The sequence below is a fragment of the Psammomys obesus genome, unplaced genomic scaffold (genome assembly GCF_907164565.1).
Source record: "Psammomys obesus unplaced genomic scaffold, mPsaObe1.curated_primary_1811, whole genome shotgun sequence".
Taxonomy (NCBI): domain Eukaryota; kingdom Metazoa; phylum Chordata; class Mammalia; order Rodentia; family Muridae; genus Psammomys; species Psammomys obesus.
Window position 1 is genome coordinate 2,120,895 of NW_026592732.1, and position 70,974 is coordinate 2,191,868.

At 45.0% G+C, this 70,974-nt stretch overlaps 2 protein-coding genes across 2 annotated transcripts in view; one reads left to right on the forward strand and one right to left on the reverse strand.

Moving 5' to 3' along the window:
* Positions 1-4,133, forward strand: part of LOC129682957 (pregnancy-specific glycoprotein 22-like) — a 7,339-nt gene extending 3,206 nt beyond the window's left edge. Inside the window, exons 3-5 of the mRNA XM_055615551.1 lie at positions 881-1,240; positions 2,478-2,837; positions 3,862-4,133. Of these exons, the coding sequence (XP_055471526.1) occupies positions 881-1,240; positions 2,478-2,837; positions 3,862-4,133 (992 nt within the window). The remainder of the gene's footprint in view (positions 1-880; positions 1,241-2,477; positions 2,838-3,861) is intronic.
* Positions 4,134-38,668: 34,535 nt separating this feature from the next.
* Positions 38,669-58,912, reverse strand: LOC129682956 (carcinoembryonic antigen-related cell adhesion molecule 3-like). Its single transcript, XM_055615550.1, has 6 exons — positions 58,849-58,912; positions 47,894-48,253; positions 44,475-44,834; positions 43,002-43,361; positions 39,963-40,310; positions 38,669-38,952 (listed from the first exon to the last, which is right to left on the reverse strand). Exons 1-6 carry the CDS (start codon positions 58,910-58,912, stop codon positions 38,669-38,671), a joined length of 1,776 nt encoding a protein of 591 aa, XP_055471525.1.
* Between the last annotated feature and the right edge of the window lie 12,062 nt (positions 58,913-70,974).

The window sequence follows — 70,974 nt, forward strand, 5'->3', positions numbered from 1 at the left end:
GCTCACAGGTGAAGAGATTACATTACAGGGTGTGAGAGGAGAGGGCTCACCTACTGTATAGAGTCTCCTAAGAGGGACAAGTACCCGAGAGGAGCCTCAGGGTTTCAATGGAAGAAGTCACCGAGGCTCAGCAGCAAGAGACTCTTGGTGAATAAAAAAAAATTAAGGGGAAAGAGGTATTGTTCTTATCCAAAGTTATCAGCATGACCACATATTTCGAAAATTGATGTTCTCAACTATGGCTTCCCAAACGAGAACCAAAAGTTGGTGTTGATTAGTGGCACAGCTCAGCTTATATAGGCGTTTGTTTCCTCATCTGATGACCTGGGGACCAATTAACATAAGTCCTCTGACCTCCATGTAAGTACTATGTTCTGCACCCACCAATTCACTCTGAGGCATCCCCTGGTTTGCAAATTTACACACAAGTATAATTTGTAAATAGGTGTGGAAAACACAGAGCAAGTGGAATGATTCAATTCTGTATCACAAAACCTATGGATTTCTTAAGCAAACCTATGGACATATAAGATTCTGTAACATCATTCATTCATTCATTCATTCTTTTGCCACAGGTATCTAAGTTTTTTTTTTCTAGATAGCATTTTTTTTAAATATAAGACAAACCATATTTTTTACGATGCCCCAGTTTGAGTGGATTGGAAGACAAATCAGCAAAGGAAACCAGAAACAGGAGCCACAAGAGGAATGAACCGTACTGACAACTGAAGAGAGAGCACCAAACAAAGAAAATATAGAGCAGGGATGCAAAGCAGGATGGGAAGACACGCACACAGCTAGGCTGAGCAATGCACACAACGCCGCATCTTAGCAAAATAGAAAGGTCCCGCTTGAGACAAATCTCTCTCTTTCCTTCCAGCCTTCCTTTGGAACTGCGGGCGCCTTGCCACCTCTGCCCAGCCCACTATCGAGTCACTGCCAACCATCGTTCCTGAAGGGGAACAGGTTGTTCTGCGTGTTCACAATCTCCCAGAGAACATTCACAGCTTTGTGTGGTTCAAAGGAATGACTGTGTTCAAGGACCTTGAGATTGGCCGATACATACTAGCCAGGAAATCAGCTGTGTTGGGGCCTGCATACAGTGGTAGAGAGAAATTATTCAGCGATGGATCCCTATTATTCCAAGGTGTCACTCAAAAGGATGCTGGATTGTACACCCTACGAGTTCTTGGTACAGATATGAAAAGTGAAGAAGCGCATGTAGAAATCCAGGTGGACAGTAAGTGACTCTCTGAGGTTGTTCAGTGCTGGGTGGGGCTCAGACACACAGAACTGTCATGCCCGGCCTGTGGCTACCTCTACTCTGCACCCTGTCCCCATGGGAGGTTTGAACACTTAGTGTAGGACAGGCACGGTGGAGACAAATGGCACAGAGCAGACTCCATCTTCTGACTCTGCCTGCAGCAAGGAGGAGCTTGATGGGAAGCACCTCGGCCTCACATGTCAGACTCCTGGGGCTCCAGGTCAGGGGCTCCAAACCCTGCCATCCCTCCAAGGGTGGACTCAAGGGATGCAGGGAACATGTTTCCAGGCCTCCAGTCTCACTTCCTCTTGAAGCTGACAGGGAACAGTGGTTTGGGGCTGGCCATGTCAAACTGCAGTTTTATTGCTCCAAATTGAGAGCGTCATAAATAAACTTCAGGAACTGGTGCAGAGACCGTTGAGCAGTGCTGTTCACCAGCTTGGTCCTCATGGCTTGCTCAGCCTGCTCTCTCACAGGACCCAGGGACCCTTGGCCATCAGTAAAACTGCTTCAGTGGTCTGCATCCTCCTGCATCAACCCTCAATTTTATACATATATAATTGATATACAAATATTACGGTATATATTATATATATGATATCAGGCTTTCTCACAGGCCAGTCTGCTGGTGGCATTTCGACTGAGGCCTTACCTTCCCATGAATTATACATTGTGTTAAGTTGACATAAAACCAGCCAGCCTGACACCTTAGCCTTTTCTGAGTCCTGAGCCTTCAGTGGAGAGCAGATTGCTCCTAGCCCTCATTAAACCTCAGTCTTATGGAGTACCAAGAGGAGCAGAAAGAACATCTAGAAAGCGAAGTCAGGGGTTGACTGGAGCCACAAAGGAAACAAAAAGCAAACAAAACTAAGAAATAAAACACAGAAAGTGACAATCTGGGCCTGTAGAGTTCAGGAGAGGCATCACCTCATAACAGGGTGCTTGAGTGTGCACGGTGTCTGACTGAGGGCAGGGAGGGGCTGGCCGGCCATGTAGACACTTGAGGGGAGAGCGCCAAGCAGAGGAAGTGACACTTCCAGGGGCACTGAGGGAATGGGGAGCTCGCGTTGCTCACCTTCATCATGTAGGATAGACGGACCACAAGCGCAACTCCATGCCGAGCGAAGAGTCTGTCCGCTCAGGATGGAGGTCACCATCTTCCCAACAGGCACTGGGATCCTCATGTAATGGTGTTTTCTCTTTTCCCTTCCAGCCTCTCTTTTTAAGTGCTGTAACCCTCTCACCTCTTCCCAAGTCTTGATTGTACCAGTGCCACAGTATGCTGCTGAAGGAGAAAGTGTTGTTCTGCTTGTTCATAATCTGCCAAAAGACGTTCAAGCCTTTTCCTGGTATAAATCAATGTATAGGTTGCAGTCCTTTAAAATCGTAGAACACAACAGCCTCCGGAATACCACCACCTGGGGGGATAAATACAGTGGACGAGAGATGGTGGATACCAGCGGATCCCTGCTGCTCCAGGACGTCACCCAAAGTGATGCAAGGATGTACACGCTAGAAATTGTAAACAAAGATTCCAAAGTTAAAAGAGCACATGTTCAATTTTATGTGAACAGTAAGTGACTCTGGCCTCTGGCTGCTGGGTGTGCCTTGTCTTACTCCATACACTGGACTGTGAGGAACGGGCTGCCCCTGCTCTCCCCACGCACTGTGTCTCCACACTGGGGTTTGGGCACTTACTGTAGGAACACTGGGTAGACAGACTGCAGACAGTCAGAACCCCACATCAGTCTCCACCTCCACAGAGGAGAAAGTGTGTGGACAAGGACAAGGACAAGGACGTCAGCCTCAGGCAGCCTCTTGGGGTTCTCACATGGCCCCAAGAGAGAATATGGGGGGGGGGAGTCAAGCAGGTACTGCATAGGGAAGCCATGGGGTTCTCACAGAAAGCACCAGGAAGCACTGGCTCCAAAACTATGGCCAGGGCTAGACTCTAGGAGACACTCGGGGGATTTTTGTCAATGGTTGGTTTTATTTCCTGCTGGAGATGATAGGGAACAGGGATTTACTGACTGTCCAAGTCCCATAGAGTATGGAATCATTGTGCACAGCCATGACAGTTGCAGTTCTGTAGGAGACCTGTGCATCTTGTTCTCCTGAGTGTCAGGGGATGGATGCCAGGACATAAGCCAGCTGTTCTGGTGGGCTTAGGAAACTTACAGGAAGGTCATGATCCAAATAGCAGAAAAAGGGAGGCAGTTACTCCAAGAAGTTCCTTCTCTTCATGGACCAGCCTAGGGAAGTTTCTTCTTCCAGTAAATATTAATAGCTACAGCTGATTTGAGCAGTTCCCCAGTCCCAAGGTGAAGCGATTCATTGTTCATACCTAAGTTTCACTCACAGAGACAGCAGTGGTAATTTATCATGTGTTCAATTATATGTTTCATTGGAAACACAGTGGCTAAATTATGGTCACACAAGCCATAGGTGGCAGATAAGCAGCACAAGATATCTATAGCCACAGTGCTACCTTCTCCTGCTTGGAGGGCTTTATTAAGTATTAACTAAAGAGGAGCTAGTTGTGGTCTTTGAAGAACTACTGTCATTTGGTTCCCTTATCTGTTTTTTTTTCCCCACAGAGCCTGTGACACAGCCTGTCGTGCAAATCACTGACATTGTAGACAGAGCACACAGATCTGTGATGTTCACCTGTGTGTCACCTGACATTGGAACCTCCATCAGTTGGTTCTTCAATAACCAGCATCTGGAGCTCACAGAAAGGACAACACTGTCCCCAACAAAATGCGGACTCAGAATAGATCATGTCACGTCAGAGGATGCAGGGGAGTATCGGTGCTTTGTCACCAACCGACTAGGTGCAAAGCTCAGTTACCCAGTCAGGTGGCCGTGATGATTCAGGGATCCTTCCTCTCATCCTACAGCAGAAGACTGGCACTTCTTTATTGATGGCACAACATGGAGGAAAATTTTGTGGTGAAAATGATCAGTTACTACTCAAGTACAGCCAGCATGGTTAGTCATGCCTATACTCCTGGGATTCACTGGTGAACAAGGACAGGTCAGGATTTAAAGTGAGACTCTGTCTCCATAAGAAAACACACTATCAGTGCAACAAACAAAAATGCAAAGGCATTAAGAGCTTAGCTGTGAATCAAACTTATTGCCCGCCCTCGGAGTCCACAGGGACTAATTTCAGGAGCCTCAAAACCTTTGGATGCTCTGAGTCTCCTGTGAAAATGGTGCAGTGTTTGCATGGAGAGAAAGGCATCCTCTCAGACCCTAAAATACATCCCGTGTTCAACTAATTCACTTAACACCGATGCTGCCCAGACACCAGCCATCCCTGTGAAAGGAGGAAGAGTGAAAAGACTGCCCATGTTTTAACTGTGGCCGTAACTAGTTTCTAAATAGTTTTGATCCTCAGTTTGCTTGATGCACAGGTGTAAAATCCATGGTGCAGCTTCTCCTCTGAGACTTGCATTCACAGCAGGACTTGGCAGCTTGTTCTTTTTCCCCTCCGTTAGTATATTTTTTTATTTTTTCCCCTCCGTTAGTATATTTTTTTATTTTTTAAAAATTCTTCTCTTGTATATTACATCCTGAGCATAGTTTCACCTTCCTCCACTTCTTCCCATTCCCACATTCCCTCTGCCTCAGATCCACTCCTCTTCCATCTCCCTTCAGACAAAGAGCAGGCCTCCCAGTGATAGCAACTGAAAATGTTATAACAAGTTACAATGAGACCAGGCACAGACCCTCATAAGAGTGCTGGGTGAGGCAGCCCAGTAAAAGGCAAAAGGTCCCACGGAGCAAGCAAGTGTCAAAGGCATCCCTCACTGTGGGCGTACTTTTTAATCTCTTTTATTATAATTTGTTTATACTTCTCTCTCCCTTCCACCAACCCTTCAACACTATGTGGGAGAGAAAGAAGGTTAGTGGAGAAATGGAGAGGAGTTCTTTTTACTACTCCCAGCTGGTTAGGGTCATTGGGTTGTGGGGGGCAATATCAGTTTCAGTCGTCAGGATATCCAGCAGGCCAGCTAACCAGCAAACCAGCAAATGGCAAATGCAAAAGCAAGACAAACTAGCAGCCTTCCTCCTCCGACCAGCTCCTCGAAGCCACTTTCTCTCTCTGGGCTCTGGTATTTATCCCTCTCCAAGTCTTCAGGATTGAACTTTTGCAGCTGGCAAAGAGCACACCCCTCTCCAAGCTGCAAAGGGTGTTACCAGCTAGCCCCTCCCTGAGCCGCATGAAGCAGTTATTAGGTGTGGACAAACTAAAAGCAGCTCACACTTTGGACTAAAACAAGAACATAGCATAATCCCACACTTGGGATTAAACCTAGAATATAACATAACTTGGTTTTAAAGAAATCAAAACTTCTACTACACCTCACTCCCCCTGTCAGGAGTCCCACAAGGACACCTAGATAATTTACCATAATTTACATGCAGAGGAACTAGCTGAGCCCCATTCAGGGTCAGTGATTATCGCTTCAGTCTCTGTGAGCCCCTATGAGCCCGGCTTAGTCGATTCCGTGCTGTATTCTCATTGCTGCCTTTACCAATCTTGTCTCTATAATCCCTTCTCCCTCTCTTCTGTGGAGTGCCCTTGGCTCCACCAAGACAAGACAACACTTGTCTGTGTTTCTGCATCTGCTCCCGTCATTTGCTGGAGGATGTCTTTCTGATGGCAATTAGGTGCACCGACCTATGGTATAGGAGAATATCACATCGTATTCACTAATTTGTTCCAGTTAGGTTTGGTTCTGTACTGAATCTTTGGGCTGTCCAGTCTCTGGTTCTCAGCCACCCAGATGGCATCAGGCAGTGCCTCCCTCTCAGGGCATGGACCAGGCACTGGTTGGCCACTCCCACACCGTTTGTGCCACCACGGCCTCAGCGTACCTTGCAGGCAGGACAGATTGTAGGTCAGAGGCTTGGTGGCTGTGTTTGTGTCCCAGGCCCACTGCTGCCTGGTTGTGGAAGATGGCCGGTTCAAGCTTGATTCCCCTCATTATTAGAGGTATTCTCTAAGGTCACTCTTGCAGATCCCAAGGGGTTTTCTGGTATTTAAAAAAAAAAAAAAAGAAAGAAAGAAAGAAAGAAAGAAAGAAAGAAAGAAAGAAAGAAAGAAAGAAAGAAAGAAAAAAAAAAGATAATCCCAACAGTTCTATTTTACCAATAAAGATTCAGGAGTCAGATGCTGGGGTGAAAACCTACTAGCTAAGAGAGGCAGAGAAAGCACCCAGCTGAACTTCCTTTTCAGCTCACGTCCCGATGGAAAAAGAGACCAAAATGCTCACTTGCTCAGCTGAAAACTTAGGAGGAAAAAGCCAAAACCCTACGGCCAAAGACTTAGTTAGTTCAAAGCTCAAAAAGCCCAAAAAGCTCAAAAAGCTAAAGCTCAAGCACTAGAGAGCTAACTGCTCCTCACATTGTTTTAAATACCCTCAACTCAGAGTTCCCTCCTACTCCTTAATCCTTGTCAGCTGGTTCCTTGCTCTGCCTCTTGACCTAGGGTTAACTTTATTAGATCCTGTGTGGAGAAAGCTCTTGGATTAAAGATGTATTCTAGGGCTGGCTGAACCACACCACAATCACCTGTTTACAATAAACAGAAGTTTTTGATTAAAGGTGTGTGATAGGGCTCAACCACACCAAAGAAACGGGGTTTACAGTTCACAATCTCAGGGGATCACAATGGGATCAAATACCCTGCAACAGGTTCCACTGCGTTGTTTTCACATTGCTCCTGAAATGATCCCCAATTCCAGTCGTCTATCCCAGTATTTTCCCCCTCCTTCACTCCATCTCCCGCCCCCACTTGCCTTATTTCTACTCTTCCCGTCCCCACTCACATACAGTCTACCCACAAAATCTACTCTATTTTCTTTGCCATGTAGATCCATGTGTAACCCCTTGAGTCTTCCTTGTTACTTGGCCTCTCTTCGCTTGTGACAAAAACTGACATCTAATTATGGGCAATATTAGTTTACGGAAGCAGAGCTCAAATGGGTCTGTTTGTTCACCAGTTCCAGAAACTTCTGTAGAATCTATGACTTTCTAAAAATAAGTTAATCTCCTCTGAAGATATATTTTTACAGCAGATAAATTGGCTATATTATATTACTTGTGATGCCTAATTCTTCTGTCTAGGACTTCTAAGAGAATATTGAATAAAAATGGCCTTAGTAGCATCCGTGTGTTGATCCTGATCTAATGGGGAAAGCTCTCAGTGTCCCCACTGAGTACCAAGCTGTGGGTATCTGTATGTGTTTCCGTCACTTGCTGCATGAAGCCTCTCTGATGACAATTGGGTTACACGCCAATCTATGAGTATAGCAGAATATCACTAGGAATCATTTACTTACTTTGTTACTATTCATGATTCTATTGTGGGTCTCTGGACTATCCAGTCTCTGGCTCCTAGTCCTCTGGGCGGTGTCAGAGGTGGACTCCCTCTCGTGATCCAGCCTAAAGCTGGATCAGTCTTGGGTTCAGCACCACCTTGCCCCAGCACAAAATGGTAGGTTGAAAGTTGTATTGGTGGGTGGGTATCACAATTCCTCCATTAAAAGTCTTGCCTGGGTACAGGAGCTGGCCAATCCAGGCTCTATATGCCCAATTGCTAAGAGTCCTAGTTAGGGTCACCCTCAGGGATTCCTAGGAGTTTTGATTGCCGTGGTTTTCTTGCTCATCCCAGAGATGCCCCACCTTGGTTCCAGCTGTCTTTTGCAGTACTCTCTCTCTCCATCCTGCCCACACCTGATCCTCCTGTTCCCATCCCTACCCCCCACTCTATTCCAGTCTCCTGTACTCATCCACCTGTGAGGTCTATTCTAGGTCCCCTTCTCGGTGAGATTCACGTGTTCCCCTCTTGAGCCGCCCTTCCCTTTTGGGGTCTGTGGTCTGTAGCAAATTTACTCTGCAGCTAATATCCGCTGCAAATGAGTAGATATGACCATGTTTGTCTTCACGCATCACTCACTCGTTACATGGTAATTACTCATTACCATGTTTGTCTTTCTGGTCTGGGTCACTTCACTAAGGATGATCTTTCCAGTTGCACTCATTTTCTGACAGATTTTATGATGTCATTTTTTAAACTTTATTTATCTCTATTTTATGTGCATTGGTGTTTTGCCTGTATGTGCGAGTATCAGATCTTGGAGTTACAGATAGTTGTGAGCTGCCATGTGAGTGCTGGGATTTGTACCCAGGTCCTTTGGAAGAGCAGTCAGTGCCTTTAACTGACATCCAGCCCATGATGTCATTTTTCTTTTAGTAGCTGAAAAAGTGCCACATTTTTTAACCATTATTTGGCTGAGGGACATCTAAGTTGTTTCCGGTTTCTGGCTATTATTAATACAGCTGCTATGAACATATTTGAGCAAATGTCCTTGTGGTTTGGTTAAACATATTTTGGGCATATGCCCAGGGGTGGTATAGCCAGGTATTGAGGTAGCACTATTCCCAATATTCTGAGAAGCTGCCAGACTTATTTCTAAAGTGGTTGTAATAGTTTGAACTCCCACCAGCAATGGAGGAGGGCTCTCATTGCTCCACATTCTTGCCAGCACATGCTGTCATTGGTGTCTTTCATCTTAGCCATTCTGACAGGTATAAGATGAAAACTGAGTCATTTTCATTTGCATTTCCCTGATGGCTAAGGATGTTGAACATTTCATTAAGTGCTTCTCAGCAATTAGAGATTCCTCTGTTGAGAATTCTTTGCTTAGGTCTCTGCCCCATTTTTAATTGCATTATTATTATTTTTTTTTGTCGATGTCTAGTTTCTTGGGTTCTTTATATATTTTGGATATCAGCCTGCTGTCAGATATGGGGTTGGTGATATTTTTTCCCATTACTATACAGAGGCATTATTTTTCCTTACAAGAGCTTTTCAGTTTCATGTGGTCTTATTTATTAACTGTTGTTCTTAGTGCCTGCACAGTTGGTGCTCTGTTCAGAAAATTGCCTCCTGTATCACTGTGTTCAAAGTTATTTCCCACTTTCACTTTGTTAGGTTTAGTGTATCAGGTGTTACATCAAACTCTTTGATTCACTTAGACTTGAGTTTTATGCAGGTTGATAAATAAAGATCTATTTGCATTATTCTTTTTTAATTAAATTTTTATTTTTCATATTAATTACAGTTTATTGACTTTGTATCCCAGCTGTAGCCCCCTCTCTCATCCCCTCTCAATCCCACCATCCCTCTCTCATCTCCTTTTATGCCCCTCTCCAAGTCCACAGATAGGGGAGGTCCTCTTCCCCTTCCATCTGACCCTAACTTACAAGGTCTCATCAGAACTGGCTGCATTATCCTCTTCTGTGGCCTGGCAATGCTTCGCCCCAATCAGGGGGAGACGGTCAAAGAGCTAGCCACTGAGTTCATGTCAGAGAGAGTCCCTGTTCCCTTAATAGGGAACTCACTTGGATACTGAGCTGCCCACATGGACTACATCTGAGCAGGAGTTCTTGGTTATATCCACGAATAGTCCTTGGTTGGAGTATCAGTCTCAGAAAAGACCCCTGTGTCCAGATATTTTGCTTCTGTTGCTCTCCTTGTGGAGCTCCTGTCCTCTCCAGGTCTTACTATCTCCCCCTTCTTTCCTAAGATTCTCTATTTGCATTTTTCTATATGTCAACATCCAGTTGACATATAGACCAGCACCATTTATTGATGATTTTTCTTTTTTCCATTGTATTATTTTGGCTACTTTGACAAAATTCGAGTACCTGATGTCAATACATAACCTAATATAGTCAGAAATGTTTTCTTTCTTCCTAAAGGGTCTCAAAGCCTCTTGGCAGGCACTGTTAACATTTTTATAGGCCTATTGTTTTACTAATAATAATCTGGAATCTGTTTCTCCTACAAGTCTGCTTGCTTCTTTCATTAATCTTGCTACAATATCTTGAAATAATTCATCAGATCACTGACAGATTTTAGACAAATCCTCCACTGTCTACCTGTTTGTGGAAGTTTATTCCAGGCCTTTCAGGCAGCAGCATTTACTTGAGCATAAATGGCCACATCAAAATCCAATTGTTGTCCTGTTTCCCTGTAGATTCCTTCTCCAGCAAGCATGTCATAAGTTTTAGGAACTCCCTGAGCTCCATTGAGTTCAGCTGTAATTTGACAGCAAACTCTGACTTCCATAATAAATTATCTCCTCCTGATAAACATGCTCTTGCTAATTGCTTCCGGTCCCCTGGGCAGAGGACCTCTAGATAAGGACTCTAACAGAGCTGGGTAAAAGGTGCTGTAGGACCATATTGACCACATGCAATTTTCAATTCTTTTAATTGTTTAAAAGGTAGAGGAGCATAGACTCTCACCATATTACCCTGTCCATCAGGTTGCTCTAGAACTGGAAAACCATAAACCTCATTTATATATCTTCTCCTTTCTGCCTAGCTTGTTGTAAAGAAGCTTGTAAAGGGGATACAGTTACCCACACAGTGGACAAAGAAAAAGGTCCCCTTGTCTTTTGAGGTACAGCAACTGTAGCTGTCCCAGGAGGAGGGTCTAAGCCTGCAATCAATGAGGGAGTTGGAGAGGGAGATTGAACCTCATTTTCTCTAGTAGTTAATTCTCTGATTTTTCTGTTTATTTCCTCCAGGCCCCATTCCAACTTTATTCACTTTGTATCGCCCTGTAGCCCCTCCCCCCTCCCCTCCCAACCCCACACTCCCTTCCTCTTCTCCACGAATGCCCCTCCCCAAGTCCACTGATAGGGGAGGTCTTCCTCCCTTTTCCTCTGATCCTAGTCTATCAGGTCTCATCAGGAGTGGATGCACTGTCTTCATCTGTAGCCTAGTAAGGTTGCTCCCCCCTCAGGAGGAAGTGATCAAAGAGCAGGCCAATCAGTTCATGTCAGAGAGAGTCCCTGTTCCCATTACTATGGAACCCACTTGGAAACTGAACTGGCATGGGCTACATCTGTGCAGGGATTCTAGTTTATTTCCGTCAATGGTCTCTGGTTGGAGTATCAGTCTCAGAAAAGACACCTGTGCCCAGATTTTTTGGTTCTGTTGCTCTCCTTGTGGAGCTCCTGTCCTCTCCAGGTCTTATTATTTCCTACTTTATTCATGAAAATTCCTGCACTCTTCCCAAAGGTTGGCCATAAGTCTCAGCATCTGCTTTGATACCCTGCAGGGGTATCAAAGCCTTTCAGAGGTCCTCTGTGTCAGGCTCCTGTACTTTTCCCTCTTTTCTCCTTCTGATGTCCATCTTCTTTGCCTTTCTGTGTTGGGTTTGAGCATTTAGCCAGAGCCCTGCTTCTTGATTAGATTCTTTAGGTGTACAGATTTTAGGAGGTGTATCCTATATTGTATGTCTAATATTCACTTATGAGAGAGTATATACCCTGTGTGTCTTTCTGCTTCTGGAATACCTCAGTCAGGATGATCTTTTCTAGTTTCCACCATTTATCTGAAAATTTCATTATTTTCTTGTTTTTATTGCTGAGTAATATTCCATTGTGTAGCTATACCACGATTTCTGTATCCATTCCTCAGCTGAGGGGCATCTGGGCTGTTTCCAGCTTCTGGCTATTACAAATAAAGCTGCTACAAACATGGCTTAGCAAATGCCCTTATTGTGTACTTGAGCATCTTTTGGATATATGCCTAGGAGTGGTATAGCTGGATCTTGAGGAAGCACTATTCTTCATTGTCTGAGAAAGCACCAAATTGATTTCTAAAGTGGTTGTACAAGTTTGCATTCCCACCAGCAGGGAGGAGGATTCCCCTTTCTCCATAACCTCTCCAGCATATGCTGTCACTTGAGTTTTTGATCGTAGCCATTCTGATGGGTGTAAGGTGAAATCTCAAGAGTCATTTTGATTTGCATCTCCCTGATGGCTAAGGATGTTGAACATTTCTTTAAGTGTTTTTCGGCCATTCAATATTTCTCTGTTGAGAATTCTCTGTTTAGCTCTGTACCCCATTTTTTTAACTGGATTATTTGATATGTTGCTGTTTAACTTCTTGAGTTCTTATATATACTGGATATTAGCCCTCTGTCAGATATAGGGTTGGTGAAAATCCTTTCCCAATCTGTAGGCTGTCGTTTTGTCATGATGTCAGTGTCCTTTGCTTTACAGAAGCTTTTCATTTTCATGAGGTCCCATTTATTGATTGTTGCTCTTAGAGCCTGTGCTGTTGGTGTTCTGTCCAGGAAGTTGTCTCCTGTGCCAGTGAGTTCAAGGCTCTTCCCCACTTTTTCTCCTAACAGGTTTAGTGTGTCTGGTTTTATATTGAGGTCTTTGATCCACTTGGACTTTAGTTTTGTGCAAGGTGATAAGTATGGATCTATTTGCATTTTTCTACATGTAGACTTCCAGTTAGACCAGCACCATTTGCTTAAGATGCTATCTTTTTTTTCCATTGAATGGTTTTGGCATCTTTGTCAAAAATCAAATGTCCATAAGTGTGTGGATTTATGTCAGGGCCTTCTATTTGATTCCATTGATCCACCATTCTGTTTCTATGTCAGTACCATGCAGTTTTGGGTATTGTTGCTCTATAGTACAGCTTGAGATCAGGGACTGAGATACCTCCTGAAGATCTTTTACTGTAGAGAATTGTTTTAGCAATTCTGGGTTTCTTTTATTCCATATGAAGTTGAGAATTTTTCTTTCAAGTTCTGTAAAGAATTGTGTTGGTAATTTGATGGGAATTGTATTGAATCTGTAGATTGCTTTTGTTAAGATAGCCATTTTTACTATATTAATCCGGCCAAGCCATGAGCATGGGAGATCTTTCCACCTTCTGATATCTTCTTCTAATTCTTTCTTCAGAGACTGGAAATTTTTTTCATATGAGCCTTTGACTTGCTTGGTTAGGTTCACATCAAGGTACTTTATGTCCTTTGTGGCTATTGTGAAGGTGTTGTTTCCCTAATTTCTTTCTCAGCCCTTTTGTCTACTGATTTTTTTTTAGTTAATTTTGTATCCAGCCACTTTGCTGAAGGTGTTTATCAACTATAAGAGTTCCCTGGTAGACTTTTTGGGGTCACTCAGGTATACTATCATATCATCTGCAAATAGTGATATTTTGACTTCTTCCTTTCCAAACTGAATCCCCTTGATCTCCTTTAATTATCTTATTGCTCTAGCAAGGACTTCAAGAACTATGTTGAAGAGTTATGGAGAGAGTGGGCAGCCTTGCCCTGTCCCTGATTTCAGTGGGATTGATTTAAGTTTCTCTCCATTGAGTTTGATATTGGCTATCGGCTTGTTGTATATTGCCTTTATTATGTTTAGGTATGTGCCTTGTATCCCTGATCTCTCCAAGACTTTAAACATGAATGGATGTTGGATTTTGTCAAATGCTTTTCAGCATCTAAGGAGATGATCATGTGGTTTTTCTCCTTCAGTTTATTTATATGGTGGATAACATTGATGGATTTCCATATATTGAACCATCCTTGCATGCCTGGGATGAAGCCTACTTGGTCATAGTGGATGATATCTTTGATGTGTTCTTGGATTTCGTTTGCAAGTATTTTGTTGAGTATTTTTGCATCAATGTTCATAAGGGAGATTGGCCTGAAATTCTCTTTTTTTTTTTTTTTTTTGTTGGGTCTTTGTGAGGTTTAGGTATCAAGATGATTGTGGCCTCATAGAATGAGTTTGGTAATGTTCCTTCTGTTTTTATTTTGTGGAATAGTTTGAAGAGTATTGGTGTTAGCTCTTCTTTGAAAGTCTGGTAGAATTCTGCGCTGAAACCATCTGGCCCTGGACTTTTTTCGCATGGGAGACTTTTGATGACTGCTTCTATTTCCTTAGAGGATATAGGACTATTCAATTGTTTTACCTGGTCTTGATTCAGCTTTGGCAAGTGGAATTTATCAAGAAAAGTGTCCATTTTATTTAGATTTTCAAATTTTGTGGCATATAGGCATTTGAAGTAAAACATAATGATTGTTTGGATTTCTTCAGTGTCTGTTGTTATGTCCCCCTTTTCATTTCTGATTTTGTTGATTTGGATAGTGTCTCTCTGCCTTTTAATTAGTTTGTCTAAGGGTTTGTCTATCTTTGATTTTCTCAAAGAACCAGCTCTTTGTTTCATTGATTCTTTGAATTGTTTTATTTGTTTCTAATTTATTGATTTTAGCCCTGAGCTTGATTATTTCCAGTTGTCTACTCCTCTTTGGTGTGTCTGCTTCTTTTTTTCCTAGGGCTTTTAGGTGAGCCATTAAGTTGCTTGAATAAGATGTCTCGAATTTCTTCTTGAAGGCACTTAGCGCTATGAACTTTCCTCTTAGCACTGCTTTTATTGTGTTCCATAAGTTTGGGAATGTTGTGTCTTCATTTTCATTGAATTCTAGGAAGACTTTCATTTCTTTCCTTATTTCTTCTCTGATCCAGCTGTCATTTAGTAGCAAGTTGTTCAGTTTCCATGTGTGTGTAGGCTTTTTGCTATTTCTGTTGATGAGGTTCAGCTGTAGTTCATAGTGATCAGATAGGATACAAGGGATTATTTCAATCTTCTTGTATCTGTTGAGGCTTGCTTTGTGACCAACTATATGGTCTATTTTGGAGAAGGTTCCATGAGGTGCTGAGAAGAAGGTAAGTTCTTTTTTGTTTGGGTGAAAGTTTCTGTAGATGTCTGTTAGAGTTATTGTTTCTTTGTTTAATTTCTGTTTTGTTGACCTATTCTTTGTTGAGAGTGGGGTGTTGAAGTCTCCCACTATTAATGTATGGGGATCCATGTGTGATTTAAGTTTCATTAATGTTTCTTTTACAAATGTGGGTGCCCTTGTATTTGGGGCAGAGATGTTCAGGATTGTGATATCTTCCTGGTGAAATTTTCCCTTGATGAGTATGAAGTGTCCTTCCCCATCTCTTTTGATTAATTTTGGTTGAAAGTCTATTTTATTAGATATTAAAATGGCTACTCCTGCTTACTTCTTGGGTCCATTTCCTTGAAAAACCATCTTCCAGCCCTTTACTCTCAGATAATGTCTATCTTTGTGACTTAGGTGTGTTTCTTGTATGCAACAGATTGTTGGGTCTCGTTTATGCATCCATTCTGTTAGTCTGTGTCTTTTTATTGGAGAATTGAGTCCATTGATGTTGAGAGAGATTAATGACCAGTGGCTGTTAGATCCTTTGATTTTGATGTTGGCTGTGGTAGTGTGTTCATGTGCTTGGCTACTTTTTGTTTTGCTGTAGTGAGGTTATATATTTCCTGTGTTTTCTTGAAAGTAATTAGTTTTCTTGGGTTGTAAGTTTCCTTTTAGTGTCTTCTGTAACGCTGGATTTGTGTGTAGGTATTGTTGAAATTTGTTTTTGTCATTGAATACCTTGTTTTCTCCGTCTATGAGGACTGAGAGTTTTGCTGGGTATAGTAGCCTGGGCTGACATCTGTGTTCTCTTAAGGTCTGCATGATATCCTTCCAGGCCCTTGTGGCTTTCATAGCCCCTGTTGAGAAGTCAGGAGTGATTCTGATGGGTTTGCCATTATATGTTACTTGGCCTTTTTTCCTTGCAGCTTTTAGTATTTTTTCTTTGTTCTGTATACTTACTGTTTTGATTATTATGTGGCAGGAGGATTTTCTTTTCTGGTCTAATTTATTGGGTTTTCTGTAGGCCTCTTGCATTCTAATAGGCCTTTTCTTTAAGTTGGAGAAATTTCCTTCTATGATTTTGTTGAAAATATTTTCTGGACTTTGGAGGAGGGAATCTTTTTTTCCTCTATTCCTATTATTCTTTTTATGTTGCCTTGAATTTCTTGGATGGTTTGTGTCAGGAATTTTTTAGATTTATTATTTTCTTTGACGGATACATCAATTTCTTCCATTGTATCTTCCACACCTGAGATTCTTTCTTCCATCTCTTGTAGTCTGTTGGTTATGCTTATCTTTGTAGTTCCTGTTTTCTTTCCTAGGTTCTCCCTCTCCATGATTTCCTTCATTTGTGTTTTCTTTAATTTCTCCAATTCTATCTTCAGATCTTGAATCATTTTGTTGGTTTTCTTCACCTGTATGACTATTTTTCTGTTTTTTCTTCAATTCTTTCACCTGTTTGAACATTCCGCTGTTTCTTTTATTTCTTTCAGTGATTTAATCATTTCCTCTCTGAAAGCCACAAACTGTTTGGCTGCATCTTCCTCTATTTCTTTACGGATGGAAATAATCTGTTTTACTATATCTTTCTCTAATTCTTTATCCATTTTATTTGCTTCCTCCATTAACCTCTTCATAAGCATAGATGTAAGGTCATCTTCTTGAATTTCACTTATGTTAGGGTGTCCAGGGCTACTTGCCCCTAGGTAACTGGGTTCTGGAGATGCCATATTGCTTTGCCTTTTGTTGGTTGTATTTTTATGCTGGCCTCTACCCATCTGGCTATCTCAGGTGTTGTCTGCTAATTTCTGGTGCCTTCTGGGTCCTGGGGTAGGGAGAATCCCCTTGGCAGGGTTCTGAAGGAGATCTCCTCAGCTTTTTGGGTATGGTCAACCAAATGGTGGTGCTTCTCAGGAATTGTCACAGTTTACCTCAGGCATATGGACCTGTGTGGTAATTGTGGTGTTCAGGAAGGCTCTCCTCTCATCAGGAGAAGTTCTGGAGATGGCTGCCCTGCTGCTGGATTTTTTGCTCTGAGTTTAGTGAGCTGCAGCTACTGTTCTTAAGGTGTATTTTTTGGGTGCAGCCCTCTTGAAGAACCAGGGATTCCCACAGTTTTGTCAGTTTAGCTAGGGATAACCGGTTGCACCTTGGACCAGTATCTGAGGGCTGCTTTAATGGTTCTCAGGCTTTTGTAGGTCTGAGGTTGCAGCTGTGTGCCCCTGTACCCTAGCAGTAATCAATGGCAGGTCAGCACGGTGCTCATGCCTGCAGTAGAAGGCTAGAGCCTAGAGCCTGCATGAACCCAGAAAGTCTTCTGGAGCTAGGTGTCCTGAGCATTGGACCTGATGATCCCCCCACTGTGGGGTTTCCTTCTGGCAGGGACACCCAGACTGTGCATTGGGGATGGCTGTTCTGTCTGGGATAGCAAGTAGAACATGCAGGCCCAGGCGAGCGTGGCTTCACCTTGCTGGTGATTGGGTATCTGGGTATCTGCCAAAACTGTAACTTTTCCCAAGAACTTTTCAAGGGGAGATGTCAGCTGAGTGCTCTGAAGTCATACCTGCTGTTTCCCTCTCTGTGGGTCACCTGACAGAGGGTATTTCTCAGAATAATACTGAACTGCTTCTTCTTTCAACTCTGCAACCTCTTCAGGATCTAAGTCATCCTCAAAGTTTTCTTTTAACAAAAAATTATTATCATCAGGAGGGACATATAACTCTTCTGGAGTAGCCAATGATTTAACTTCATTTTGTCTCAAAGCCTCCCATTTTTTTCCTCTGTCTCTCTCTCTCTAACCCTGAAAATTTCACTTTCTCAGTCCTGTGCTACATATACAGACTATTTCTAATTAAATTCCATACAAAAAACATGAGGCTACTGCTTTGTCCCCTTTTTACTCTCAAATTTTACTCACCGAACCCTTTTCTCTTTATGATCCAAGCTCACCAACACCCAGGGTGTCCTTTACTGCTTCCCCATATCTCAAGTCCCTGTTTGGGCACCAAACTGCCGAAGCCCACCAGCAGAGTTGAGCAGTTATTGAATGGGAAGTGAGGATTGAAAGAAAATTTAAAATACACATGGGATCTGTTTGAGAGGGCTTCCAGTAGAAACTAGGCACCTGGTTTATTCCACAGTCCTTTTTTATAGTCAGAGCAAAGCACCTTGATACAATGAAGCTCATCAAGAAGTCAAACTTGTTTATCTTGACCACCTGTCTGTATGATTCTCACACAAACAAAAGGAAGTGAACTTGGTAAAAACATCCTTCCTACTGTCACAAACAAAATGAAGTGAACTTGGCAAAACATCCTGTCTATCCCTGTCTGCAGTTGAAGGCCAGGGTGAAAACAGGTTTTTGGTGGGAGCTCAATAACAAAGCAGTCTGACAAAAAAATGGCTCTCCACACATAAGGATGTATTTCTTAATTAAATTTTTTATATTAGTTGCAGTTTATTTACTTTGTATCCCAGCTGTACCCTGCTCCCTCATTCCCCCCATCCCACTCTCCCTCCCTCATCTCCTCCCTGCCCCTCTCCAAGTCCACTGATGGGGGAGGTCCTCCTCCCCCTCCATCTGACCCCAGCTTATCAGGTCTCTTCAGGACTGGCTGCAATGTCCTCCTCTGTGGCCTAGTGAGGCTGCTCCTCCCTCGGGGTGAGGGAAGGTCAAAGAGCCAGCTTTTGAGTTCATGTCAGAGACAGTCCAATAAGGATGTATTTAAAAACACAAATATTCCTCTAAATTGGAAAACTCTAAAGAAATGTATGAATTTTGAGATAAGAATATGACCTACCAATTTTAAGTATAAATTAAGTTAATTATTCAAATAGACCTATAACACTCAATAAGATCAAAATATTAATTTAAAATCTCCCAAATTTAAAAAAAAAACACTCAAGATAGATGAGTTAGTGCATAATTCTACCAGACCTTCAAGGAAGAACACTAATACATATCAAACTATTACACAAAATAGAAAAGAAAGAATATTTACTTTGGGAAGGTGGTATTACCCTGATTTCAAAAACACACAAAGACCCTATCCAAAAAACAAAGAAGAACCTCTAACAAACATAGACATTAGTAAATGCTTGAAAACTGAATGCAATAACACACAAATATGACTATACACCGTAATCACATTGGCCTCATCCAAGAGATGCAGGCATGGTTCAATCAATGATGCTTTAATCAATGAATATACCAACCATATAAGCAGACTAAAGGACAGGAGTATCAACAAATTGTAGTAAAAGCCTCTGAAAAATCCAACATCATTTGTTATAAAAGTCCAGGAAATAGGGATACAGAGAATATAGCTCTATATAAAGGCAACATATAAGGAACCCATAGGCAACATCGTAGGAAACAGAAAAACTCAATATATTTCACTAAAGTTCTGAACAAGATAAAAATGTCCATTCTTATCCCTTCTCTTCAACATAGAACTTGAATTGCTATCAAGAGAAATAACAGAAGTGAAGGAGCTAAAGAGGTAATAAATAGTAAAAGAACTAAAGCATCTTTGCTTGCAGATGTTACGACAATGCACAGAAAAGATTGTCACTGTCCTGCAGTGATACCCGAATACCACCTAAATGAGGGCTGGGGGGGAAAGAAACAAGGCGACACAAAGAAGGACACCAAGTCTGGGCTCTGATCTAGGTGTCAATTTAATAATAGTAAAGCCAACACTTGAATAGCAGAAAAGTACAAGCAGTTTCTCACAGAGGCAATTTTACTTGGCCGAAACATACGAGGGCTCACTCAAGGTTACACAGAACCTGCTGTCTGGTTACCATGGTTGCATGAAATTTATTGTCTAGTTCTCAGGGTCAGAGCCCTCTGCTGTAGAACTGCCAGGGTCAATCTCTGAGACACCAAGATTTAGATTATAGCCAGGGCCAAGAGGCTGAGATGCACACTCCAATTTTGCCATTAACTCCAAATGGGCTGCCACAAAAGATTCTACAGACTATATCAGAAATCTCATACAGCTGATACAGACATTCAGAAACACACCATGATACAAAATTAATACACCAAATTCCCATGTTCAATTGCTGAGCATGCTGACAAAGAAATCAAGGAAACAATGCCTCTCAAAAATAGCCCCCCAAATCAAATATTTGTGAATGAATCTAAACAAGTTGGTGAAATTCGAATGGAATAAAAACTTTAAGGCATAGAAAAAAATTTAATAAGATTCCAGATGATGGAAGGATCTACCAAGTCACTAGAATTAATTATTGTGAAAAAATAATTAATACCATTCTACCAAAAGCAATATCCAGAATCAAGGCAACCCTCACCAATATTTGAATACCAGTCTTCACAGAAATTAAAGAACTATGTTTAATTTCCCTATGAAAACACAAAAGACTCAAAATAGACAAAAATGGCCTGGAACAATAGCTATTGTTAAGGCTGGATGATGGAACCCAGTATAAGAAAAAGGGTCCCAAAAGCCAGCAAAAGAATCAGAAATAGCCTCTGCTCCCCCTGTTAGAAGTCCCAAAAGAAAACCAAACTACATAACTGTAACATGTATGTAGGGGGCCTATTCCATCTCATACAACCTCTCTAGTTATCACTTCAGTGTCTGTGAGCCCCTATGAGCCTAGGTTAGTTGATTCTGTGGGGTTTCCTGTGGTACCCTTGACCCCTTTGGCTCCTGCAATTCTTTCTCCCCCTCTTCCAAAGGATTATCCAAGTTCTGTCTAATGTTTGGGTCTCTAAATCTGTTTCCACCAGTTGCTGGATATTATAGGAGGGATCAAATGAGGGGAGTATGGATGGAGAATGTATTGTTAAAATGGGACAGCTTAAAATGGGGTGGTCATCTCTAGCTAGGGCATCTCTAGAAACCTAGTGCAATAGAAAGTCCCAGCACTGCTTGGGTTCCAAGAACCTGAAACTAGATGGGCCATGGACTGAGGCAAAAACCAACTACTATTGTTCTGCTAAAGGAATGTAGCAATATAATTACTTCTGTTGGTATAATGTTCTTGTGGAATGTATACAATTTACCCTTGTTCATTCAAATGCTCATTTCTCTACCGCACTATCTGCTTTCAATCCAGACATTGCATTGTGCTGCTTATTCTAAGCATCACCTGTCTCAAGTTGTGTAAACATGCCACCATTTGTTCTCTGTAATTTCAATTTGGTTTTAGTCATATCTTAGGTCTGGTTCATTTCTTCTCATGGTTCCAAGTCCTGTCCTGCCCATCTCTTCTCTCTGACTCCTCCCACTCTCTTCTTTCTCCTCCCCTCCGGAACAGGATGTCCCATCCTATTCTCTCCATTGCTCAGCATTGGCTGGTTTGTTTGTTTGTTTGTTTGTTTTGTTTGTTTGTTTTTGAAATTACAGAGAACAAATGGTGGCATGTTTACACAACTTGAGACAGATGATGCTTTGAAAAAGCAGTGCTGGATTCCATCTCATGCAGTAGTCCTTAAATTCAATCAGATATTGAGCGGTTAGTCCCACAAGGTTTGTGACACCTTCACTGTCGCACACTGGTATCTTGTAAGCAGGGAACCACTGTTGATCAGAGGGTTTGTGGCTGGGTTGGTATTTACCTTTTTCCTTTGATAGCATGCAGAGTACCTTTCAGTACCATGAATACTAGTCCATAGGAGTAAAGGCTCTATGTAGGCACCAACTCAGTTTTTTGGGGGTTAGGGGATAGGACATGACATTTGAAGTGGCTATGAGGGAAAAGAGGGAAAGTTAAATCACTCGTCATGGATAGGAAAATGATGCAGAGATATGATGGTACATCTATATTTCTGTAGCTTAGAATAGAGAGAAGGGAAAGAGTAGAATAGACACAGCACCTCTGAATATTTTCTGTGCTGTTCTGGAAAACCCATAGGAGTGCAGGTTTGACCTTCAAAGCAAGATTCTCCTAAAGGCTTCAAACCATCAATGTAGAATTGAGCTAAATTTTATGACTATGTTCTTGTTTTTTATTGTTTTTCTTTACAGCTTACTTTTAGGCCTTTGATAGCATTCTGAGTGAACAAAGGTGGCTTTCTTCTCTGTACCAGGTGGCCCCCAAGGACCCATACCTGACACTTGGCATTCTACCTTTGATGCTTCCTTTTCACTGGATCTGGGTGGGGCTATTCATCATAGATGATCACAGAGGTGCCCAGACTCTGTCAGATCTGAAAAGCCAGATGGATAAACTGGAGTCTGCATAGCATTTGTGGAGATGATCCTAGTCAGCAGGGGTTCATTTCTGACCAAATCCTGGAAAAATCAGGTTCAGATCCTGGAATCATCAGCAAACGTGATTGTCATTTACGGGGACTCTGATTCTCTGTTAAGCTTAATAGTAAACATAAAGCAGATGTTACTCACACAGAAAGTGTGGGTCCTGAACTCACACCGGGACAATTCAACATTTAACGCATATTTCATGTTATATTCGTTGCATGGGGCTCTTATTTTTTCACGCCATAATGAGGAGATTATCAGTTTTACAGATTTTATCCAGAGAGCCGATCCTTCCAAACACCCAGAAGACATTTATCTTCACGTATTGTGGCACTCGTTCTTCAATTGCTCACAGTTTAGGAAAGGCTGTAAAAGTGTGGACAACTGTCTGCCCAATGCCTCCTTGGGATTCTTGCCCGGGACTTATTTGACATGGCCATGAGTGAGGAGAGTTACAGTGTGTATAATGCCGTGTGCACTGTGGCCCACAGTCGGCATGAGATGACTCTCAATCGAGTCCGGTTCCAAACTCATGGAAAAGGAGGAGACGCTCTTCTTCCCCTGGCAGGTAGCTGTATTCTGAAATTAACAACACGACGCTCTGAGGGTGTGTAAGTGCATTCAACTAGGCAATACATATTTTAGATTGTTTTGTCAAAAATCTGCAAGAGAGACTTGTAAGAAGGAATCCACTTTAAGTCAATATATACTTGTATTACAAAGGATCACACAATATTTTCAGGATAAAATTTTCAATATAAAATGCATATTCACTCCAGAGAGTCCACGCAACAAAAAAAGACAGAGACAAAGAATTATCACAGTGGACTTAAACACTTCTAAATGCTTACGTTATATAAATGATCAATCATAAAATCATTCATTTTACAGAGTGAAACGCTAAACATTTTAAATTTTTAATTGGGTATAACTATATTTTTAATAAAAGTGAGGGTTTTCTCCTTGCACATTTATGACTTAGGAGTGTTTGTTTCTAACTTTTGCGATGAAACTGATTGGACCATTTTAGAGATGTAATTATGCTCCCATTATCCTTGGATATCATTTGTTAAAAGCAATTGATATCTATATTAAAGCGATTTTCACATCAGGAATTAAAATCAACAAGAGATGTTCCCTGATTCTGCCTCTGTTGCAAGTCTCTGGAGGTCATGTGACATAAGCTAATGCCACTCTTTTAGCTTTTCCCTTTTCTAGAAAACACACAACTCATCAGTCATTCTAGAGACCATGTGGTCCTGGATTAAAAAAGGAAATCATGGGCAAAGTAGTACATCTTCAAGTTCTGGAATTTCCTAAAAGGTCTTGGGCTGAATGTGAACATAAGAATATTTTCTCCAAATGCTCTAGAGGACCAGAAATTGTCCTTATCTTATCACATGATACCATGGACCACAGAATTGACAGAGGTGAGTTGCATATTACTTCAGTGTTTCGACCAGTATGGAAATTTCAATAATATGTTTCTGAGTATTGTGATCCTCCACTGCTTACACGGTGCCCATTCATAGACATAGAGTGGCCATCAATATCGAGAACTGGTTTTTTAATATTTTATTTATTTTATGTAAATTGGTGTTTTGTCTGCATGTAAGTTGATGTAAAGGTGTCAGATTCCGCCAAAGTGGGGTCACAGACAGTTGTGAGCTGCCACATGGAGGCTGAAATTGAACCCAGGTCCTCTGGGAGAGCTGCCAGTGCTCTTAATCACTGAGCCATCCCTTCAGCCCTAGAGAACTGTCTTAATACCTAATTTTGCAGGATAAACTGCTGGAGCCTGCCATCAGAGTTGAACAATTCCTGGGTGGGGAGTGAGGATTGAAAGAAAATTTAAAAAAAAAATAAAAAATAACACACTACACACTGTTATGCCTAGATCACAAGACCCTCAAGAGACAACCAGGAACACGAGTCCAAACACACAAGGGTCTTTATTCAAGCTCCAGCTTGGGCCATCATTCATCTCCAATGCAGCAGTTCAGAAAAGAGTGACCTAAGTCTCAGGAGGGCAGAGTTTTTCAAGGGAAAAACTGCAAGCAGGGAATTTGAACAGGATTAGGTAAAACTGGGTAAGGATTCAGCAAGCATGGTGACCTGTAAGTTGATTGGTCCAAGCCACCTGGTCAAACCACAAAATAACTGTACAACAGCCTTCTGGGTGGAGGACCCATTAACACATTCTGTGGTATCTAGGACAATCTGTGAGGTGGAGGGCCAGGTGGTTTTTCTTGGAACCCGAAGGTGGGGGCCAAGTCACTCTAAGGACAGTCAACTTAAGATAGAGTCTGAGAAACAAAATGGAGTCAGCCCTGTTATCTTCAATTCTTTCATTCCCCCATTTTTCTGGTAACTAAGGAGGTCAATCTTGGGCTCCTTAGAGATCTCATAGCCGAGTATTGAGCTGTTGATATTGGGCTCTCAATACCATTAACTGAATTGTTCCCAGTCTTTGTTTTATATGTTGCAATAGCTTATTAAGAATGCAAGGCCCAAAGTTAACAAAAGAATGAGGGGTCCCATTAGAATGGAAACCAGTATTGTTAACTAGGAGGAAGCATTAAATCTTGATTGGAACCAACTTTGGGATTGTTCCCGTTCCCTTTTTCTGTTTTCTAGGCCTTCTCATACTTTAGCCATAGAATCTTTAACTATGCCTGGGTGAGCCATGTAAAAACAGCATTCTCCCTTAAGGGCTATACAAAGCCCTGCTTGCTGTAGGAATAAGAGGTCTAATACACCTTCAGCCAAAGAGGATAATGAGTCCTGCAAGTAGGACATGGCGGTCTCTAATCTACTGATGTCCTCATCTATAGATTCCCTAAGTTGGCTATAGCATCGATCCTGGAGTACCAAGGAAGAGATTCCTGTTCCGGCCCCTGCAGCCCCCAACCCCAGGATGACAGCCAGTGTTAGGGTAGAGATGGGTTCTCTCTTTTCTCTGACATGCATGTCCATTAGGATAGAGGGGGAGTCCCAGAAGGACATAAAGTCTTCCCCGCTGTGATAGGTTAATCGGGGAAGTAGCTGTACCAAGATGCAGAACTGGCCAGGGGACTGTAACAGCTGGCTGCAGGCTCAGGGAGTCAATCCTGTTGAACAAGCCCACCTGGTATTGGTGAGAGGGATCAGAAACTTAGTCTTCTCAGAATCCATGAGACTCCAAGTTAGATTACAGAACTCTTTATATGCCTCAGCAACATTAGCTAGGCACATTCCTGTCCCCTGGCCTTTGAATGATTGGAGTGTGCGTCTGACTGAGGAGGGTTGCTGCCATCTACATAGACTATGGTTATCAGAGAAAGTATAGTTGCCCATGGTGGAGACACCATCATAATAGGGGGGTTTGCATTGTAGCGTAACCAACAGGACCGGGTTAAATCAGGCCTAGACCCACTAATGGTTTGGTAAGTATGTACCATGAGGTCCCATAAGGGGTCAGTATTGGTGCCCTGAGTGGGTAAACGGTTAGAAGTGGTGGTGGTAGGGGGCTTGCAATGCCCTTGGCTGTGGGAGTTAGTTGGTTTAGGTTTAGGCATGACCATTGAATTTGTTGGGCCCTTGGCTATAGAAGCTGGTTTGGGGTACTAACACTGGGTTCAATCCTAGTCCCTGAGGGGTGGTCAGGACTGGACTCATGGTTAGGAGAACCCTGATGATTCCTCCATTGTTGTATCTGTGTTTGTACAGTCAGATACCAAAGTTTTTACCTTTTTCCCAATTGTAAGATTTTCCTAGCTCAGTAAAGGCCACCTTGAGTTGGTTACAAGGCTGCTTGGCTTCCTTTGGTGGAATCACTCCTAAACAATCACAGTTTGATTCAGGATCCCTCTGGATAGCTACTAAGGCCTCTGGCTTTGGTTGATGAAGCCAGAGGCCCTGAGTTTTACATCCTCAACTAGCACAGAAATAATCCCCAGACAGATGTCTACATTTACAGCTTCTGCCAAGGTGGGCCATCATAAGTTGAAGGACATACATTGTAAGGAACTTTTCCTATGCTCAAAATACCTCCCCCTGCATTGGGGATAATTTATAAGAGATCAAAGCTAAGCTAGGGAAACCATACTCCATGGAAAACCACCTTTGAGATACTAGTAATAATTGTTCCATAACCGTCCTTAAGCATCTAGGTGTGGTTGTCGGGGGTATGTAGGTTCTGGTCAGCAATGATATGGTTAGAAGTCCTGAGAGGGCTAAGATCTGGAAAACTTGAGTTTTAAAAGGCTGTTTCCATGGTGAACTTTCCATTCTGACGCTGTAGGATTCAGACAGTCCTCTTTGGTGGAGAACGGGTTCGCTGGTCTGGCGTGGGGTAATGTATCCATGCAGCGATCCCGTTCACCTTAAAAGCTGTTGGTGTGGTCAGCAGAATGACCTAAGGTCCTTTCCATCTGGGCTCAAGTATACATACCTTGGTGAAACCTCCTCACGTAGACCCAGTCTCCCGGTTGGAAGTTATGTAGCTCTGGAACTGGGCCTGCTTCATAAAGGTCACGCAATTTAGGCCAAACATGTTTATGAGCCCACTGGATTGCTCTAACTCTGAATAGAAACTCATCATCTTCTAGTTCTGCAATAGCTGCCGACTGCAGGTTAGGCGCATTGGGAGCTGAAACACCATACATGATCTCAAAGGGGGTGAGCCCCATCTGGTAAGGAGAATTCCTCACCCGACAGAGGGCAAAGGAAGAAGCATCGCCCAGTCCCCACCAGTCTCTAAGGTCAATTAGTTAAGGTCTCTTAGTGTTCTATTCATTCTCTCTACCTGACTTAAGCTTTGGGGTCTATAAGCACAATGTAGTTTCCAATCTGCCCCAGTGAACCTCACTATGTCCTGACTTACCTTGGACACAAATGCTGGTCCATTATCTGACCCTATCGTGTGAAATCCATACTTGGGTAAGATACCCTCTAAAAAGCTTCTTGGCTACTACCTTTGCTGTCTCAGTCTTGGTGGGAAATGCTTTTGTCCATCCCGAGAAGACATCCACGAACACTAGCAGACGCATATAGCTATATTTTACTGTCTTGATTGCTATAAAAATCAATTTCCCAATGGGCCCCAGTCTCTTAACTTGCAGTCAAGAGTCTGGATGTTTGGGATTACCCGAGGCATTAGTTAGTTGGCAAGCTTTCCAGTTTGTCATGATGTCTTCAAGAGTACCCTGCATGTTTCTGCAGGTCACTGTAGATTGTCTGTCCACATCTGCCATTCTTCTGGTGCCCATGTGGGTGACTCTGTGAATTTTCTAAGAATGGCCCTTGCTAAAGAGTTAGGTAATATTAGCTTATCGCCACCAGCCCTCCAAACATCGACTCATGGCCAGGCTCTTAGGGCATTTAATTTCTTCCTCAGTATAAACTGGGTGTTCGGGCAGGTTGGGGTTGGGTGGTTCGGGTAGAACAGTGGTTAGGACAGGGAGGGCAACTTCTTGTAGAGTGGCTGCCTGAGTCATCTGATCGGCCAAACTATTTCCTTTGGCTAAGAGGAGGTTCCTCTCTGATGTCCTGGGCAGTGGGTGATAGCCAACCTGTTAGGTAACCAGAGTGCTTGGAGCAGTTGCAGAATCTCCTCTTTATTTTTCGTGGGTTTTCCCTCAGCAGTGAGCAGGCCTTGTTCTTGGTAAATGGCACCATGTACATGGGCCGTGGCAAAGGCATACCTGCTTTCCGTGTAGACATTGACTGCCAAATCCTTTCCCAAAGTTAAGGCCTTGGCCAAGGCTATCAACTCAGCTTTCTGTGCAGAGGTTCCTGCAGAAAGAGACTGGCACCAAATTACCTCTGTTTCAGTGTTACTGCCACTCCGGCTTTTCTCTGACCCTCAAGGATGAGACTGCTTCCATCCATGTACCAACTGTGATCACTCAGGGGGCGTCCATCAGGTCTGGCCTGTGCTGTCAGCGTCAGCCAATATCAAAATGCAGTCATGTAGAGGAGGGTCCAAATCTGGATCCAGTAAGAGAGTCCCCAGATTCAGGGAAGGAGGCAGCTGGAAACTGATTCTGCTGGGGTTGATCAGCAGGGTCTGGTAGTGAGTCATTCTGGCATTACTAAGCCATCGATCTGGAGTTGTTTTAGCACTCCTTCAATGGCATGTGGGGTGGTAACAATTAGGTTTTGCCTCAGGGTGAGCTTATCTGCATTCTTGACCAATAAGGCTGTGGCTGCAATGATGCGCAGGCAAGGGGCCATCCAATTGCTACGGGGTTCAACTTTTTGGACAGGTATGCTACCAGACGCTTCCAAGGCCCCAGTGTTTGAGTCAGAACTCCCTTGGCAATCCCTTTTCCTTCATTCACAAACAAGTGAAAAGGCTTAGTGATGTCTGGTAACCCTAAGGCTGGTGCCGACATCAGGGCCTGCTTCAACTTATCAAAAGCCCGTTGCTGTTCTGGGATCCAATTTAAGTTCTCAGTCTCTTTTGTGACTTCATAAAGGGGCTTAGCAATTTCTTCAAAGCCTAGCATCCAGAGCCTGCAAAATCCCACCGACCTAGGAACTCTCTTACCTGACAATGACTGCTTGGGACTGGAATGCTGAGAGCAGTCTCTTTTCGGGCCCTGAAGAGCCAGCATTGTCCCCCTTTCAGGATACAGCCAAGGTAGTTCACTTCAGTTTTGCAGAGTTGTGCCTTTTTGGCTGAGGCTCAGTATCCTAGGTCTCCCAGGTCTTGTAAGAGCCTCCGGGTTCCTTCCAGAGAGCTTGCCTGGTCCTTGGCTGCCACCAAAAGGTCATCTACGTATGGGAGAAGGGTAACATCTGGGTTGTTAGCCTGTACTCACCCAGGTCCTCATGCAGGGCCTCATTGAAGATGGTAAGTGAGTTCTTAAATCCTTGAGGTAGGTGTCCAAGTCAGCTGTCTGTTGATGCCTGCCTCTAGGTCATGCCATCTGAAAGCAAAGTATTCCTGGCTTTTGGGTGCCAAGGGGAGGTTGAAGGCGTTCTTCAGATCTAGGACTGTAGACCAGTCCCTTTTGGGTGGTAGGGAACTCAGCAAAGTATATGGGTTAGGTACAGTGGGGTGAGTATCCATCCCCCACCAGTTGACTTCCCTCAAGTCCTGGACCAGCCAATAGTCATTTGAGTTAGGCTTTCCAACAGGCAAAAAGGGAGTGTTCTAGGCAGATTGGCAAGGCCAGAGAACCCCAAGTCTGAGTAATTTTTAGATATGAGGAGTTATTCCCCTTTTTGCTTCTAGAAACATTGGGTATTAGTGTACCTGGGGTGTGGTGGGTGGGACCCACCCCTGGCTTAAGTTCCACAAACACTGATGGCCGGTGTTTGACCAGTCCCATTCCCTCTGTTTCAGCCCAAGCCTGAGGAAATTCCCACAACCAAAGATCCAGATTTTCCTTTTGAGCAAGAGGTTGTTCATAGATTTGTATTCAGATTCTGAGGCCAGGTTGACCATTAGGAGTTAGACAAGCCTTTATCATCTAGTTTCTGGTCTCCTTACTGTCCAAAATGTATCTGGGCCCTCATTTTGGCTACTAGATCCCTCCCCAAAAGTGGGTAAGGGCATTCTGGAATGACCATGAAATAATAGGTTACCCATCCCATTCCCAAGTCCACAGATCTTCAGGTAGTCCATGAGTATTGTTTAGTACCTGTGGCCCCTTGGGCCCAAGATTTTTTTAAAGTGAGGGCTCATCAGCCTTTTGGAGCACTGAATGTTGAGCACCTGTGTCCACCAGAAAGTCCCAGGGTTTTCCCTCCACCTTAAGAGTTACCCTGGGTTTGGGGAGGGGGTCCAAAACTCATCCCCTTCAATCATCATCTTCTCCAGCAAACATGACTTTGAGCTTGGGTCATTTCTTTGGGCATTCCTTTGTCCAATGGCCCTCTCCTTTACAGTGTGCACATTGATTCTTACCTAATGACTCTGATGACATTCAGCATCTTCCCTCTGAGCTCTTTCCATCAGCAAGTTGTTGGAGTTGCCACTTTCTTTGGGCTAGGCTGTCGCAGCCAGCACCTTAGCCAAGTCCCTATTCTGCCTCTTTTCTGCTTTAATCTGCTTCTCTCTGGGCTATCTTAGTTATTGTAAACCTTCTCTGCCACCTCAACTAGATCCCTCAGCAACTTTTCTCCTAATCTTTCTAGTTTCTGTAACTTAATATCTGGAACTGACTGGTTAATGAAAGCCAGGGCCACTGATGATTTCTGGTCAGAGTGCTCAGGATCATAAGGAGTGTAGCATCTGTAAGCCTCCATGATCCTCTCTAAGAATGCCACTGGGCTTTTATTAGGCTCCTGGCTGACATCATACACCTTTGCCAAATTAGTGGGTCGTCTGGCAGCCTCTTTGAGACCTGCCAACAGAGCCTGGCAATAAACCTGGAGACGCTCCTTACCTTCACCTGTGTGCTAATCCCAGTTGGGATGAGTAAAGGGAAAAGCTGCATCTATTGTGGCTGGGTTCTGGGTGGGATTGCCTGTATCCCTCTGAACATTTTTTTCAGGCCTCAAAAGGATGCCTTCCCTCTCTTCTGTGGTGAAAAGAACCTGCAAAGCTATTGACAATTATCCCAAGTGGATGGTGAGTAAACAAGACAGTTTCTAAAAGGCTGATAAGTTGTTTCGGGTTTTTGGAAAAAGGAGCATGTTGTGTCCTCCAGGTATAGAGGTCCCCAGTAGCAAAGAGCCAAAAATGGTGAGGTTGATTTCCATGCTGATCTGCTGACCCTGTTGCCCTAAGGGGAAAAATGGTGGAATCTGCCTCCTTCCCCCAACCTCAGGAGGCACCTTGCACCCACTCCTGGTGCCCCGTGTGGGTCCCCCTCCCACTCCCAGAATTGGTGCCATTGGAGCAGGTGGCAGAGCTGGTCCTGGAGCCTGTTGTGCTTCATTGCCTGGCTGTGCAGGAGGATGGTGCCTGTAAGGCAGTGGGGGAAAATGAGATCTTCAGGGGGGTATTCTGCAAGACAGGATACAGGGGAGCTGTTGGCTTGGTAGTCTCCCGTTCGGCCATTACCGATGTTGGCACGGTTCCTATTAATGAAGAATTGTTAACAGGAAGGGAGAGAAAAGGCCTAACTCATGGAGGTGGATCAACAATCAGGTCCTTCCAGACTATAATATAAGCGACCTGATCGGGATGTCCACGTGCTTTCCAAAATACTTTGTCTTGTACTGCTAATACGGTCGGAAGATGGAAGGTTCCTTTTGCCAGCCATCTGACATTAAAAGTTGGCCATTCTGAGCTGCAGTATGTAGTCATATTTCCTTTCCTTACATCTACTGAAAGGTTATGAGCCCTAGCCCTAACTTCTCTGAAATGGGCCCGGACGAGATCAAGGGGGTGAGAGGTAGTGTGTCCCATAGCGTCCGTCATAGTCCAATACAAAGACTCACAAACACAAGGAACAAAATAGAAGACAAACATGAACAAAGTAGCCACTCCATGACTGGAGACAAAAATAGAACCATAAACTTAGACTTACAAACTCCTGCCCTGGAATCCGAAAGCAGCACAGAGAGGAAAGTAACTGGGGGGATTCCTCACCCACCAAAAATCTCTCCAACTGGGGGGTAGGCTCTCTATCAACCACCTCTGGGGTGGGCTCTCTGTCAACCACTCCAACCTCGCCCACCAAAAACAGACCGGTGGACTCTCCATCAACCATGCAGGGCCAAGGACCTCTCCCTGATCCCCATGGCTGTGACTCTCCAGCACATCCACTCTTAGTCACATGCTGCCATTTATACGGACACCTCGAGGCTTCCCAGAGCTAAAAGTAAGCACAAAACACAGACGCCACACAGAAACATTTACTGGCCAGTACAAGACCTTCTGGGTCAGGATGCTGGGATCTGGGGGAACTCAGTGTGACCTCCAAATGTTATGCCAAGACCCCCCAAGAGACCACCAGTAACACAAGTCCAATACAAACACACAAGGGTCTTTATTCAAGCTTGAGCTCAGGCTGTCAATCATCCCTGATGCAGCAGTTCAGAAAAGAGCAGCCCTGAGTCTCAGGAGGCAAAGTTTTTAAAGGGAAAAGTTGTAGGTGGGGAATTTCAACAGGTTTGGGTAAAATTGGGTAAGGGTTCAATGAGTGAGGTGACTTTTAAGCTGATGGGTCCGAGCCACCTGGTCAAATCACAAGATATCTGTATGACAGCCTTCTGGGTGGAGGACCCATTAACACATTCTGTGGTATTTATAACAATCTGCGGGGTGGAGGACCAGGTGGTTTTTCTTGGAACCCGAAGGTGGGGGCCAAGTCACTCTAAGGACAGTCAACTTAAGATAGAGTCGGAGAAACAAAATGGAGTCTGCCCTGTTATCTTCAATTCCTTCAACATGAGATCAGTTTGAGAAGGCTGCCAGTAGAAACTTGTGCACCTGGTTTATTCCACAATACCTTTTCTTTAGTCTGAGCAAAGTACCTCAGTACAATGAAGGGGCTCATTGAGAGGTCAAACTTGTTTACCTCAACCACCTGTCCGTGTGATCCTCGCACAAACAAAGGGAAGTGACTTGGCAAAACATCCTGTTTATCTCTGTCTCCAGATAAAGGCCAGGTGAAAACATGTTTCTCACTCAATAACAAAGCAGCCTGACAAACAAGCAGCTCTCCACAATAAACTATTTTCCACTCTGCTCATTTGTTTAATAACATAAATACAGTATCTTTTTCAGGATGATTTCATCATTGTCACATGTCATCTGACAGAAGATTTATCTTTGATTCCAGTTTGGAAGGTTTCAGTCAATGGTCAGTTGGCCTTTTGCTTCTAGGCCCCCGTGAAGACAGAAGAGCAGGATGGTAATGTATAGCAGATTTGTTAGTTGTTTGTTTTGTTGTTGCAAAAATGACACCTAAAAAACAATGGGGAGGGGGGTCTTGGCTCACGGTTTGAGAGTGTAGAAAGAGGCTGTGTCTTTAGCTGGTGGAGGCAACTGTTTACATTGCATCAACAAGCACAGTGCAGAGACTGTTGAATGCTGCTATTATCATTCTTTCCTGCTTTTCATTCCGCCAGGGGCCATAGCCAAGTAACCTAATCTAAGCAAAAACTTTCACAATAATTCTCATAGATTGGTTTCCACAATGACTCTAAACCTATCAAATTGACAAGATAAAACATTACCATGGAAGAAAATTTTATTTGCCTTTGTATCCAGGAGTCAAGATTAGGTAAGTTTGTAGTCACACCAAGACCTGATACCAAGAACTTAATTTTTTTTTTATTAATTACAAGAACTTAAATTTTTATTTCTATGCCTCACCTTATAATCTTTCAATAATTTTCCAACAAAGTCACTTTATTAGGGCCAAACACTCACCCTAGTAAAAATAAAATAAAATAAAATAAAAAAAAAATAAACTATCTGCATTTAGAGATATTAACATAAACAAATTAATGATTCTATATTCAAAACACTTTATTGGAGATTCTATAAAAACCTGACCATTTGATATCAATTCACTTTATTATCAGATTCCTTGGTCCCTATGCAGTGAGAGTTGTCATCCTGGATTCAGGAAAACCCACCAGGAGGGCAAGGCTGTCTGTTGTTTTGTCCGCAGTCTTTACTCAGAAAATGAGATTTACAACGAGACAGGTAAATGTCAGTCATGGAGACAATACCCCCACCTAACCACATATGCAATATCTAAGCAAATGGAAAACATCTGTAAGTGAACTGCAACCAGTTGGCTTCCATGAAGATAATCCTCTTCCTTCCAGCTGTTATAAAAATCACAACTTACAGTTCTTTTTTTCCACTGAAATAACACACTCTTGGCATTGAAATTCATACCATGCTTGAACCATTGTGGATGTGACCGCCTGCAGAAAACCACTCTAGACCACAAGAGTAATATGCTTTATTTCACTGTTCATTTTGCCTGAGTTTCTTTTCTATTGGTATAACAAAGCACCAGGACCAAGAAACTTATAAAAGAAAGCATTTAATTGGTTTACAGCTTCAGATGATTAGACTCCATGAAGGCAGGGCAGAGGCATGCGTGATAGTTTGAATGAGAATGATCCCCATATGCTCATATGATTGAATACTTGGTCTACGGTTGTGGAAATCTTTGGGAAGAATTAGGAAATGTAGCCTTGTCGAAGGAGGTCTGTCGCTAAGCGTGGAATTTCAGGTTTTGAAAGCCCACTTTATTTCCATTTAGTGCTCCCCCATCTCTTTGCCTCATGATTGTAGATTAGATGTAAGCTCTTGGCTCTTTTTCCAGATCTATTCCTTCCTGCAGCTTGCCTTGTTCTCCCTCTGGGACTGTGAGCCTACAAGTTAAATTTTTTCATTTGTAAGTTGCCTTAGTCATTAAGTCTCTTCACAACAATAGAAAATAAACTATAAGAGCACGGCAATGGGAGCAGTTGAGAGCTCACATGCTGATCCACTAGTAGGAGACAGAAAAGACAAAATGTGAATAGCAAGATTTTTAAAGCCCTTTCACAGCAGCATACCTCTCCCAAAAGGGCCGAACCATCTGATCCATTGTTTTCAAATAGCTCCACCAATAGAGGGCAGAGCATACAAATAATGTCATGTAAGGGAGGGAGGGACATTCTCATTCAAACCACCACATTTTATTTATTTATTTATTTATCTATCTATCTATTTATTTATTTATTTGTTATAATTTATTCACTTTATATCCCAATTGTAGGCTCCTCCTTTGTCTCCTCCAGGTCCCACACTCCCTCCCTCTTCTCCCTATCCCCTTCCCTAGACCACAGAATCAGGGAGCCCTCTTCCATACCATCTGACCCAAGCCTATCAAGTCTCATCAGGACTACCTGATAGCAAGAGCTATCAGTGCCAGCAGTATGTGGCTGTCAAAAGGTCTGGGCTGTCCAGAAGCTCATGTCAGCTGGCAGCCACACTCCAGGCATTCAGTGGAACAAAGGATGCATCTCAGTCCATCATGATGGAGGAGTGGCATGAGAGATTTAGTTTGTGAATCAAGGACTTATAAACCTTGGGCAGTGAGAGGGGTCCCAAGGGTGAATATGTTTGAATTTCTGGGGCTAATGGTGCCAGGAATACTTAGTATAATTAAGCACTGCTTTCTTCTCTTATAATATGGATGTTTTGTTACATGTAGATTAAGTATCCCTGATGACTGAAATGAGCCACTGATTCCCTAAGGAAGAAGCATGAATCTAAGAATGTTAAAGGTCAGACCAGGCTTTCAACAGATCCACCTTCTTGGCAATGGGTTTCCTTCTCTCATATGTGTGAACCTTATAGAGAGCTTTGTTGAGGCTCAGATGGATACTGATTATGTAATACATAAAAAATAGGGGCAATCACTTGCTGAAACTGGGCTGATGAGCCGGGAGTTTGACGGATGTTCTGGTTGCTTTGCATCTTCTGACACAAGCTAGAGACACATGGAGAACCTCATTTTCTCCATCAGCCAGGTCTGTGGTTATGTTTGTGGAGCATGTTGGTATAATGTTATTTTTTTAATGTATACATCTTACCCTTGTTCATTTAAATACTGATTTCTCCCCCACCCCACCCCCAACTCTCTGGTTTCAATTCAGATATTGCATTGTGATACTCATTCTAAGCATCCTGTCTCAACTCTTGTGTAAACAGGAACAAAATAAAGCAACTGGACACAATGTTGAGCAGGGAGGAGCCAGAGGACAGGAAAGAGGGGAGGAGCCAGAAGGCGGAGGAGGAGTGGGAGGAGAAGGAGGAGAAGGGGCAAGAGGAGAGCTAGGAGAGCAGAGCTGGAGGAGAGATCTTGGAACGTGGAGCATGAACCAGACCTAAGATTTCACAAAAAGCAAGTAAAATGTGGGAAATCTAAATGTTAGGAAACTGAGAGCTGGGAGGTTTAGGAGGGAGTAAATATTGCCCAGCATTGTGTTCTAGGTTAACTAAAAACCCAGTCTCTGTGTGGTGATTTGGTTATACAGCTGTTTAAGATTAGCAGCAAGCTTTACTAGAAGATAAACCAATAGTAAATATTAATCGTCACCTACAACAGGAGCATTTACTTGTTATGTGATCAATGTGTGAGGGTCCAGCTCACCAATGGTGGTGTCACTCCTGAGCAGCTGGTTCTAAGCTATACAACGAGAAAGTAATTGAGCAAACCATGGAGAGTGTGCCAGGAAGCATCATTCCTTTATCATCTCTACTTAAGTTCTTGTGGGTTAGAATAACTATACAAATAAATGATAATAGTTTATAAATGGATCAAAATTTTGTTCTTAGGAGGACCCTAGAGAGAATGCTTAATTCTCATTCCAAAGGCAAACAGGATAGACACCAGAAGCAGTGGAAGAGAGGAAACAGGACGGGAGCCTACCGTAGATGTCCTCTGAAAGATTCCACCCAGCATGGGATAGCAGCAGATGCAGAGACTCACAGCCAAACTTTGGGCAGGGCACAGGGATTTGGACAGGGCACAGGGAGTCTTACGAAAGAAAGGAAGGGGGGATAGAAGGATCCAGAGGGGACAGGAGCTCCACAAGGAGACAAACAAAGACAAAAAAAAATATGACCCCAGGGGGCTTATAGAGACTGATATATCAACCAAGGACCATGTATGGAGCAGGCCTAGATCTCCCTGCTCAGATATAGCCCATAGGCAACCCAGTCTCTGTGTGGGTCTTCTAGCAAAGGTAGCAGAAGCTGTCTCTGACATGAAGTCAGTTGCTCTTTGATCACTACCCCCTGGAGGGGCAGCCTTGCCAGCCCACAGAGGAAGAGGATCCAGGCAGTCCTGATGAGACTTCATAGGCTAGGGTCAGACAGTAGGGAAGGAAGTCTCTTCCTTTAAGTGGACTAGGGGAAGGAGACATGGGGCCAAGAGGGATTGAAGGAGGGACCAAAAGGAGATAAGGGAGGGACTACATTTGGGATATAAAGCAAATAAATTGTTATATGTGTGTGTGTGTGTGTGTGTGTGTGTGTGTGTGTGTGTATAAAAAAAAACAAAAATTTGTTCTTCAAAGTGATTAGAAATATTGATAAACTTTAGCTTAATTTTATTTTTAACAGAGTAACATTATTAATACTAGAAGTGAAATTTGCAACCTTATCATTCATTCTTGAGAATTCTGAAAATTCTGTGAGTACTCAATAGTTATGTGCTAACTATTGAGTCACCTAGATGAAACAGACACAGTCCTAGTAACTCGGAACCTACAGAGGTAGAAACATGAAATACAAAACTAATTCCAGGCATAACCAATAAGACTGAACCAATGAAGACATTTGACAAAAATGAACAATTTTTTGTTTTGTTTAGTTTTGGTTTTCAAGATAAGGTTTCTCTGTGTCGGCCTGGCTGTCCTGGAACTTGCTCTTTAAACCATGTGGGCCTCAAACTCACAGAGATCCACCTGCCTCTGCCTCCCAAGTGCTGATATTAAAGGCGTGTGCCACCACCACTAGGTAACGTGAACAGTTTTTAATGACGAAAACAGACAATTAGTGACAGATGGCTGTGGCAGTAGTAGCACGAAGGAAAACCCGCAGCCAACTCAGTACTTGGTGGGGACACTGACAACTTTCTCTCTGAGTCCAGAATCAGCAAAAGGATGCTACTGTGGCCAATTTTTGTTCAGTTTTCACTTAGGAGTCCTAAACAAAAAAACCGGGCAACACACAAAAAATTGAAAGGTGGCCAGTTAATGGTCTGTAGGTGACATGAACTTATTTGGAGATTCTAAATCCTAAAGATTCAACAGAAGTTTCTGAAACCGATGAGCAAACACACCTGCCTGAGCTGCTCTTCTGTAAACTTATGTTGGCCACAAACAATTAGATGGGCTGTTTTGTCCCATGCATAGAGACAGGAGTAGATGGAGTTACACAGGGGTGGGCTTAAAAACGCTTTGAGGATGCACAATATTGACGGCCACAAGAAAACGTGCTTCATGCTGCTTAGTTGCTCACTTCAGAATGGCCAAAGTGGGAAATCCCATGCATGTATCAGAAAAAGTTAGCAGGAAAAAGAATCTTATACAACGCCACATTGTGGTGCCACTGTCAGGATGGAAAGAGTCCAGTTGGGCCTTTGTGATGGATTTGACATCTGTGCATCAAGTTGTGCTTCTAAACTATTTAGATGAAAGTTATGTCCACCAGGAAAGATGGACAGTACCTTCTCCCGTTCTTCTTTCTCACGTCACATGGATAGCTGGTGTCTAGGGAGCATTAGTGTTATATGAACCAGTTATGCACCTTAGATATTTAAGCATATGAAAACAGGTGTTTGTCTCTGTGAAAACACTGCCCCATGTTAACGAGGGACTCGGAGCACAAGGAGTGTTGAGGGCTCCTGAAATGAATTCCTGTAGATTCTGGGGGTTGGCTGGATATTTGATCCATGACCAAAGTTGGTAATGCCTTTGCATTTCTGTTTACAATATTGATGTTTTCACCTCCGTTTGGAAACTGAGTCTCTCTCTATGTCCCGGTCAGTCATTGTACAGGATTATCCCAGGATTACAAGCCTGACTCAACATGTTTGCTGTGCCTGAGTGGTTAACTGATCATTTTTACCACATAATATTTATCCATGTTGTACCCCCATCGATACAGAAAGGCCCCCGCTCTGCAGCGGGGTGTGAGGAGGGTCACTCATTCATCACGGCCAGGCTGACCGGGAGACTGGTCTTCGAACTGACCGGGTTGGAGACCACACACTGATACTCTCCAGCATCCTCCTTCCTGACAGGATCTATGCTGAGCTGGAACTTGGTTGCGGACAGGGTCGTCCTCTCTGTGAGCTTCAGGTTCTTGCTATTGAAGAGCCACTGGGTGGAGATTCCAGTGTCGGCTGAGAAGCAGGTGAAAACCACATAGCTCTGTTCTCTGACTGTAGTGTCAGTGACTTGAATAAAGGGCTGTGTCACAGGCCCTGTGAAGAAACACAGGAGAGGGCCAAATGACAGTAGTCCTTCAGAGAGCTCAACCGGGCCCTCTGTAGTCAACAGACACCTAAAAAAGCCTCCAGCGTGGAGACACTGGGGCCATGACAACAGACAACAGATTCTGCTTTGGATCTGCCACCCATGGCCTGTGTGACCCTGATTCTGACACTGAGTTTGCTGGGTCCCAGTCTCCCTACTTTAGCACACACAGCGCATGACCATTGCTGAATCCCCGAGTTACACTTATATCTGAGCATGTCCTAACTTGGGAGGGGGGAGCTGCTCAAATCAGCAGCATCTGTTGCCATTTACCTGCAGAAGAGAATTCTCTAGACTGGACCCAGGAGGGCAAGGAGCTCCCTGGAGAACTGTCTTCTCTGTCCCTCTCCTTCTGAGCACGACCTTCCTATAAAGGCTTCTAAGTCCGTCCGAACAGTCGGCGTATGTCCTGGCGCCTGACCACTGAGACTTAGGAGAGAGAGATGACCAGATGACCTACAGAACTACAGCCGTCACCGCAGTGCGCAGCTGCTCCCATGCTCTACGGGACTTGAACGGTCAGTGAAGCCTTGTTTCCCCTCAGCTCCCACAGGCGGTCAAATTCTAGCCCTCTCTGGAGACCACTAGAGTTGAGTCTGGGACGGAGATCTGGACCCTTGACTACACCGTGATGAAATCATTGCTCTCTCAGCTAGGCCCTGCCTGACTTACAAGAGCTATTTCCCGGGGCCATGTTTATGGTGAGTGCCCCCAAAAGTCTGAGGCTAACTGGCACCCACTGACTTGGCCAAGGCACATCCTCCTCTGTAGAAGGAGTCGGGTGAGGGAGTCTGATCTGTTATATGTCTACTTGGTGTGTGTCCTGCACTGAGTGCCCAGACTCTAGTGTGGAGACACAGTGTAGAGGGGAGGCAGGCATAGTCCACACTCGACAGTCCTGTGTGTGTAAAGGGAAATCAACCCCACCAGCACCCAGGTGTCCCAGCGAATCACTTACCGTATATATGGAGGTACACGTGTGTTTCTTGACTTTCACGCCGTGTATTTAGGGTTCGTAGGGTGTAGAATCCAGCGTCCTCCCGGGTGGCATTGTGCAGCAGCAGGGATCCATTAGTGTATACTGTCTGTCTGCCGGTGTATGCAGGTCCCAGACTACTCTTGTTAGTTTTTATGACATTCCGCGCGATCTCATGTCTCTTGAGAGTGGCTACCCCTTTGTACCAGGAAAAGGACCGAAGGTTCTCTGGGATGTTATGAACAAGTAGGAGAGCATTTTTCCCTTCAGCAACATTGGGTGGCATTGGCTCGATAGTGAGCTGGTCAGTGGCAGAAGGGTGAATGCAAGCTAAAAGGGGAGGATAGAAAGGAAAAAGGATAAACTCATCAATATCAGAACCTTCATCTTCTGCGTCCTGAGAAGCCTAGATCCATCACTCATCGGAAGTAGATGGGAGTGTCTGTCCAACACAGAGGATGTAAGCAAATGAAATCCAAGCACCTGCTCATGTCACTTCCTCTGTTTGGAAGTCTCTCCTTGTGTTGTTTTCACCCTCTCTGTCTTCACTTGCTTCCTCGCGCTCAGAACATGTTGGGGTGGCCTGCCCTCTCTGGCCTCTTGTTTCTCTACAGACCCCAGACTTAACCTTCCGACCTCTTTGATCTGTTTCTTTTCTTGTCCCAATCAACCCCTGGCTTCACTTCAAGGTGAGATCACCGGTCTTTCTTCCAGTTCACTAGAGCTAGGGTCTTGTTAGGAAAACCTAGCCTGGTGTTTCTGGAAGGTTCAATGCCTGGACAGGTCCAGATGCATTTGGGTGGCGGGCTAGGGGCGGTGGTGCACGCCTTTAACCCAGCACTCAGGAGGAACATGCAGGTGGATCTCTGTGAGTTTGGAGCCAGCATGGACAGCCAGGGCTATACAGAGAAACCCTGTCTCAAAAACAAAAACTGTGTGGATGTTGAATGAATGAAAGTCCCTGGGCCTTGTAAGACTGATGTTAATGAAGTTCTCATACTTGGAGCTACTGACACTGGTTAAACCTCCAGCTCACATTGACTTGTGCATTTGTGGGGTGTAGGAGTGTAGGTGTGGGTGGGTGTGAGCGTGTGTTTGTGCAGGTACAGATGTACACCATCTTGTGTGACTGGGAGGGTGCTCATCACAGCACCTTGATGGAGCTCAGAGGACAACTTGAGGGATTCTTTCCTATCCTCTCCCCTTTGGAGACTCCAGCCAGGCTCTGAGCTCCCCTCCCTCACAGGCAGGCAGTGTTGTCCTCACCTGTGAGCAGGAACCACTCCCGGGGCTGAACCCTTTGCAGGGAAGTACGCCATGGGTCTCCATGGTCCCTACTGCCTGCTCTGCCCTCCCTCTGTGGAGAACAGCGTTCGCTCCAACCCTGCCCCAAGCTCTGCAGCCTCCTGCCAGGCAGGAGCCCTTCCCAGGGTGATGCTGACTGTTGTCAGGGATAGTGTCCCAGGCTCTGCTCTGTCCCTTCCACACTTAGTCCTGCCTGGTGTCCCGGTTGGTGTGTGTGTGTGTGTGTGTGTGTGTGTGTGTTTCAGTCCTACAGACCACAGAGTGAGCAACAGGCTAATGATAATCTCTGTGCCCTAGGACAATAGTTCATCCCGGACCAGCCCTCTCTGTGTCCTCCCAGAATGTTCTCTGTGACACAGAATCCTAACTGAGCACTAATCTACCCTGTGTGCTCAGTGCTCTGAGAAGTTAGGATTTATTCCCTGCAGGCAGGTTACAGAGATGCTTGTGGGGGCCGGAAAGACCAGCTGAGTGAGTGATGCCTGGGAAAAGGAACAGACCCTTTCTCACTGGAGTCACCAGTCAGGGTGCATTGTCATGAGGCCCAGGAGTAGTGTGAGGGGTGTCCTGTGGGCGTGAAGCAGGAGATGACCTGAGTCCTGAAGAGAGGACAGTGGTTGTATCAGCCTGGGGGAACTTTCAGAGGGACCCTCCATCTTCTTGTGATGGCTGAGCCATGCATTGAATCTGCCCACGCCCTTCCTGTGTTACAGCTCTCTAGGTGATTTCCCTGTAAGAAGTGCCAGGAGGAAGGGGTGGCTACAAAAGATCCTCTGACAGACTTGTGTGCTTAAAAACACAGGAGCAGCCAGTGGGTCTGAGACGGCTGTGTCGGAGACCTCCAGGTCTGCAGGGACGGGGGCGGAAGCCAGGCTACAATTAATCTCGTGGCTCCTGGAAATACTTTTCTAGGTGGTGGCCGTGTGTCTTCTATAGCCACCTAGTGATGACTGGGAGAACTGCATCTCCTGTCTGGGAGCTGTCCAGATCAGCACCTCTGTTACCAATTGCCTGCCAGAGAGAATTTCAGAGGCTGGACCCCAGAGAAAAATCACTTGCAAAGAGAACCTGTGTCCTTTATTCCTCACTTTGGAGACCCTGGTCTTTCTGTAAGATCTTATAAGTGCATTGGGACAGTTAGTTAATGGCCTGGGCGCCTGTCCAGCTATGCTCTCCCTGCTGAGTCTCTGGAGAAGATGAGCAAGGGACCTAGCCTAACGGTGGCCCTCATGCCAGTGCACATGTCAATAAAGCCTTGTCTCATGTCAGCTCTAACAGGAAGTCAGAACAAAGCAGTTACCAAAAGCTTCCCACTGTCATCTGGAGTCTAGCCAGGGACAGAGACTTGCATGCAAGGCTCCTTGGTGTTCTCTGTGAGGATCCCAGAAGATCCTCATCCAGGACCTGCCTGACCCCCACAGTCTCTCTCAGGGCCGTGTGCATAGTGAGACCCCAAGTGTCTGCGCTGAGTCTGACATCCTCGGGCTGCGTTTACCCAGCTTGTTTCCCCCTGTCTGCAGGTAAAGACAGGCGAGGGGTTCTGATCTAATGCTGTTTGTCTACCCACCGTATTTCCAGCAGTGAGTGCCCCGTCCTCAGTGTGAGGACACCATGCTGGGGGTGGAGGGGAGAGCAGGCACAGCCCCGCCCTGACAGTTCAGTGTACAAAGCAGGACAGGTCACAGCCAGTAGCTGAAGTCACCGAGAGTCACTTACGGCTTATATGAATCTGCACGTGTGTCTTTTCAGTTTGGAAATCTCTGCTTAAAGTTTCTAGTGTATAAAACCCTGAATCTTTCTCAACGACGTCCTGGAGCAGCAGGGATCCGTTGGTGTACACCGTCATTCTTCGGCTGTGTGCGGGCCCCCTGCTGACGTAGTTCATGGCTCCGCTATATTCTGCAATTTTAAGGTTCTGGGTGCTGTACGCAGATTTGTACCAAAAAAACATTCGAAGATCTTTGGGCAGATTATGAACACGGAGAAGAACATTTTGTCCTTTACCGGGATTCCTTGGCACTGGACTGATCGTGAGTGGGGCAGAGGTGAGAGGGTTACAGCAGGTAGAAAGGGAGGCTGGAAGGGAAAAGAAAAAATTATCACATGGGGATCGTTGTTCTTGGTGAAGAGACAGACGGGGCTCTCCACGCTCGGCAGGTGGATTCGTCACTCAGCCTAAAGAAGTGAGTCTGGGTGTTTCTGTTCCACCTGGTGGAGGTCAGCAACAGGACCTCCACCACTCCCTCCCTCAGTGCCCTGAAATGTGTCATTTCTCTGCATGTAACTCTCTCCTTGGGTGGCTATGAGGCTGCCCCATCACTCCCAGACAAACACCCGCTCACACTCATTCACACTGGAGGTCGAGACTATGCCTCCGCAGAGCCTTTTCTTCTCAGACTTCACATCTTCATTCTCTGTTTTCTCCCTTCCTTTGTGGCTCCCGTCAACCCCTGACTTCACCTTCCAGATGTTCCTGCTCTGCCTTGCAGCACACAGGTCTAGGAATGGGTAAGGGCAGTCTGGTCTTTCTGGCAGGCTCAAGTCTTGGAAAAGGCTCAAGAACTATGCTGGCTGGTTTTATGCCTTCTTCACAGAAACTAGGGTCAATTTGAAAAGATGAATCAACAATTGAAAATGCCACCACCATATTGGCCTGCAGGAAATCCGAGGGTCCGGTCCACTGCCAGCAGCTCCAGGAAGCAGCACTCCTCTGTGGCCTCTGCTACAGTTCCTAGATTTTATTACAAAACTCATGTTTGAAGAAAATGACTACCCCAGTTTGACATGGACAGCCAGAACCACTGTTGTCTGTCAACTCTGAGAGGTATGACTAGTCTAGCACCAGCAAAACACTTCACCAGTAGTTGAGCCTAAGCAGATTACTACAGCCAGGACTTCCTGGTGCTCAACACCCTTAGGATGCCATGGTTTACCCCCAACCAGCCCCTGCCTGAAACCACAGAGCCTTTCTTAGCAAAACTTGCATTGAGATTCCCCACAAGATTGGAGCGTGTCTGATGTCTCAGGCTGAGTTTCTTGGTGCAGGAGGGGGACAGACAATGGAGGCTGACCTAGGGGCATTTGTTTCCACCATGTGTGTGTCTTGCACTAAGTGCTCAGACCTCCACATGGAGACAATATGAGGACTAAGCCCCACACAGCGCTGACTTACCACAGACGATCACTTACTGTCCATCTGGAGTTGCACATGTGCTACTTCGGCGTTCAGATCTGTGCTCAGGGTTCGTAGGGTGTAGAATCCAGCGTCATTCCAGGTAACGTTCTGGATCAGCAGGGATCCATTGCTGTACAGTGTCTCTCTACCGTTGCCTGCAGGTCCCTGCACACTTGAATTGGTGGCTACTGTGTGTCGGGCAACCTCAAGATTCTTGAACACATTCACCCCTTTGTACCAGAAAAGGGCTCGAAGACTCGCTGGGAGATGATGGACGAGTAAAAGAACACTTCCACCTTCAGCCACGCTGGGTGGCACAGCTTCAATTCGGAGCTGAGCAGGGGCAGGAGGGTGAACACAGGTCAAACAGCATGCTGGAAGGGAAGAGAGACACAGCAATATTGGGACCTTTGTTTTTCAGCTAAGATGGGGCAGCGTGTCCTCAGCTGAGGTGCCCGGGTGTGCTTCTCCCACTAATCGTGGTCAGCACACTACCTCCGTGCCTTCTGTGTCCCTGCACTTGTCATTTCATCTGTGGTGCTCTTTCCACAGGTGCCAACATGGCCAGAGCTCACTGCACTCTGCTGCCTGCTCACTCTCCGTGTAGACTGGGGGGTGATGCCTCCCCGGCATCTTTCTGTACAGTTTGTGTTTGGGCTTTCTGACTCTGTTGTTGTTGATGATGCTCTGTTCCTTCTGTGTTTCCAGCCAACGCCTGCCTTCACCTTCTAGCTTTTTGTGCTGGCCTGTGTTCCAGTACACTTGGAATAGTGTTTTGTGAGGAGCAGGATCTGCCTTACATATTTAAAAAAAAAATGCTTCCTTTAAAAAAAAAAAAAAAAACTCAAGATACCTGTGCAGAATGAATGAAACTTAATGAGAAACTGAGGCCCACTGGGTCCAGGGTTTTACTTATAAAACCCTCAGCTTTGAGGCTAGTGAATAACTTTGATTTAATTCTTTTACTTTTATTTCTGTTTCATATGTGTGTGAATGCATAAATGTGAACACACGTGCATGCCTGCATAGAAATGTATATGGGTGGGTGCATGCCACAGTACCTGTGTGTGGGGCAGAAGACAATTTGAGGGAGTCATGGGGTTCTTTCCTTCCCTCACGTGGGAGCTGAGGATTAAACTCAAGTCATGGGGCATGATAGAATGTGCCTTCACTCCTTGAGACACCTCACTGGCCTACCCTTGTCAGATGCATTATGAGTCTCCCTGACATAGTTGGTAACAGCGGTCTTCAGAAGATCGTGGCCACAGTACTTTGAGTGGAGAATAATCTGCCTTTTCATGGCCATCATTACCATTTCCTGTTCACTGAGAACCTCCTGCTGCTAAACCTCTGCCTGCCTGTATCATCTCTGCTAAGGAGACGAGCAGACACCTTGAGTCTCCTTCACACCCTTGTCCTTGGAGACTCCAACCAGGGCCTGAGCACTACTCTCTCCCACACTGTTAAGGAATTCTCTCTTCACTTCTGGGCCCCTTTGAGGGAGGAACAGCCGGGAATCCACAGTCTCCGGTGGTGGGTTGCCAGGGTCCACCCATAACATAGAGGGGCTTCAGCATTCTCTGCTGCCCCGTGGTCAGCTCTGATGTCCTGGGGTCATCTCTGTTGTCCCGGGGTCAGCTCTGCTGTACTGGGGTCAGCTCTGCTCTACTAGGGTCAGCTCTGCTGTACTGGGGTCAGTCATCTCTGCTGTCCCGAGGTCATTTCTCCTGTCCTGGGGTCAGCCCTGCTCTACTAGGGTCAGCTCTGCTGTCCTGGAGTTAGCTCTGCTTTCCAGGTCGGCTCTACTGTCTCACCTCCCTCTGAGCTGAGTCTGCACCAAGGCAGAAGCCTCACCCAGAGTCACATGGGCTGTGGGTGGGGTCCTTGTTTAAGGCCACTTCTCTCTCCCTCTCTCTGTGCTTATGTTTCAGAGTCCAGACTCCACAGTGAGCAACAGGCTCCTAAGCCCCTCTGTGACCCAGAGCCCACCAGCTCACTCCACGGCTGACCTCTGCTTTATCCTGGCTTTGGCTCTGCCACCACCAAAGACACCGTGCTCCCTATGCATCCTTTGCGACACAGAAACTCCACTGAGCACCCAGTCATCCCCATGTCCTCCATGCTCTGGGAAGGCGGAATTTACACTCAGCCAGAAGGTGACAGCGGTGTCTGTGAGGGCTGGAAAGGGAGTAGCTGAGAGACACCAGGGGTAGGACACTCATCGCTTATCGCTGGTGTTAGCATTCAGGGTCTGATCCAGGACAGACATCCAGGAGTATCCGGAGATCCGTGTTCTGTGTGTGCAGCAGGTCACCTGAGCCCTGGAGAGGTGTGGACTCACTCTGCGGTGGAGGGTGTAAGAGGGGAGCCTGAATCCCAGCCTCCTTTGTTGGCTGAGATGTAGTTTGGGTCTGCCCATGACCTTTTAGGGATGCCTCTGTCCTTTGTTTGGTAATTTCCCTGTCATCCTCTCTTTCTCCATTCAAGATGCTAGAAAGGAGAAGCAGCCAGTAGGTCAAACTAGCCTTGTGGGAGGGACCAGCAGGTCTGTTGGAACAGAAATAGAAACCATTTCTTTTATGTTCTCTAGGAAACCAGCCTATCAAGTTTGACTGTGAGCTAATATCACCCCCTAGATGATCAGAAGCATGACTGCATGTCTCTGCTGTCAGAGGCTTTTACTGTTTCCTTCAGGAGAGAATGCCCTGGGCTGGACCTCAGAGGACAAGGACTTGCCAGGAGGACCTGGGTCCTCTGTTCCTCCCCTTTGGGACCCTGACCTTCCTGTGAAGACTCATAAGCCAATGAGGACAGTTGGCTGATGGTCTGATGACCTGGTCAGCTGGGCTCTCCATACTGAGTCTAAGAAGGAGGTTCCCAGGTGACCTTGCTTAAACGTCTAAGTGTCTCTCAAAAGAGTGCACCAGCTGGTTTCACATGCTATGAAATATGGACAGTCAAAAACTATTATTACATGTCAGCTCCAACAGGAAGTAAGAGTCCAACCCTGGCAAAACACTCCTCAGGGTCACTTGTAGTCCAAGCTGGGACAGAGGTCTGGAGCCAGGGATCACTGGTGCTCACCTCTCTGTGATGATACCAAAATCTCCTGATGTCAGCAGGATCTTTCTTGATACTTGGGGTTCTCATGTTGACAGTGAGAACCCCAAGAGACTAGACTAAGTCCAATATTCCTTGCACTGAGTTACACGCACACCACACACACACACACACACACACACACCCCTCTGAGAGTGGAATCAGGGCAGAAATAGAATCTATGCCATTTGTCTCCATGATGTGTGTCCTGAACGAAGTGTTCAAACACCAACATGAGGACACAGTGCAGAGCAGAGGCATGCACAGGCCAAACAAAGCAGACATGTGTGTCTATACCTGGACCATCACTGAGTGATCACAGACAGTCACTTACTGTCCACATAGAGTTGCACATGTGCTACTTCAGCGTTCAGATCTGTGCTCAGGGTTCGTAGGGTGTAGAATCCAGCATCCTTCCGGGTGGCATTGCGGATCAGCAGGGATCCATTGCTGTATAGTGTCTCTCTACCGTTGTATGCAGGTCCCTGCACAGTTGAATTAGTGGCTATTGTGTGTCGGGCAACCTCAAGATTCTTGAACACATTCACCCCTTTGTACCAGAAGAGGCTTCGAAGTTTCTGTGGGAGGTTGTGAACCAGCAGAAGGACACTTTCGCCTTTAGCGACACTGGGTGGCACTGCTTCAACACGGAGCTGAGCAGAGGTGGCAAGGTGACTGCAGGTCAAAAGGGAGGCTAGAAGGAAAGAGAGAGGCACAGCAGCATTAGAACTGTGTATCTGGCTAAGATGGAGCCCTGTGTCCTAAGCAGGTGTGCCTGCTGCTCAGCCTAGCTGTGTGGGTGAGCATCTCTCTGTCCTACATGGAGGAGGTCAGCACATACCTCCATGAACTCAGTGTCTCTACACTTCTCATTTCATCAACATGGAGCTCTTGCCATGGTTGTCAGTATGGCTGCGGCTCACTGCCCTCAATCGCTGCTCACATTCAGTGTAGACTGGTGTTGGGTGATTCCTCCCCAACTTCTTTCCCTACAAAATCTAGGACTTCACTCTGACCCTTTTTGCTGTTGTTGTGTCCCTCTTGTAGTTCCTGTTAACACTGAGCTTCACCTTCCTGCTTTCTATTTAGAGTCCAGTCGGATGAGGTGGTTGTGAGAAATGGGATTTGACTTATATTTTTAAAAGAAATACTGCCTAAAAATATCAGACATTCTACTGGGCTTCAAGGAGATGAAAAGAAAGAAAAAATAATTTCTTGCAAAACTTTCAGTTCCCAGTGCACCATTTTACAGGGCTCCAACTCTACCTGCAAATCCCAGAGGCAGAGGCCATCAGAAACCAGCAAGACAGCAGTGGGACTCCCTGGGCAAACCCAGCAGCAGTTTGGTCTTCCCCATGCCCTCCATGCACCAGCTCTACCTGCAATCCCAGAGGCAGCAGCCATCAGGGACTATCAAGACAGCAACCAGGAGAGACTATCAGAGGCTGGCAGCCATCAGGGGTTATCAGAGGCCTGCAGCCAATCAAGGGATAGCATCTCTACCTGCAATCCCAGAAGCCTACTGCCATCAGGGTCCACCAGGCCTGCCAAGGCTAAACACCAGTATAAGAACACTCTTAACAAAACCCAAGGCAATATGGCACCACCAGAACCCAGCTATCCTACTACGATAAGTCCTGCACATTCTAACACAGCTGAAGAGCAAGGAAACCACCTTAAATATAATCTATTGGAGACGATACAGGCCTTTTAAAAGGAAATAAATAAATCTCTTAAAGAGACACAGAAAATAGATGAAGGAAATTAATAAACCCCTAAAAGAAATACAGAAAAATACAAGCAGTCAGGAGAAGGAAGTGAATAAAACTGTTTAAGACCTGAAAATGGAAATAGAAGCAATAAGGAAAACACAAACTGAAGCAATCTTAGAGAAGGAAACCCTAGGAAATAGAACAGTCTCACCAACAGAGTACAGGAGATGGAAGAGAGACTCTCAGGCACAGAAGATAACAATAGAAGAAATTTATATATCAGTCAAAGAAAATGCTAAATCTAAAAAGTTTCTTACATGAAACATCCAGGAAATGTGGAACACTATGAAAAGATCAAACCTAAGAATAATAGGAATAAAAGAAGGAGAAGATTCCCCTCTCAAAGGCCCAGAAAACATCTTCAACAAAATCATAGAAGAAATTTTCCATAACCTAAAGAAAAAGATGCCTTTAAATGTACAAGAAGCTTACAGAACACCAAATATATTAGACCAAAAAAGGAAATATCTCACCACATAATAATCAAAACACTAAATGTACAGAAGGAAGAAAATGAAAAGCCACAACAGATGAGGGCAAAGTAGCATATAAAGACAGACCTATTAGAATTACACCAGACTTCTCAACAAAGACTTTAAAATCCAGAAGAACCTAGCCAGATAGCATGCAGACCATAAGAGACCACAAATGCCAGCCCAGGCTTTTCTATCCAGCAAAACTTCCAGTCATCATAGATGGAGAAAAGATATTCCGTGACAAAAGCAAATTTAAACAATATTTATCCACAAAGCCAGCTGTATAGAAAAATCCAACTCAAGGAGGTAAACTACACCCCAAAAAAAAAAAAAAAAAAAAAAAAACAGAGGAAATATTCCACACCAGAGAATAAAAAACCACAAACAAACACACACACTAACACAACCAACATCAAGCTAACAAGAAGCTACAATCAGTGGTCATTGGTCTCAACATCGATGGACTCTGTTACCCCAATAAAAAGACACAAGCTAACAGAATGCATGAGAAAACATGATTAGCTGAAAGATACTAGATGGGGGTGGGGATCCACTGAATTAGTTCAACTTTGTACACGTTAAGATGTTTTAACATCATATTAACGGGCATAGCGTGTTAGCCTATGCTTATTATCCCAGGACTCGGGAGATAAAATCAGGAGATTTGGGAGTTCAAGGCCAGTTTCAGTTATATATCATGTATTATGTCATTCTGGGATGTATAAGTTCCTATCTAAAAAAAAAAAAAAAAAAAAAAAAAAAAAAAAAAAAAAAAAAAAAAAAGAAAGAAAGAAACACCCTGTCTCAATTCTTTGGGAAGCAAATTATCCTTCAGATACCTTATCCATCATTTACCCTTACTGTTGATGAGACAAATGTTGGTGCTTAACAGCCCAGCTCAATGACCGTTGGGGCTACTGTTTTTAGTGTCAGAAATTGAAAAACACTCTGTTATTTCTATGTTGTTGAATCCCTGTTATCACATGTATTTTTTTCTAAAGTTAAATTTTCAATTCCATATTTATCCCAGAATCAGAGGATTGTGGGCTATCAGGCAAATACATCGTGTGGGGGGGATTGAAATATGTCTCCCAATGGTTTTTGTTTTTCTTAAAAAAACAATTTTTTTCCTTAAAAAAAAAAAAGATGTTTTAACATCAGAATGGAACTCAGGGAATGTGGTATGATGGAAAAGAGGTTTTGTCTACATTTCCATAGATGATGAAAGACTCTGAGTTGCATCAAAATTAATAAATATTCAATCCAAATAAGAGAAGTTTCCAAATAAAAGACACAACTCAAAGAATTGATGCAGAAAGGCAGCAATGCAGAAAGCAGATCCCCGGGGGTGGGAATAGAGGAGGAAGGAGGACGCCTGGATGGGTTAGCATGGAGAAAAAAAACATGTGAGCTAAGAGAAAGGACTCCAATAATGGCATGAAAATGCCCAGATGAAAAACACAAGAAAGTACCATAGGATTTTGAATGGAAGGCAGTCCAGATAGGAAGGATTAAGGTGGATGGCATTGGATGGGGGCTGGGAGATGGATGGTGAGGATATTGAGACAGTGTAAACGAAATATCTGCCCAGGCCAAGGTAAATAAGGCAATTATAAATCTAGGAGGAGGAGGAGGAGGAGGAAGGAGGAGGAGAAGGAGGAGGAGGAGAAAGCAGATCCCTTTACATGGAGACAGCTAACACACTAGCTAAAGTGGGACAGACAGTTCATCAGACTGGCAGATTGCAAAACCTTGATGCTGAAATGGACTACTGCTGAAAGACAGATGACAAGGACTTCAATTATGGAGGATCATCGCATACATGGCAGAGTGGATCCTTATGAGGACATTCAGACTGTTAAGGTGACAGGATTGATGATTGTTTCTATTGTAAGAGTCAAACTGTACAATTTTCAGCTTAAACAGAAAGGATGTTGTAGAGGAATTTTAATTCAACACATGGCTGCTCTGGCAAGAGATCACATCCAAAGACCTTCTAAGTCTGTGTGATCTGGATGGAATACAAACATGCCTTTAATTCAAGAGACAGAGGCAAGCAAGTCTCTGAGTTCAAGGCCAGCCTGGCATAGAACAAGTCTCAGGTAAAGAAAAGCTTAAGTCAAGATGTGATGGTATACACTTTCAATCCCAAACAATTAAAGTAAAGTTAGTTTGTAAAAGGAAGCACCCATGTTTGAAAGTGATGTCTAATTGAATGGCAGAAACAGTGACAAATCAGAGAAAGATTTGACAGAATGGGATATGTCCAACTCTCACAAGAACAGAGAGGAAAGGAAAGCTACTTAATGGGCAATGCAAAATGATAGAGGAGGCAGTTTTACAGAAAGAGGTTGAATGAGAGAACAAGCTAGACACAGGTGAAGACAGAATGAGCCAAAGAATTAGAAGGTGCCAGAAAATTAGAAAAGATTGTTGCAGTTAGTCAGAGGCCTAGAGAAAATCCAGATTGAATAAGTACAGTGGGAGAAGAGATTTAGCCAAAACAGCTGAGTTGAACCAGCCATCTATGAGCTCAAAAAACAAACAAACAAAAACCAAGAAAGGGTGAAATTATTCAGCAGTATGTCTCAGAGGATGAAAACATTCTACGCCTAGGTTAGATCATACAAAGTCTAGAAGCTTCCAAGGCTATGCCTCGGTTAGCAGACAGAGGCAATCATTCTCTGAAACAACAACTGAAGCAGGCAAATAAAAATTCCTTTTACAATTTCCCTTAGGAACATTGATAGAATATACTCAATAAAGTACTTGCAAACTGAATCCAAGAACACATCAGAGATATCATCCACCATAATCAAGTAGGACTCATCCCAGGGATGCAGGGGTGGTTCAACGTATAAACATCCATGAATGTAATCCACCATATAAACAAACTGAAAGGAAAAAAAAACACATAATCATCTCATCAGATGCTTAAAAACTACTGATAAAATCAAATACCCCTTAAAAGCACTGGAAAGATCTGGGATACAAGTCATATTCCAAAACACAATAAAGGCAATATACAACAAGCCAACAGTCAACATCAAATTAAAAAAAGCAAAACCTAAAGCATTTCCACAAAAATCAGGGACAAGACAAGGTGCCCACTCTCTCCATATCTATTCAACATAGTACTTGAAGTCTTAGCTGGAGCATTAAGACAACTAAAGGAGATCAAGGGGATACAAATTGGAAAAGAAGTCAAAGTATCACTATTCACAGATGATATGATCGTATACATAAGTGACCTACAAAATTTTACCAGGGAACTCCTACAGCTGATAAACACCTTCAGCAAAGTGACTGAATACAAAATTAACTCAAAAAAATCAGTAGCCCTCCTTTATACAAATGATAAATGGGCTGAAAAGGAAATTGGGGAACAACACCCTTCACAATAGCCACAAAAAAAATATAAAATATCTTGGTGTAACTCTAACCAAGTAAGAGAAAGACCTGTGTGACAAGAAATTCAAGTATCTGAAGAAAGAAATTGAAGAAAATATTAGAAGATGAAAAGATATCCCATGCTCATGGATTGATAGGATTAACATAGTGAAAATGGCCATCCTACCAAAAGCAATCTACAGATTCAAGGCAATTCCCATCAAAATTCTTTATAGGCCTGGAAAAAGCAATTCTCAACTTCATAAAGAAAAATTAAAAACCCAGGATGGCTAAAAGAATCCTGTACAATAAAAGAAGTTCTGAAATATCTCCATCCTGATTTCAAAGCAATAGTAATTAGACAAGTAAAAACAGACAATTAGATCAATGGGCTCAAATAAAAAACCTCACTCACCAATGGACACCTGAGTTTTGACAAAGAAGCCAAAACCATACAATGAAAACAAGAAAGCATCTTCAACAAATGGGGCTGGTCTAACTGGATGCCAGTATGGAGAGGACTGCAAATAGATCCATGTTTTTCACCCTGCACAAAACCCCAGTCCAAGTGGACCAAAGACCTCAACATAAAACCAGACACACTAAACCTAATAGAAGAGAAAGTAAGGAAGCGCCTTGAACTCATTGGTACAGGAGACAACTTTCTGAACAGAACACCAACAGCTCAGGCACTGAGGTTAACAATTAATTAATGGGACCTCATGAAATTAAAAAGCTTCTGCAAGGCAACGGACACTGTCAATAGGATAAAAACTGCAGCCTACAAAATTGGAAAGAACCTTCACCAACCTTATATCCAATGTAGGGCTAAAATCCAAAATATATAGAGAACTCAAGAAGTTAAACACCAACAAACCAAATAACACAATTAACAAAAGGGATAAAGATCTAAACAACGAATTCTCAACACAGGAATCTCTAATGGATGAGAAGCACTTAGAGAAATGTTCAAGGCACCAGAAGCTGTGGAAGAGAGGAAAAGGGATGGGGCCTACCATAGAGGGTCCTCTGAAAGGATCCACCCAACAGGGGATCGAAGCAGATGCCAAACTTTGGGCAGAGAGCAAGGAGTCTTATGGAAGAAGAGAGGGGTAGGGAATAGAGGGACATGGAGGGGACAGGAGCCCCACAAGGAGACCAACAAAGCTAAAAGATCTGAGCCCAGGGGGTCCTCCAGAGACTGATGCACCAACGGAGGACCATGCATGAGGAGGGCCTGGACTCCCTGCTCAGATGTGGCTGATTGGCAGCTCAGTCTCCATGTGGATCTCTGAGAGAAGGGAGCAAAGGCTGCCTCTATTATGAACTCAGTTGACTGCTCTTTGATCATTCGCCCCTGATGATGCAGCCTTGCCAGGCCATGGAGGAAGAAGATCCAGGCAGTTTTGATGAGACTTAACAAGCTATAGGCAGATAGCCATAGTGGAGAACTCCCCCTTGGACTAGGAGAATGTGATGTGGGGAAGAGGGAGGGAAGGTGGGACAGGAGAGAGTTGAGGAAGGGGGCTTCAGTCGGGATATATAATGAATAAATTGTGAAGAAAAAATTAAAATTAAAAAAAAGGAATGTTCAATGTACTTAGTCATCAAAATGACTCTGAGATTCCATCTTACACCTCTCAGAATGGCCAAGACCAAAAACTCGATGAGGATGTGGAGCAAGGTGAACACTTCTCCATTGCTGGTGGGAACACAAATTTGTACAACTCAGTCTAGAGGGTTCTCAGAAAAAATGGGAATAGATCCAGCTCAAGACCCAGCTATTCTACTCCTGGGCATATACCCAAAAGATGCTCCACCATACTGCAAGAACACTTGCTCAACTGTGTTCATAACTGCTTTATTTGTAATATCCAGAAACTGGAAACAACCTAGATGTCCCTCCACTGAGGATAAAGAAAATGTGGTACATTTACACAATGGAATACTACTCAGCTATTAAAAACAAAGACACCATGTAGTTTTCAGGCAAGTGGATGGAACTGGAAAAGATCATTCTGAGGAAGGCAACGCAGACCCAAAAATACATGCATTGTATGTACTCACTTGTAAGCGGATATTAGCCATAAAGTATAGGATACCATGCTAATCCACAAACCCAAAGACGCTGAGGAGAGGCCTAGGGAAAAGGCTAAATCTCACTCAGAACGAGAAATAAAATAGACATCTGAAGTAGATGGAGGGAGGGACCTCTGGGTGGGCCAAGGGGCAGGGAAGGTAATGGGTGGGGATTAGGTGTGTGGAGAGTTGGGGTAGGAGGAAGACCCAGAGAGAGAACTGAGAGATCTCTGGGACAGGAGAGGCTCCTGGGAGTCTATGGGGGTCACCCTAGCAGTGGGTGAGAGACTTCTAGCAGCGGGTGTTAAGGAGCCGGAAGTGGCCACCTCCTGTAGCTAGGTGGGACTTCCAGTGGAAAGAGGGGGACACCAACCTGCCCATGAAACCTTTGACCCAAAATGTGTCTTGCCTACAAGAAGTGTAGGGGCAAAGACGGGGCAGGGATGGAGGGAGTGGCCAACAATGACTGGCCCAACTTGAGACCACCCCATGGGAGAAAGGCATCCCCTGACACTATTAATGACACTCTGCCATGCTTGCAGACAGGCGTCTTAGCATAACTGTCTTCTGAGAGGCTTCATGCAGCTGCTGTAGGAAACAGCGGCGGAGACCCACGGCCAAACAATAGGCTGACCTGGGGTGGGGGTGGGGTTCTGTGGAAGAGTAAGAGGAAGGATAGAGGGAGCCAGAGGGGTCAGGCACACCTCAATAAGACCTACAGATTCAACTAACCTGGACCCAGGGGACTCACAGAGTCTGAACCACCAACCAAAGAGCACGCGCGTGTAGCAGAGGTGCGGTGCGGTCAGAGAGCTGACAATGACTGTCGTCTACCGCCGGATCCCTTTCCCCAGCCGGGCTGCCTGGTCGGCCCCACTGGGAGATGAGCTGCCACTTGAGGTGCCTGGTGAGTAGACACCCCTTGGGGGCCTCCCCTTCTGTGAGGAAAAGGAGAGGAGGGATGGGGGAGGGGCACAAGGGCGAGGCTGGGAGAAGAGGAGGGAGGGGCTGAGACCAGGCGGTAAAGAGGTTAAATAAATTAGTCGATGGAAACACTAGCTCTCTAAAAAGACCAAGATATCTGTGGGAAATGAATGCTGGCTCAGGACCCTGTATGTCCAATGTCCATGGAATTATTTAAGAAATGCATAGGTTTGGGGATACAGTTTTGTGTGGGAGTTTGTGTGCAAGGACATGTGTCGGTGTGTGGGGTACACCGCACAGCCCTAGGTGGATGTCGGAGGGCAAGTTGTGTTCGCTGGTCCTCAGGTCATCCAACAATTGCCAGAGCCAATCATCAGGAATGAACTCAAAGTAAGCAAGTGAGCTTCTCGAAGATGGCCCACTGCTGTGATGCCTGTGGTGGGTGCACCTAGTAGGTCCCTAGGGACCTCATCTCTATATTGTTTCTTGCTACTGATTGCCTTTTCATGCTATGCCCCATATATATACACACATACGTGTACATATACGTCACTGCTTATACTCTGATGTGTCTGCTTTCCTCTGCCAGGCAGATTCTTGCAAAATCATGAGGGAGACGATTTTATTGCTCTTGATCATGACTCCTAAATCGATTCAAGTAGTCTTTTCGGCCCCTCCTGCGGAATAACTAAATCTGCTTGGAACTGTGATTTTTCACTCGACACCGACACATGAACTTCACGAGGGCAGAGACAAGCCTTTGACAGATGTGTCGCTCCGGATAAGCTTTTGCTCCAGAGATGGCACCATGGATCCTGGTCTGCGCCATAAATATAGGCCAGCTGGTCTGAACTTCCCATGAACCCAGAATATAATGGGGCAACCAAGAAATGTCTACATTAAGTACAAACCTTAATGTCAAAAACTACAAACTGTTTTGTTGTGTCATTCTAAATTTACATTGTATCTTGGAATGAAATACAGATAGAATTGTTGTCCTGAACTCACTATAAACTTAGAGAGAGCTGGAAAAATGTGTACTCAGGTCAATCGTAACAGGAAAGACATGTATCTTGTAACCTCTCGGGCCTTGTTAAACTTTAGGCCCTGTCGATGTTCGTCATTCTGAACTCACTAGGAACTTATGTAGCGGATACACGATAAAGTCTGCTGGAACTCGCCTCATCTATGGGTTTTAAATATGTATATAGGCACATGTTTGCATGTACATGCATCTGTCTATTTTGTACACATGTTACAGAATGTATGTTATCTGACTGACTTTATGTAAGGAGTTTTTTTGTATCATCCATTGAATATATGTATGAATATTTACAGATCTATATGTCTGGTTGTTTGTCTATGTGTAGGTGTGGGCTGATACTATGGAAATGGCCATAGCATCTAGTCAGGAAAGAGATTTCCCTGAGGACAGCCTGAACTTGTTGTAGTTTATGTAGAGGAGGTGCTAGCTGAAATCAACATTATCATCATATGTATACTTGTGGGTTAAAATTTCTTGTTTCATCCACTTTTTGAGTGAATGTGTATGCACGAGACTTCTTTTTCTTTTCTCTTTGGTTCACAAAGGGTTAATGGGCCTCAAGCCTCAACCAGCAGTGACAAGCAAAAACCCCAAGTCTCATCTTGGGCTCCTGTCTTCAGGAGACTCAAGACTGCCTATGAGTTCCCCTCCACGCCCACACAGACGGAGTGGATACCTTTACCTGTGAGCAAGAAGAGTGGATATGGAAACTGTGGTACATTTACGCAATGGAATACTACTCAGCAGTTAAAACCAAGGAAATTATGAAATTTTGAGGCAAAAATGGATGGAACTAGAAAAGATCATCCTGAATGAGGTAACCCAGAAGCAGGAAGACACACATGGTGTATACTCACTTATAAGTGGATATTAGCCATATAATATAGGATAAACATACTAAAATCTATAGTCCTTAAAGAAGCTAAACAAGGGGGACCCTAGGGAAGATACTTAATCCTCATTCAGAAGGGCAAACAGTATGGACTTGGAAGTGAGAGAAGACAGGGAACAGGACAAGAGCCTACTACAGAGGCTCTGAAAGAATCTACCCAGCAGGATATCAAAGCAGATGCTGAGATGCCTAGCCAAACTTTGGGCAGAGTGCAGGGAATGTTATGGAAGAAGGGGGAGATAGAAAAACCTGGAGGGGACCAGGAGCTCCATAAGGAGACCAACAGAGCCAAAAAATCTGGACCTGGGAGGGCCTGCAGAGACCAATGCTTCAACCAAGGACCATTCATGAAAAGAACCTAGACCTCCCCCCGTCAGATGTAGCCCATGGCACCTCAAATCTCCAAGTATATTCCCTAGTAAGGGGAGCAAGGGCTGTCTCTGACATGAACTCAGTGGCCAGCACTTTGATCACTTCCCCCTGAGGCGGGTGCAGCCTTACCAGGCCACAGAGGAAGAGGATGCAGCCAGTCCTGATGAGACCTGAGAGGCTAGGGTCAGAGGGAAGGGGAGAAGGACCTCCCCTATCAGGGGACTAGGAGAAGGGCATAGGAGGAGAAGAGGGAGGAAGTGTGGGACAGAAGAAGAAGAAGAAGAAGATTGACTAGGAGTTCTCTACGCCCACACACAGTCAGGGAGTAAGCACCCTTACCTGTGAGCAGGAGCCCCTGCCAGGGGGCACACCCCTTGCAGGAAATCACAGAAGATGCCTCCATCTCTTTTCTCACTGTGACGTCCTCTGAGGAGAAGAGCTTCAGCTCCAGCAAGGCCTCTAGCCTCTGCTGTCCTGCCTCACTCTGAGGTGATCTTATTCTCAGGCAGAAGCACTTCCCAGAGTCCCATGGGCTGTAGGGGGTGGGGTCTGTGTCCAAACCACTGCTCTGTTCATTCCATTCTGAGGGCTGCTCCACATCCCTCTCAACTGTTCTCTCCTTACATTTATCCTCTGCGCAACACATTGAGAAACAAGGCTGATAAGCATCCCCTGCCCTCAGAGAACAACAACTCATCCCAGGGCTGACGTCTGCTGTGTCCTTGCCTTGAGTCTGTCAGCACCAAAGAGGGAGTCTCCATCCTGACTACGTGTCCAGAGACACAGCTGAACACCAGTCTTCCCCATGTCCTCAGTGCTCTGGGGAGGTGGGATTTCCCAGCAGGAAGATGGCAGAGATACCTCTGAGGGCTGAAAAGGGACCAGCTGAGTGATGACTAAGGATGAAGATCAACCCTTTATCACTAATGTCACCAGTCAAATTCCTGATCCAAGAGAGAGGCCCAGGAGCAGTTGTGTGAGAAATTTCACATCCTTGGTGTTAGGGAAGAGGTGGTCCGTGTGTCCTGGAAAGGACTGTGGGCTCCCTCTTCCTACGGAGGGTTTCAAGGCAACCTTCCAGTATTATGCGTTGGCTGAGATGTGTGTTGGGAGAGCCCAGGAACTCTCTGATCACTTCTGCCCTTTGTCTGGGTGATTTCCCTGCAGAAATTCTGTCTTCTTCTATAGGAGATGCCCGGAGGGAGGGGACTGTCAGGTTCCCCAGACAGAGGGGTGTTCTCACACAAGAGAGACAGAGCCGGGTCTTGGGAGGGAGCTCCAAGTTAGTAGAGACAGTGTTGGACACCAATCTCCTAGGCAAGATCATGGCTTGGGGAACAATTTTCTGTGTGTTGAGTGTGTGTCCTGATATCACTGGGAGAACTGCAGTCTCATGTCCAGGCCTCCAGCAGGGATGGTCAACAGAGCCCTGATCCCGGCAGCACAGGTGGGGTGCAGGGCCTGTCACCTTGCTCACTGTGCTCTCCAGAACTCCTGATTCCATCCAGAGTAAGGTGGGTCTAGACAGGGTTCCAGGTTCTTCCTGGGAATCCCTGGGCTAATGTTGGAAGAAGTGTGCATCCAGAGGATGGGGACCCTAGAAAAGGGGGAGTTTGTGCCCCCAGAAAGGTCCTAGGACATTTGCCTTGAGAGTCAAAGGAGAAGACAATGATGGAAAGGGCTGCACCTACACTCACAGGTCCATCTTTGCTGTCGAAATCCTTCCTTCTTTTTGCCCACAGGGTGCTGAGGGGGTCTGCTCTTGAGGTCAGTGGACATTGACAAATGGATGTGTCATTTGCTCTTCCCTCTACACTGTTCTAGGGCTCTTTCTTTCACTGTGATTAAAAAAAAAAAAAACACCCTGAGCAAAAGCAGTTTAGGAGAGCAAAGGATGAATTTCCCTTCCAGGTCTGGATCATAGTATAGCACTGAAGGAAGCTGAGGAAGAAAACATGCTGCTTGCTGCCTCATGTGCTGGCTTGATCTCTGGCCCATGCTTAGCCAGCTCTCTTATACAACCAAGGTTACCTTCTGCCTAGGGATGGTGCTGCCCACAGTGGACCCTTCTGCATCACCTAAGACAATCCCTCACAGACATGCCCACAGCCAGACCTGATAAGGAAGTTATGCAGTTGATACTCTTTCCCACCACCACCCCAGGTGACTTGTGGCTGTGTCAGTTTGACAGTTAAGGCGACTAGGACACTGTTTCAAAGTGCTGTCTTTCTCCTCCACAGAGAGACTACAGAAATTGCCTCCATTCTCCAAGTAAGTGTTCCTCTCTTCCCTGCAGTCTTCACATGGGCTGGTATCCACAGCCCCTCACAGCCGGATCCTGGCTGAGTCAGGACACCACTCAGGAGGAGCATCTACAATACTTTCTTTTCCCACTTCCATGTCCCTGAGCCCAGGAACATTCTCATGTCTACCACAAACATTGTGAGGAGTAACTGAAACACATCTCCAAAACGTAAATATCATCCCGACTCAGAATAGGCCTTCCAGGCATGCACAGGCCTCTTCTGGCTCCAACTGAATCAGAGCAGAAACCGGTCACCAGCTGGGACAGGATCGGAGCATTTGGAGTACAAGAACATGAGCGTGGTTCAAGACTCTGGGTGGTCCATCCGGGTCATGGAGGGTGGAGATCATGAAAGCAGTGGAGGGGACAGGGAGGCCTGAATCAGTGCCTGGGAGAAAAATCTAGTTGACCTTAAGTACATTCCTCTCCCTGGGAAGGTCCTCCGACTTGGAAAAATATCCTCACTCATATTCCAAGACCAAACCAGGGTCACCCAGAAGAAATCAGAGATGCAAGGAGAGAAGGAAGAAATGGAGCGGGAATCTCCTGAGAGGATTGGGATTTGTTTGGGCCCATGGGGCACAGGCTGGGAATTTACCTCTGTGTCTATCCGTAAAGCTTAGGTTTCACCCCAAAGTTCAGTGCTGACATTTCAGAGCTCCTGTTACCAAGACCTGTAAGTTTCTCCACTGTGGTCATACCGAGTCCAGTGGCAGAGTTCTGGGTAAGGGAGATATGGGACCTGCTATTAGGAGTAGTGATGTTGGGGATAAAGAGCTCTTGGGAGGGTGACGGGGATTTCCCCTGAAGCTAAGAGTACTGAACAGGTGGCTGAGTGGCTGAATGGCAGGAGACATTAAGGTTTGGCTCTGGATGAAAATGAATATCTGAGGGGGATACCAGCAGGACATCGTCACCATCTAAATCAAAGAGGATAAAGCCACATGTGACGCCAGCAGAGCAAAGAGGAAATCCTGGTCTGTAGAAGGCTATGTTATCTGTGCTATAACCCTAGTTAAGCAAGTCCCAACCAGAGCTGGGGTGTAGATTAGTAGAAGAACACTCATAAAGCATGCACAAGGCCCTGATCCATTTTCAGTACACACACAGAACATCCCCACTGGATACTCATGTGTGCCCTGAAGCTGAGTCTGACATGTTCCCTGTGTTGCCATCACCCTGAGCCTCTCTAGGCAGAATTCCCTCCAGACCATTCTAGGTCAGTGCTGGGCCTGGCTGCAAATGCTTAGGCTACACCAGGATACCCTGGTGTGCCTAGATATCTGTGTGGTGGCTCTGTGCCATGAACCCAAGAAGAACTGAGCGTACTGGCTCCAGCCCTCTGTGTTTAGGCGGTTGCAGCAATGATGGGACAGAAATTACTCACAGGTAATATTCAAGTTAAATGGGTCACTCCACGTGGCACTCAGGCTCCAGATTTGACACTTACGGGGTCCTATGTCAGTTGTGACACTGAATAAGTGAGAGTCTTGCTGCCCTCCTCCAGCTTCAGCCTGTCACCTTCTAAGACGCTTTGACTATTTATCCTCCACATGTGGGCTGTATTCTAGGTCTCAAGTTTTTAAAGCATCCTCCACGGGGTTAGAATCATTGCTTGTGACGGTGGCCTTGGCTATCAGTGCTGTGCAGACAGCAGAGAGAAGATGGCCCCCTGTGAGACCTCTGATCCGTGCAAAGGCCTAGTTCAACCAGTATTGGTCTCTCTGAACTCCAGCCCTAATCCAAGTCCTTAGAGAACCAGGAAGAAGGTGACTCAGGCAGAAGCAGGAGGACCTGAGTGCTCAGAGATGGTGGCTCTCCTGTGCTGTGTGGGAGAAACAGGCTTTGCCACATGTGAGCTAAGCTGCAGAGCCTGATGGTGCAGACTGAGAACCTGGGAGTCAGAGCCCTGGTTTCTCTCCTGGTCCTCACTGACCCACACGCCACCAGCTGCTCAGTGTCCCTCCAGCTACACTGACCTCCTCTGCTGAGCCTGGGCCAGCGCCCTCCGAGGCTGTACTACAGATTGGGCAGAATTAGACTGCCCACTGAGCCCCCTTAGCAACATCCACAGCCTGTCCTCGGGAATGGATGTGTACACAGAAATCCTACAGGAGACGAGAAACAAACCTGCCATTCAGATCCCTCCCCAGGCTAGACCATAACATGGACCAATCTTCACAGGTGTTTCGTGGTGACTGACATGAGACACAGGGCAGAAAAGGGTAAAGGATGAGCCTCAGAATGATCTAGGGGACAGGAGAATATGGAATATAGGTGAGCTTCAAACACAATCATTATTTTTCTTCCTGGCCTATAATGCCGTATCTCCCACAGGTGAGGACAATGCAAGGATATTTCTTAAAACGCAGGTGTCTTTTTTCTTTAACTTTTTATGTGCATGGTTATTTTGGCCACGTGTGTATCTGTGCACCACAAGAATGCCTGGTGTCCACAGAAGCCATAAGGGAGCATTGGATTCCCTGGAACTGGAGCTACAGATGATTATAAGGGGCCATGATTGTGTTGGGAACTGACGTTGGGTCCTCTGCAAGAAAATCGGTGTTCTAAACCACTGAGCATCTCTCCAGCCCTCCCAGGTGGCTGTGTTCAGAGGCAGATCTGACTGGTAGAAGGCAGAGAGCAAGAACTTGCTGGAACTACGGCCGGAAGGGGCAGGTGTGTTTGGCAGGTCTGGGCTAGGAAGAAGAGACACTAACTTTCTCCTTAGAAGATCACTGTTACTAATACCCGGGACCTAGGATCAATCCCTGTGAGGATTAGCTCTCTAAAAATCAAAATGTATTATGACGAGAGGCAGGTGCCAAGGTTGTCTGAAATCAGCGACCCCTTGTATTACGTACAGGATCTACTGAGGCAGGGAGAGCGAAGCCCTGTCCTTCACCTTCCTGGAGGAGTAACAGCGCACGGCAGAAAACACGTGATTTCCTGTCTAGTACGTGGCGTGCAGAGTCCTGGAATTCCACAGAAAATCTCTGGAGGCGAATGGCCTACTTCTGCAGTCAAATGTAACTGTGATGTTCCCTCTAGCTGCTTATGAGCAAGATTAACATCAGCTCCTCCCTGCTCCACGGGCGCCTGGGTAGCCTCCAGGGTGGACACACTGGACACCTGACTGCAGACAGGCAGCTTGCGCTTCATCTGTGGCCTGTGTGAGCCTGACGTGGCCGCTGTGTTCCCTGGGTCTCAGTTTCCCCATGACAGCACACACGTGGTTAGTGAATGTTGCAACCTCTATATGAGCAGGAAGCCGACACTGGGTCAGGACAGCTGTCAGATCAGCAGCGTCCGTTACTGTTTGCCTGCAGGGGAGAAGCTGCTAGGCTCACTCCCTGAGGGCATGGAGTCATCGGAAAGACTGTCTGTCCCGCATTGTGACATTTCTGTGAAGTCTTGGCCGTCAGAACAGTTGGGTTATGGCCTGGGCACCTGTGTAGCTGTGCTGTCTGGGCTGGGACTCGGGATAACGAGATGCCCAGGTGACCTCGACTCACTGTGCCTATCATGGACGCGCACTGGCCGGTTCCATGAGCTAGGAGATTCCGACAGCTAATGAATCTGTGAACTCTAATAGGCCGTGTTCCCATCAGGCCCACACACTCCCAGGTCACCTGGAGTCAGGAGACTGGAAAAATAATATGGAGCCAGGACTTCCTGGTAGTCCTCCCTCTAATAAGACTCCATAATTCCCTCAGCCAGTCCACGCCTGAGTCCGAAGGAACTTTCTCGGGCAGTATTTATGGCACATCATCTGAGCTTACTCTGATCCTTGTGCCGAGCTACACCACACACACACCCCCACACAGGGTGGATTCAGGTGAAAGATTCTGAACCGGCAGCTTGTCTCTATACTAGGTGTGTCCTCCTCCAAATGCTGGAACCTCGATAAAGGCATAAAGTGCTGACAGGAAGTGGAAACAGTTTAAACCAGTGTGGGCATAGTGAAAACAACCCAGCTTTACCGCCCAGGGGTTAAGAGGGACTGCAGACTGTTTACCGGACCATACACTTGTGTTTGCTCAGTTTCGCCCTCAGCACTTCAGATTTGTAGGGTAAGATACTATGTGTCAAACGGGATTGTGTTCCAAAACAGCAGAGACCATTTGGCGTACTTTGTCTCTCCGCTGGTGGTGCAGACCCAGCGTGCTTTGATTGGTGGCTATTGCACACTGTCAGCCACGGTTACCCCCTTGTATCAGTGAAAGGCTTGGCCGTTCCCTGGCACATTAGGAACAAACAGGGTGCACTGTGCTGCGGGAATCCAGTAGTGGGCTGAGCAGGGCCGGGAGGGCACCAGCAAGCAGAAAGTGAGGCCAGGGGCTGGAGCTGGCTTAGTGGTTAAAAGCACTGGCTGCTCTTCCAGAGGACGTGAGTTCAATTCCCAGCACTACACAGCTATAATTCCCAATACTAGGGAATTTGATGCCTCTTCTTGACTCTGCAGGCAATGCATGCAGATGTGCTGGTTCTTTTGGAATGTTCTTGTTCATTCAAATGCTGATTTCTCACCCCTCTATCTGGTTTCACCCCAGACATTGCATTGGGATGTTTATTCTAAACATCACCTGTCTCAAGTTTGTATAAACATGTCACCATTTGTTCTCTGTATTTTCAATAAAACAACCAGCCAGTGCTGTGCAATGGAGAGAACAGGGTGGGACATCCAGGGGATGGGGGAAAGAGGTGGGAGGAGGAAGAGGCAGAGATCGGCAGGGCAGGACTTGGAACCATCAGGAGGGATGAACCAGACCTAAGATATGATTAAAAGCAAGTATAATGTGGGAAATCTGAATGGTAGGAAACTATGAGAGCTTGGAGGTTTAGGATGGAGTAACTATTGCCCAACATTGTGCTCTAGGTTAATTAAATAAATCCTAGTCTCTGTGTGGTGATTTGGTTATACAGCTGGTTTAGGGATAACAGCTGCTTTACTAAAAGATAAATCAATAATAAATATTAATAACCCACAACACAGATGGTACAAAGACACGCATGCAGGCAAAACTCCCATAAAGCAAATAAATCTTGTAATACTGTTTTTGAAAAATAAATAAAAAGTGAGGCTAGAAGGAAAAAGAGAGGAATTAGGGCCCGTTACATTTGTGAAGAGCCGAGCCCCGTGTTCTAAGCAGGTGTGCTCACCTTTCTGCTTCAGCGTGGGTCTGGTTGTGTCTACAGAACTTGGAAGAGAGAAGTAATGTGACATGACCTCTTTGAATCAGTGTTCCTGAAAGTGTCATTTGCCGTATATGGAGCTCTCTTCTTAGATTTCTGACTGGTTCATCCCTGACTGCCTTCAGATCCTTGCTCACACTCAAGAGCATTTATGGGTGGGGGATGCCGTCCTTAACCTTTTCCTCTAGAGACCTGGTCATCTATTTGTCATTTCTTTTTATATGGTGTACTTTACTTTTATTTATGAGTGTGGTCTGTACCGTGTGTGTGCAGAAACCCTCTGAGGCCAAGGGACTGTGTGGAATCCACTGGAGCTGGAGTTACATAGGGCTGTGAAGTCTCCTAACATGGGTGCTGGGGACTGAACTCAGCTCCTCTGAGAGAGCAGCAAGTGCTCTTAACCGCTGAGCCAACTCTCTAGCCCTCCGTTCTCATTTTATTGGTCTGTTCCCTTTGTGGCTCCAGTCAAGCCCTGACTTCACCCCCCAGATGCCGATCTGCATTTTATTCCACTGCAGCTAGAGCTTTGGGAAGACAGGGACCCTTCTGCTGTTCTAAAATGTTCTAGTGCCTGGAAAAGGCTCAGACAGCTTTGCATAAAAAAAATAAAGAAAAATGGATGAACAAACCGATGAATGCGCCACTATCCCTGAGCATTGCCTTTTGACGGAACCTCATCTTGGTAGATAACAAAAGAGGCTTATTCCACAGTTTGAGGCTTTTTTTTTTTTAATTTGCAGTTACTTATTCATCTCATGTATGTTTGCAAGGGAGAAAGAGAATATGTGTGTGTTTACTCCTGCAGTTTATGAGTGGAAATGTCACATTTATGGAGCTTAGAGGCTATGAGGGAAGAGGATCTGCCCTTCCACCATGGGGAATCTGCGAATTGAACTCAGCGCGTCAGCCTTGGCATCAAGTGTCTTTACCCACTGAGCCATCTCAGTGGCATGCCCTCGTCTGATTTTCATCTGGAGAGTCACCTTGTCATGGCTGTAAACCGCGGCCTTCAGAATATACTTGACAGTGGTGATTAACTTTGAGTAGGGAACAGTACGATTCACACCCCCTACCATTTCCTGTCCACCAAGAGCTTCCTGCTGCTGAACTGCTGCCCCCCTCCACAATCAGCCCTACCCCCACAAGCAAAAACCTTAGGTCCCCTCTCAAGCTCTTATCATTGTTGATTACCAGCCATTCTAAGTTCCCCTCCTCCTATCTACTGTCAAGGCCTGGTGTTATTGAGTATTAATATTTACTATGTTTTTATCTTTTAGTTAAGCAGAGGTTATTCCTAAACCAGCTGTATACCCAAATCACCACACAGAGACTAGGATTTCCTTATTAACCTAGAGCACAATGCTGGTCAACAGTTACTCCATCCTAAAACTCCAAGCCCACAGTTTCCTCCCATTCAGATTTTACCCAGTGTACTTGCTTTTAGTCATATCTTAAGTCTAGTTCATCTCTCCTGGTGGTTCCAAGTCCTCTCCTGCCGATCTCTCCTCTCTGACCCCTCCCACTCACTTCTTTCTCCTCCTTTCTGGACCAGGATGTCCCACCCTATTCTCTCCATTGCACAGCATTGGCTGGTTTTTTTAATCGAAAATGCAGAGAATTGGTGGCATGTTTACACAAACTGAGACAGGCGATGCTTAGAAAAAACTTCACAATGCAATGTCCGGATTGAAACCAGATCGTGGATAAGAGAAATCAGAATTTGAATGAACAAGGGTAAACTGTATACATTCCACAAGAACATTTTACCGACCGCCTGGTTACCTCACCTTGTGTTAGGCCTCAGGTCTGCAGCTTTAGGCCACATTCCCACAGCCTTCATCAGGCCACATCTCCGGCAGCTCTAGGACAGAGTGAAGAACTGTCTGTACTGGGACCTGCCTGTTCTCAGTTTACAGTTCCGGACTCCTCCACGATCCTTGTCACTCCCACTATCCTGAACTAAATCACATGGTGTGGTGCTTCCCGCTGCCCCTATAAGGTTATAGAAGACCAGACCTTTCCTTCCTTCTGGGGATCAGTAAAAGATTGCTCAACGGTGTAGCCCAGAAATGGAGACTACGCTCAAAAGAAGCTCCTCAGTCCCCCTCCATAACCCCTGTCATGGCAGCTGCTTCCAATTCTCCCACTCTCCCTACTGCTCTCTTATTTTCATTTGTTTTAAAGCTTTTAAAAATTATTACTTTTAGAATTACCTGCATGCTTATTATATTTTCAACATTTCCACTCCTCCCTCTCCCCTACTTTCTCCTCCTATACCTTCCACTCTATCTCAAATTCATGACCTCTTCTTTAAATGTGTGTGTATTAATAAACATATAAAGACAATATGCTGGGTCCATTTACTGTTCCTCATACGTGTATGTGGCTTTGGTTGCCCACTTGGGATTGGATAACCTATCAGGGACTCATCCCTGGAGAATGTTGATTCTCCCTCTCTCAGCACTCATTAATTACTGTAGTTCTTCAGATGGGGGTGGAATCCCATGAGATACACCCATCCGTGCTGGCATGGCCATTGGTGTTCTCATTGCGCAGGTCTGTTTAGGTGGCCATAGAGTAGAGATTTGGAGGTTGCATCTTCCCTGTCATTTATAGAAGACAAACTCTCACAGTAGGTGTCTTCTCCTCTAGCTCTCATAGTCTTTCCACCTCCTCTTCTGAGATGTGCCCTGGGCCTCAAACAAGGAGGCTGTGTTACAGATAAACCAGTTGGGGCTAGACACCCCATGGTGTCTATTGCTCTCTGCATTCAGATCATTTTATTTCTTGGTGGTCCCCCTCTGTGCAAAAAGAAGTGTCTCTGATGACAATGAGAGCTACACTTACCTGTGGGTGTAATGGTGGATATTTAGAATAAATCTAGAAACTTTACTGGTCTGGGAAAGCAGCAGTAGTAAATTCTCCTCCAGGATCCATGACTTTACAAGCCACTTGTAGGTGACTAAGATTCCAGGCATGATTGCCCTCCTACTGAGCAGGCCGTAAGTCCAATTAAACAGTTGTCGGTTATCTCCAAGATGTAAGTGTCACCGCCACTTTAGGGATATCTTGCCATGCTGGTCACTACTGAATCATAGGATCACAGCTGAATAGTATGGTTGCTTGTTTTCTTCTGTTGTCAGCTTAGAACCTTCCAGTACTATAAGGTCAAGTCATCGGAGAGGAAGGTTCTGAGTCAGATCTATCTAGATACCTCCAGGCCTTGTGTTCTGTAAGTCCATAGTGTCTTCAACAATAGGGATCTATCTTCACATTCTAGGAAGCAGCCAAGAACAACAGCAACAGCCTATCTGGTTTGGGGAGACACTGGGAATAACCTGACCAACAACTTTAAATTAGGTTTCTCATCACTGTTGGTGTGTTTTTGTTAGTCTATAGCTCTTTGTGGGAGCATTGTCACCCAAGTAGTACAAATTTATTTAAATATAGATACATTATATATATATATATATATATATATATATGTAAATATAAAATAACATGACTCACTATGACTTTCAGACATCCTTATAGCTGTTTATGCCTCTTCATTCTCCCTCTGTATTACACACATTCCCCGTTTTTCCCATTTGCTCCTTCATAGCACCTGTTCCTGACTATGCTCTTCTCTAGAGCTCATCCAACATCCAGATCTCTTTTAATTTTCTTGGTTTCTCTGGCTATTCCCAATTATATACACACAGGGAAAGATTCAGAGCTATGAACTACAACTGTGAAAGAGCATGAAGTGTTTATATTTCTTGGTCTTGTTCACGTCAGTCAGTACATTCTCTAGTTCTATACATTTACCTTCAAATTTTATGATTTCATTTTTCTTTACAGCTGAATAGTGTTCTACTCTGTTTATGCACCATACATAAGCATAAGTACATAATCACCTCAACAGATGCAGAAAAGGCCTTTTGCCAAATCTAACATGACTTCTTAATAAAAGTCCTTGAGCTAATAAGGGATGGAGGAAGCATAGTTCAATATAATAAAGGTTAGACATGACAACCCTAAAGCCAACATCATCAAAGAGAGAGAAAGAGAGAGAAATACTTGAAGCATTCCCATTAAAACCAGAAAGGAGACAAGGCTGCCCACTCTCTCCATGTCTTTATAGTACTGGATGCACTGGCTGAACCAATAACAAGAGGAGGAAACAAAAGTGAAAGAAGAGGGGCCAAGATGGCGGCACCGGGAGAACACCGTGTCTGAGAAGCGGGACAACACATTCCGTGCAGCGACCAGGAGACTGAACTCTGGACCCTAAAACAACAGCGATCGATCGTGTTTCCCAGGTGAGGGGAGGCTCCCATGGCGTGGGAATCGGTCGGGTCCACTCTCGGCTGCCCAGCCAGAACCCGGAAGAAAACCCGGCAACTCGGGCTTTGGGTCTCCGGGCTGGTGCCGCAAGCCTGCTTGTCCCGATCAATTTCCCAGGCTGATTCGTGGGCACAAGGGGGCCTAAGGCTGCGAGTCCCAGTCGCAAAAAAACCCCACGGGGAAGGAAAGTTGCCAGACTGCTCACGGGTCACCCAGTCTTTCCCTGGAAGGTCTCTCCGACCACGGGTACCTGCCGCCATCACAACTGAGCTCCCGCCGCACACAGAAAGCAGCTGCGCAACTGTGCGCCCAGCTCAAAATCCCTACTCCCTCTTCGGAGGAGGCAGGAGGTGTCCAGCAGAATCTTCCACAGACCACATTGTCTGTACCCCAACCCGAGATCGGGGCTGAGAAAACCCAATCCTTTCTGGCACTCCCCCAAACGCCGCCATCACCCTGCTGCAGCGGAGCAGAAGGATAAAGAGGCGCACAGCGGCTTCACATCATAGTCAAAACACTGAACCTACAAAACAAAGAAAAAATTCTAAAAGCAGCAAGGGAAAAAGACCAAGTAAAATATGAAGGTACACCTATCAGAATCACACCAGATTTCTCAACAGAAACTATGAAAGCCA

Bases quoted from the DNA above. Each gene is read 5' to 3' on its own strand.
- LOC129682956 (XM_055615550.1), bottom strand. From the start codon at position 58,912: ATGGAGGCATCTTCTGTGATTTCCTGCAAGGGGTGTGCCCCCTGGCAG. The intron at 43,362-44,474 runs GTAAGTGATCGT...TTTCCCTTCCAG, and splicing joins TGTGCAACTCCAGATGGACA to CCTCCCTTTCTACCTGCTGT. The intron at 38,953-39,962 runs GTAAGTGATTCG...GTTTCTTCACAG, and splicing joins CGTGTACCTCCATATATACG to GGCCTGTGACACAGCCCTTT.